Source organism: Gallinula chloropus, assembly GCF_964237585.1.
Source record: "Gallinula chloropus genome assembly, chromosome: 2".
NCBI classification, from domain to species: Eukaryota; Metazoa; Chordata; class Aves; order Gruiformes; family Rallidae; genus Gallinula; species Gallinula chloropus.
Genome location: NC_140086.1, coordinates 40,950,870 through 41,022,654, shown reverse-complemented (window position 1 = coordinate 41,022,654; position 71,785 = coordinate 40,950,870). Strand labels below are relative to the sequence as shown.

General features: G+C 41.8%; 2 protein-coding genes across 2 annotated transcripts; one reads left to right on the top strand and one right to left on the bottom strand.

The window, feature by feature from the left end:
- Positions 1-15,856: 15,856 nt before the first annotated feature.
- On the top strand, positions 15,857-31,853 carry SDCBP (syndecan binding protein). Its single transcript, XM_084260282.1, has 9 exons — positions 15,857-16,006; positions 19,872-19,937; positions 22,923-23,001; positions 25,589-25,698; positions 26,036-26,194; positions 28,031-28,206; positions 29,436-29,607; positions 30,175-30,266; positions 31,130-31,853. The coding sequence occupies exons 2-9, from the start codon at positions 19,887-19,889 to the stop codon at positions 31,182-31,184; spliced, it is 894 nt and encodes a 297-aa protein (XP_084116408.1). The 5' UTR covers positions 15,857-16,006; positions 19,872-19,886; the 3' UTR covers positions 31,185-31,853.
- Positions 31,854-35,681: 3,828 nt separating this feature from the next.
- NSMAF (neutral sphingomyelinase activation associated factor) lies at positions 35,682-59,287 on the bottom strand. Its single transcript, XM_084280033.1, has 25 exons — positions 59,256-59,287; positions 58,829-58,876; positions 58,677-58,729; positions 58,055-58,184; positions 56,985-57,056; positions 56,053-56,161; positions 53,695-53,871; positions 52,725-52,804; positions 51,254-51,344; positions 51,097-51,160; positions 50,913-50,964; positions 49,840-49,960; positions 49,401-49,532; positions 47,564-47,606; positions 46,950-47,113; positions 44,979-45,087; positions 43,545-43,603; positions 42,786-42,853; positions 41,159-41,226; positions 40,814-40,937; positions 40,113-40,196; positions 39,014-39,164; positions 38,540-38,642; positions 36,995-37,104; positions 35,682-36,041 (listed from the first exon to the last, which is right to left on the bottom strand). The coding sequence occupies exons 2-25, from the start codon at positions 58,847-58,849 to the stop codon at positions 35,947-35,949; spliced, it is 2,280 nt and encodes a 759-aa protein (XP_084136159.1). The 5' UTR covers positions 58,850-58,876; positions 59,256-59,287; the 3' UTR covers positions 35,682-35,946.
- Positions 59,288-71,785: the final 12,498 nt, after the last annotated feature.

Below are 71,785 nucleotides of genomic sequence, written 5' to 3'. Positions count from 1 at the left end.
TCCCCAGCTCTTTCAGCTGCTTCTCATAGGATTTTCCCTCCAGCCCCTTCACCAGCCTGGTTGCCCTTCTCTGGACACACTCAAGGACCTCAATGTCTTTCTTGAAAAATCTCAGCTCTGGGTGCCATCTTTGACTGCCTCCTATCTTCATCTGCAGCAAGTGTAATCGTTTCATTAAGTTTGTGCCTAATTCTTATTGCATGTGCAGGGCTCAGTATTTTAATGTCCAAACAACACAGAACAAGAAAGCTGGAGGCTTCTGCCAGTTTTGTGTATAATACACAGGAGTAACATTTAACCAGCAGCAGACACCCACAGCTCCTCACACTATCAAGTGCTGCACTGTGTAGAGCTGCCAGTCACACCTGCCTTTTCCTTACATGCTTTGGGTAGCTGTGCTGCAGCGCGATGATAATGTCATTCATAAATGGCATCCTGCTGTCCCAACAGAAATAACTCCTGTAAAGCTGCCCACCTTCTTTCTCTTTCTGATTTGTAACTAAGTTTAACCAGATGTAGGCAGAGAACAGGAGCTGCTTGGCAGCTTACCTTAAATAATCACACTTTCTGTTAGGAAAATAAAGCATGCTCCCACTTTTGCATTTAGGAGATCTTTATGTGGCAGTGCCCTTGGTAAATAACTATTATGTAGAACAGAGTCAGTCTCACATAGTTTGAGGAGTTTCCCAGTGCTAGATCATCTCCCACCTGGTTTCCTACTTAGCCAATCCCTAGCCCCGAAGCCAGCCAGTACTTTAGTAGGCTGCAGCCTGTGACACGTGTCCTGGTGATAAGCGTAAGCTGAAGCACCATTTGCCACAGATACATCCCCAAATTCACCAGATTTAAAGTAGGAGTCTCCTTTCATTTATATTAGTGGGCATGAGGCTTCCCTGCTTTTTCAGCAGCACCTGTTGGGTGCCGTGACTTTCTGGGTATGGTAGTTTGGCATTCTGCAGCTTCAGAGAGAGAGACACGACAACAGGCTGGGTCCTATTTCCCACTGACAAAGTTCAGGCAGTTGCTACCAATCAGTAGAGAGGGGTTTGAAGGCACTGTGTTTTCCTACTGACACACTGTATGCTGTGTATGTGGTTGGCTCTCTTGTCCCAACCCGAGAGGGTAACCCACAGGAGTTTTGGATGCAGTACTGACTCATTTTACCTTGGATTTGTGAAGCAGACTCCTAGCACAAATGGTAAGAAGAATATTAGTGCAAAGAACTGACGTGACTTGGGCTTAAGGCTCACCTCAGGCCAATGACACTAGCAGAATAAAGCACCGTGTATCTTGGAATGTATAAGCCCTTGTCATTGCAGTTTTGTTTATTCCTTAAGAACACTGGAGAAACTCAGCGATGCATTTTATGGTAGTTAGAAAATGCAAAAGCTTTTAACAACTGTCATTTCACCTTTTGGTTAAACCTTAGTGCATGCTGAGCTCCACAACGAGCAACTCAGGAGAACACGGATGCAGATGAAGCAGCGTGCAGATATTTTACCCAGCATGATGTGTTTCACAACCACTTCCACCTCAGCTTGGTTGCCCACACCGGCTACAAGATCAGCAGAGATACATCTTCGTTTGTGCCTTCAGGGATGGGACTTGTGTCGAGACTGATGTGGAGCTACACTGCACCGCTTTCCCAAACAGGGCACCAAGGTGCTTTTCACCCAGATATGGCTGTGCTCACAGTCTGCCAGCAGCTCTCTTATCTATCACCCCTGCTCCAGCTGGAGAAGTCTGTTTGGTCATGGCCTTCATGGAGTAAATACTGTTCCCATAAAGCAAACAGGCCTAGCTCATTTCTGGAGAGGACTTGTGCTGATTCCTGAAGTCTAAGAGAAGCCTTCTGGCTTGCTTCTTGCAGCTGCTCAGAAACAACTTACTAACCATCCAAATCCCAGCTTCATCTCATATAGAATCATAGAATCTCCTGAGTTGGAAGGGACCCATAAGGATCATCAAGTCCAACTCCTGGCTCCACACAGGGCCAGACAAGTCAGAGCAAGGGACTGGGTGCATCGTCCAGACACTTCTTAAACTCAGCCAAGCTCAGTGCTGTGACCACTTCCCTGGGGAGCCTGTGCCAGTGCCCAAACACCCTCTCAGTAAAGAACCTCTTCCTGATATCAAACCTAAACCTTCTCTGTTGCCGCTTCATACCATTCCCTCGGGTTCTATCACTGTTCAAAATGAGGGCATCAACACCTGTCCCTTCACCCCACCCCACCCCCCCTATCAGGAAACTATGAGCCTCAACAAGGTCCCCCCTCAGCCTCCTTTTCTCCAGGCTGAACAAACCAAGGGATTTCAGCCTCTCCTTGTAAGACTTCCCCTCCAGACCCTTCAACATCCTCGTTGCCCTCCTCTGGACACTCTCCAAGAGTTTTGTGTCCCTCTTGTACTGTGTGCACCCAAATCTGCACACAGTGCTCATGGTGAGGCTGCACCAGCACAATGCTGAGCAAGACAATCCCCTCCCTGGACTGGCTGGCAATGCCGTGATTGATGCACCCCAGGATACGTTTGGACCTCCTGGCTGCCTGGCCACATTGCTGGCTCATGTTTAACTTGCTGTCAATCAAGACCCCCAAACCCCTCTCAGCATGGCTGGCCTCCAGCGTCTGATCCCCCAGTCTGTATGTTGTAGCTGTATGGCTTTCACTAGTCACAACCCACACATGCTATTTAAATAGACAATAATACATAGGGAAGCTGAGGAGAATAATTTTTTCCAGGGTTCCCGATGGTTTCATAACTCAGGATAGCTGGTGCGCAGAAGGGTGGGATGGAGTTACAACAGGCTGATGAATACATTTGGCAATAAAGAGCAAATTTTCACAGAGTCAACTACAAAACCTGTTTGTTCACTGGAAGTAAGAAAGAGGTACACCCTATAAAGAAATGATTCACATTTTTTCTCTTGCACGTGCTGGGAGAACAGTGTTAGTATCTTTCACCACCAGCTGAAAACCACTGAAACCGCACAAAAACCCACCCAGCGGTGTGAAAGCAGCCCTGCTATGAAACACTCCTGCAGCTGTGAAACATGTAAAAGATACCTCAGAAATGTGGAGCCCTGCAAAAGGAAAGCCTAAACAGAAAGTGTGGAAGTCACACAGCATGCAGCCTGTGGCTAAGAACCTTTTGCAGACAGAAAATTGCTAATAAATAATTATATGCCACCACCTACTGGCAAACCTCTTTGAATGGCACTTGTGTGTTGTGTTCTACAGCAGCCTTTGAACTTCACTACTCAGTATTTGTCTCTTGTTTCTGTAAAACAAAGATGGTATTAATTCTATCTGCTTTTCTTTGTATTTACATATGAGTACAGCTTTTATGAAAGCTATCCTACTACTGGTTTCTGAGGAAGAACGACTTAGATTTGTTCAGTGTGGGTGTTTTGGTGGCCATGGATTGCTGCCTGTGCTGATAGTCTGGGCAACACCACTGAGAGTGAGAGTAGAGCTGAAAACCTGGTTTAGCTCCGTGTCGTGGTTTAACCCCAGCTGGCAGCTGAGCACCAGGTAGCCCCTCACTCGCTCCCCCATGGTGGGATGGGGGAGAGAATCGGAAGAGTGAAAGTGAGTAAACTTGTGGGATGGGACACAGACAGTTTCATAGGTAACACAGAGCTGTGCACTCAAGCAAAGCAAAACAAGGAATTCTTAAAGGGGGCCTACAGGGAAGTGGGGAGCGACTGTTCATCAGGGAGTGCAGTGATAGCACAAGGGGCAATGGCTTCAAGCTGAAAGAGGACAGGGTTAGTTTAGACCTTAGGAAGAAATTCTTTATTATGAGGGTAATGAGTTCCTGGCACAGGTTGCTCAGAGAGGCTGTGAAAGCCCCATCCCTCTAGGTGTTCAAGGCCAGGTTAGATGGGACTTTGGGCAACCTGGTCTACTGGAGGGTGTCCCTACCAATGGCAGGGGGATTGAAACTAGATGGCCTTTGAGGTCCATTCCAACCCAAAGCATTATATGATTCTATGATTAATTCCCCACTCCCATGGGCAGGCAGGGGTTCAGTCATCCCCAGGAAAGCAGGGATCCATCATATGTAATGCTCACTTGAGAAGACAAATGCTATCACTCACTGGGTGGGGAGTCCTACCCCTCCTTCTTCTTCCCTGTCCTGGTTTTGGTCAGGATGGAGTTAACTTCTTTTGTAGCAGTGGATGGGCAGCCTTGTGTAGATCCAGGCCTGGAGGTTGGTGGCCCTGCCTGTGGCAGGGGGGTTGGAGCTCTATGATCCTTGGGGTCCCTTCCAACCCAGACCATTCTATGATTCTATGGTTCTATGATTCTATGGAATGCTGTGTTTGGAACATCCGCTGCTACAAAAGAAGTTAACTCCATCCTGACCGAAACCAGGACATTCCCCCAGCTTGATATGCTGGGAATGATGTCATATGGTATGGAATAACCCTTTGGATATCCAGTTGGGTCAGCTGTCTTGGCTGTGTCACCTCCCAACTCCTTGTTCATCCCCAGCCTTCTGGCTGGTGGGGTGGGGTGAGGAACAGAAAAGACCTTGGCTCTGTGTAAGCACTGCTCAGCAGTAATGAAAACATCCCTGTGTCATCAACACTTCCTTCAGCACCACTCCAAAACATGGTCCTGTACTACCTGCTATGGAGGAAATTAACTCTATCCCAGCTGAAAATTGGCACACTGGAGTCACTGTGAATGTTGCCATTGACTTCAACAGAACGAGGGTTTTACTCTTTACCAGACATAAGAAGCAGATATTTTTAGAGATGAATGACAGTTTTCTTCACACAGGATCCTGTACTGAGGGGACATTCCAGCAATTGAAGGTCCTTGTCCAGCATCAGTATTGACTTGACACAACCACTGTATGTCTAGAAACTAGAAAGCATCAGCAATGCTCCAGGCACCTGTCCTCCCACCATGACACCCCATTGCCCAGGCTGCATTCACCATGGTTTCCAGATATCAGCACTGTTTCCCTGCTGCTCTTTGGCAAAGACCTGCCCTTGCAGGGAGCCCTTAGCAGCAGATGAACCATTAAGCCCTGCACTTCATCCCCCCCGCACTATGGGTTTTGTGTGCTTTGCCCCGAGGAAAAATTACTACTAGGAAATGGAATTATGGCACCTCTTGACCGCTGCCTCTCCTGAGCCTGCCTTATTTTCTCCAACAGCACTCTCTCAAAAGAGTGTTAACTAGCTGCTGTTACCAAGTGATCATGCCAGAAATGTATTAGCTTCCCCAGAGAGACTGTAATCCCAGAAGCAAATCCACCCAATCCATAGCTGGGTTCACCTATTCCCTGGTTTTATTAGGTCAAGGGAAACGGTGGGAGTCTTCTATGCCTAAGTAAGAACAGAGTATCTGAAAGGATATGAATAAAATTATATTAAAGATGCTGTAGAGAATAATGCAGCCAGTTTAATTATTTAATGATCTATGCAATCTATAATAAATTCATGCTACGACAGCATTGCTCTACAGCTCTATTTTAGGAACTGTCATGGCTGTTCAAAGGGCAGATTTTGTCTACATCACAATTTGCCTTCTGCAAAATTTGAGTCATCTGGCTCCAGGAAACAGTGTGCTCAGATTTCTCTTTTGTTATTACTTATTTTTCTGTAGATTTTTTGGATGTTTCAATGTAATGAGGTAGAGATACAAGTCTTTTATAATGTGATGCATTTGTGATATCTTTTACCCTGTTATTTTTTTTCCATTATGCAGCACTCTGCATATAGAACACATAGTATTTGCATTACAATAATCAACATTGGTGGTTATAAAGTTGAACAGGCTTGGGAAACAGGTTTATTTCCATCTTGTTTAAGGCCAGTTGCCCCTTAGCATTTAAATAGAATGAAGCAGATGTTTACTTAAATCACCAAGTTAATATTTACATTGAATGTACTCATATACCAAATAATGAACTCTGCTTGCTTACACATTTTCTCTGTGGGCTTTTCTTTCTTCTTTTGGAATGTCAATTCAAAACTTAGTGGCCTTTCCATCAAAACCTGGATCTTACAATGTCACTATCTTCCCTTTCAGCATTATTTCCCCCTCTTCTCTGCCCTGGTCAGGCCCCACCTGGAGTATTGTGTCCAGTTCTGGGCTCCCTGGTATAAAAAAGACGGGGATCTCCTTGACAGAGTCCAGAGAAGGGCTACAAAGATGATTAAGGGCCTGGAGCATCTCTCCTACGAGGAAAGGCTGAGTGCACTGGGGTTGTTCAGCCTGGAGAAAAGAAGACTGAGGGGGGACCTAATCAATGTTTATAAATACCTTAAGTGTGGGATGTAGGGGAAATGGCCAGCCCCTTTTCAGTGGTCTGTGGAGACAGCACAAGGGGCAATGGCTGCAAGTTGGAGCACAGGAAGTTCCGCACCAACATGCGGAAGAACTTTTTCACAGTGAGGGTGACAGAGCCCTGGGACAGGCTGCCCAGGGAGGTGGTGGAGTCTCCTTCTCTGGAGATATTCAAGACCCATCTGGACGCCTATCTGAGTGATATGTCCTAGGGAGCTGCTTTGGCAGGGGGGTTGGACCCGATGATCTCTCGAGGTCCCTTCCAACCCCTACAATTCTGTGATTCTGTGATTATAAACTAAATGCCACCAGCAAATCAACAAATACCATCCTTTCTTTCATCTGAATGAGAGTATGTTAATAATACGTTGCACCCTGGCATTTCCTTAAAACTGTAGAAACAGGAACTAATAAACCTATGATTGCTGGTAATAATTAAGAATATTGTGATTGAAGAAAGTTACTTCTTTTTTTCTGTTAATCACAGAGAGGAAACTGTAAAGAAAAAGAGTAATTACAAAAGCAGGGACAAAAGAAAACTGACCTGGGAGCCCAAGCAGGGCAAGAAAACGGATACTGGAGAAAAATAAACCATGAGGAGTTACTATGACTCAGTGCAGAAAACTGCATCTTTTTAAAACATTCTTTTTTTAAACTCTTGAGTTGAATCCTATCATTTGATAAAAATACAGCTGTTCCTTTACTAGCTTATTACACCTAAAAGCCTAATTGCATATACTCAAAATACTGAACAGGGAGACATCAAAGCTCAGATGTGATGACAAAAATGATGCAGCTCACTACCGCTGAATAATTATTTGGAGAAAGGTAGTTAGGTGACAAGCCAGTAGAAGATCATCACTACAGTGCGATTGTCCACACGAGCAAGAGGACAAGCTATTCTGGGCTACCCCAGCAGATGGAGCAGGGAACGTAACAGCACCTTGTGTCGTGCTTTGCTAACCCTTTGTTTTTCCTATGCTGCTGTATTTTCTTTTTTTTTAATTTCTTTTTTCTTTTTTAAAGACGTGCCCTCTCCTATCTGCCACATATGACTGTAGCTTACTGTAGCTTACTAATTGCTCTTTAATCTGCCTGAGTTGGCCACCAATTAAGTGTGGCTCTTAATTCATGGCCCCTATTCCACCATACTCACACCTCACTTTACATCTCCATTCAGAAGCCATGGAGATTGAGATGTTGGAAGGTCCATTATACATCCAAGTTTCTGTCAGCAGTAGCAAGTGGTGTGAGACTCCACGGGGGTGGAAATGTAGAGTGAAATGGTACTGAAGACCTGATGTCAGCTCTGTCCATATTTTGTTTTTTGATTCTGTCTTCACACTAGCTCTTCAGCCCAGTAGACTGACTACTCACCAGCAGAGCAGACTACATGTCCTCCTGTATTGCAAAGGTTCACATTCACCTAAACCCCCCCCCCACAAAACCAGCATTCTGTGAGGTCCAAGCCTACCTCACCAAATGCAAATGAAAGCATTTTATGATAGGACATCTGGAAAGTTTGCTTTGCATTCCTGCTCAAAACTAAAATGCTAAAATATGTATGCTCAGCTTATGTAAGACCTCCCCCTTTTTTACTTACATATCTGCTTTGTCTTAACCCATCTGGCAGATAAAACAACCACACAGCAATTCACTCACTCCCCTCCCCCCCCGAACCTAGTGGACTGGGGGAGAGAACTGTAAGTGGAAAAGAAAAAAAAACTCACAGGTTGAGATTAAGACAATTTAATAGGAGAAAAAAAGAGAATAGTAATAGCAATAATAATAGTAATAGAATATACAAATAAGAGATAAACAGCACAATTTCTCATGACCCAAGTCGATGGTCCACAAGACCCCGAGCTTCCCCACCTCCCAGCCCAGTCCCAGTTATACAGAGAGCTTGACATCACATGACATGGAGTATCCCTTTGGACAGTTTGGATCAGCTGTCCTGATCTCTCCCTAGGCCCATCTCCTCCCAGCTTCTTGGGTGCCCCTCACTTTCTCCTTAGCAGGGCAATGTGAGAAGCTGAAAAGACCCTGACTGCTTGGCAACAACAAAAAACATCAGTGTGTTATCAACATGATTCTGATCCTAAATCCAAAATGCAGCTCTACAACAGCTGCTAGGAAGAAAATTAACTCTATCCCTGCCCAAACTAGGACGATATCCAGGTAAGATACTATTGCATGTCTTGCTGGACTTCTAAATACCAGGATTGCCAGGGAAAAGATAAAAAGCTTTTTATTCTATTCAGTCTTAAGCCATGATTATCCTGGCCAAGCAAGTCAAAACAAAGGCTCCAATTCAAGAATGAGGTTCAACCCCCAACAAAAAAAGCAGCAAGCCTTCCAGTCTGTTAAAGGTAAAATCAAACTACTCTAATCTAGATGGCTGCCTTGGAAGGGAGAAGAGCAAAACAACCATTCTCACTTACTGTCCTTCTGTCTCCATTTCAAGCGTCTGCTAAACCAACAGCCCAGGTGTCTGTGAAAGGGTTTGGTTTGCAAAACCTGTAGTCAAAGTGGAGACTCCTCCTTTAGGTTGTTGCCACAGCAGATCTGAGGGGAGACAGAGGCCAGTAGAGAACCAGCAGTTGGAAACCACCCATGACTTCTCTTTGACAGTGATTTCATTGGCTGTGGTGGCCACTTTGGGATCTGGGAAGTCTTCCCAAAATTTGGGGGAAATGAAGAAACTGGATTAGCAATGCCAGCCAGATAGGATCCTTAGCCTGGAAATGCTGAGAGCTGCCTGGTGGACAGAGAGAAGTTACCATCACAGTTTTCCTTGGACAGTTGCTCTCCTTTTTTGGGATCCTCTATCAGTTTCCCTTTGGATTTATATAGGAACACTGGGATCATTCTCTCAGAGCATCCTTGGTGGATTGCTGCCAGCCTGTTCCCTAGGTATAGGAAACTTTGCCTCCAACAGCTGTGTCTCAGTGTAGATCCAAGTTGCATTGGACTGTGCAAAAGGCAAAGAACTAGACAAAGAGGGAGGCACGCAGCTATGTGAGCGAGCCATGCTATTATTCTCCAAGGGGAAACACGTGTGTCCTTCTAGTGCTGGAATTACTTGAACATTATATTTTTCCCCATCTCTATGTGCTACTTTTTGTATTACGGTATTTATTGGAGGATACAAGGGGAAAATTGAAGAGTGACTTTCTGTACTGCAGCAGAAATCAGCAATCAGTCATTGTTTCAGTCCTTTCCAGTGAGATGGTCCTCTTCATTATCATATTTCTATGCAGCCAAAGCTGGTTTGTTTCTTTTTTTTCTTCCTTCTTCTGGTGAAACGGGACTGTGGCAGTGAACAATGCCTTCATTGTGCAGAGGAAAGGAAGAACAAGCCATGGTCTTGTAATAGACATAATATGAAAGCAACTTGAAAGTGTGAGGCAGCTCGACTGTCCAGATTAGATTAAAAAGAGCTGAATATGGGACTACATAAACAAGCTGTCCAAGGCACAGCCCACTGGCTTTACACGTGAATCAGACTCCTGGCCTGAGAAGATTAAAATGTAACTGAATGCAGAAGGCTAATTTGAAAAACTGTCTAGCTGTGCTGATGCTTAACAAGTAGTTCTGGATTTCCTCTACCAGAATTGCTGCAATACTGCATTTTACCCATTTTTTTTTCACTATATATTTATATTATTTTTAATTTTAAACAGGTAAAGACCAGAGATCTACATCTGAGGGCTTTGCTTTGTAGATGAAAAGACTTAAAGCACATGTAGGAAGAGAAAAATGAAAAAAGTAATACACAAAGAGAACATAGTAATGTAGGAAGAAAAAACTGATGGATGAGGGATGGCAGGTAGGTGTTGCAGAGAACTGAGGAAGACAAAGACAAAACACAAGGTAACAGACAGAAGCACTGAAATAGCTGGAAAGTTTACAAATGGGAACAAATGATTGCTTGTCTTAACAAATTGACAAGTACCGGTGCTCCTGTAGCCATTTGACCCAAGACGCTGATCTCATAAGTCAAACAGATTTGGTGTAGTCAGAAATGCAGTGGCAGGCTTCCAAAAAAAACCACTCCTGAGCTACAGAAAGCATTTGACTTGCTGAGTCAGTGAGGAGACAGCTCCCCAGAAAAGCGGGGGCTCTGTGCCAATACCAACCACTGCATGCCTTGGGATGAGCCTCCCTCTCATCGCTCACGGCAATTCAAGTTCCCCCAAAAATTTCAGGTTGGTCTAAAGACTTCCAGGGGCAACAAATGCGAAAGGGAAATCCTAATTATAACTGCTCGGCAGCGGTAATTGGTGACTGAGGAATGATCTGGTATGAAGGGCACGAAGGCTCAACTGCAAGAGAGGATTAAACTCTCTGGAAGCAAGAATGGCAAAGGCAGGACAGACTCTTTGCAAGGGAGCGAGGTTTCCCTTGGTGATGAGATTAAAAAACAGCCTCAGAGATGTCTTGTTGCCATCCGGGACTGGGAGTGCTCAGGAGCCCCAAGCTCAGGGGCCACTTTTGGTCAGTGGAGCTGGGCTGCAGGGTGGACCCATGGGGGGACTGAGGTGCCCCAGGCAACTGCTCTCAGGATTGGTGCTGGTGCAAGTGCATATAAGGGACCTGCTTGTGTTGCATCTCTGCAAAGTCCACATAGGACTGTGTACTGCAGTGGGACTCTGCCCAATGCAGTGCTCATTATTTTTCCTTTAAGTGTAAATGTGTGTTCAACTCACCTCAAGGGGAACCATAAAACTTCTCCAACAGGTGCTACTGGTGAGCATTGCTGAAGTGGTTGAGGTCGTGTTAGACCCATCTCTCCTTCACCTCTTTTGCAAGGGGTTGCAGTAGCCCAGCAGCCAGAGCAGCACAAGAGGAGCAGACACCTACGTCCCACCAGCCTAGCCCAGAGGCTGGTGTCTGCTCAGATTTAATCTCAGCAGCCTTTTAACAGAAAGTGCAAGGCTCCCGTTGAGGGACTTGCATCCTGTGTTTCCAAAGTGTAAAGGAGAGGTGGCCAGGGTGTCCTCCCCATGTGCACCAGCAGCCACTGCAATGGTTACAACGATCTCCATGGAGCTTCCTAGGCTGGGGCACTCGAGCCCATCTAAATTCCTGCTGCATTTTCACATTCAGCTGATTCCAGCGAATCGCTGAGACCCAGTTAAGGCAGAACACAGAAATATGCTCCACTAGACTATTTTATTTACATATTTTGAGGACAGAGGGATCTGTCTGTAGTCCTCTAGTCTGGCTTCATGCTTCGTCTAGACCACAAAATGTCACCTAAATCAGAGACCATAACCTCAGCCTGAACCAGACCATATCTAATCTGAATGTATAAAATATTGATTTAGAGACACTGGAAGAAAGGAAATAAACTTTGAATCACTGGGGAAGCAGTTAAAAAGTAAAAAATACTGTTACTGTGAAATATATGCCTTATTTGTACTATGCCTAGGTTCCATTTCTAGTCTTTACAACATGAAAACAAAGAATACAGATTTTAAAACCTTGAAATGTGTAGGTCAGAGATAGGAAAGAGCTGCTCAGGCTATTTAAGTCCTTTCCAGCAAAGTCCCACTTGAGGATTAGGAACAGGAAGAGTACAGTCACCCCTCCCGCCTGTCTATGTAGAGCTCCAATCCACCCCTTCCTCAGCTCTCTTTCCTGTCTCCTCTCTCCTAGGACTGACTCAGGGTCATGCATGAAGAAGCCTGTTGTCTGCAGGACCTGTCTGCTTCATCTGTTGTAAAGGTTGGAAGGTGTGGGATGAATGAAGAGAAGAAGACCTTACAGCTCATGCCCTGGACTGGCAGGCTGCAGCTGGGTGCTGTTCCTACCTGTGCCGCAGATCTCTCCCGCGGTGACAAACAAGTCCTCTCGCCAGGCTCTCCACAAGTCGTTCCTGTATTTTCCTCATTTTCCAGTTGTCCCAAAGAGGCCCTAAAGTCTCATCTGGAGAAGTGCTGGGCTCATGCAACTGTTGAGTGAAGCCAGGAAGGTGGGGATTTAACAAAAACCATTCTGTGTCCTCAGAAACATGAGACACGAGTTTGTACAAGTGAGGGAGTAACGCATTATAAGCGTATTCCACTTCCCTATCTGTGTCCTGGGAATTATGATACAAAATTAGTAATTGTTTGCACAGCACTTGGACACTAGAGTGTTACTTATAAAAGACAGTGACAACATCAGTATTTCCATCTTTAGAGCGGAGTTTGAATAGCAGACAGGAAATCAGGCATGGAACTGCCAACTGAACAGTGGAAAATTATACATTCACTGAGCACCATCCACTCTGTGGGCTCAGGAGGGGACGACGAAAGTAATACCTTGTATTGACCTGAAAAGATGGGATAAAACGTATGAAAACGGAGTCAGGACCAAAGTGACCCAGGCAATTTTAATTCCAGCAGTTTCTAATGTGAAGTACTTTACTAGAGCAAAGCTCCTGTGATGTAGTATCTTCTGTGTAACAGTGTTTTATGCTGTAATTCTCGCTTCTCTAATCAAACCCCCAAAATACTTGTTTACAAAATCTAGAGGCGTATGGGCACACCTCAGTGCCATGCAGCACAGTTAGTTAAGCTGTTTTGGGATGGGTTTGTTCCAGAAATACAAACAACAGGTCAGGACACTCCTTGCACCTGGCTTAGAGCAGGATCTGTTAACTCCCTCCTAACTACCCCGGGTACAGAGCTGCCTTAACCTTAAAACAGTTATTCAGTTCTGACAGGGTGCTGTCTGGCACAGTTTGTTGGTGCTGTGAGTGGCCATTGATGACGTTCCACTGCTGGATGGGTGGAGGGTTTCCTTGCAAACAAAAGCACGACTTGTTTCCAGCTTCCAAGGAGAAATGTGAATTTTTGGGTAACAGCCGTGCGTTATTTTATTAAGATTTTTGCAACAGCTGTGAATGATAGCCATCAGGAGGTATTATTCTTGGAAAATTGGTACATGGCTAGTAAAAAAACCCCACAAACAGTATATTGACAATGGAAAATTACCACACTACGCCCATGGGAGTCCTAATTTCAACAGGCAAAATCTGATAACTAGGGCATTTTTGTTCCCCTTCTCTCAAACAATAGGCAATGTTTTTGCAAATACCTCAGGAACTTATCAAGATCCATTTGGTTGGGCGATTCACCCCTGACTCCTTAGAGCTCCCCAGTCGTGGTGGAGTTCTTAGAAAGATATGGCCAGGCCCTGCTGCTGCCCCTCTCCAAACTCTGGGGCACAGCTCCTCAGTTCATGTCACAGAGCGACTGAGACACGTGCCATCCCCTTCCAAACTTTGGTTTGCCCAGGAAGGAAACAAGACTAGAACAGTAGCTGGAATTGCCTTTGGTCTTTGTGTTTGAAGGATGAGGACATGCCAAAGACGTGCCAAACCGCGCTGGTTGCACAGATTACACGTAGCTGTTTCCCCGCCATTATCTTTCTGTTTTATTATGTTTTGTTCCTCCTATATTTAAATGAATTATATTTTTGAGGAAGCTTTTCAGTACAAGATTAATCTGTCACTGTCCAAAACCTGTTCTTCAGAATCTTTTTGAAATTATGTTACATTATACATTTGTAGATGAAGATGACAGGATGCATCAAAAACAGCGTGGCCAGCATGTAAAGCAAAGTGATTCTCCCACTCTGTTCTTGTGAGACCTCATCTGGAGTACTATGCCCAGCTCTGGGGTGCCGAGGAAAAGAAATATACTGAGTTTTAGGAGTGAGTCCAGAGGAGGGACATGGAGACGATCAGAGGGATGGACCACCTCTCCTGTAAGGACAGGCTGAGAGAGTTGGGTTTGTTCAGCCTGGAGAAGGTTCCAGGAAGACCTTATTGCAGTCTTCCAGTACCTGAAGGGGCTACAGGAAAGCTGGAGAGGGGCTGTTTACAAGGGCATGGAGAGACAGGACAAGGGGTAATGGCTTTAAGCTGAATGAAGGTAGATCTATATTAGACATTAGGAAGAAAAATCAGTATTGTGAGGGTGGTGAGGCCCTGGCACAGGCTGCCCAGAGAAGCTGTCGCTGCCCCCTTCCCTGTCAGTGTTCAAAGCCAAGTTGGATGGGGCTTTGGGCAACCTGGTCTAGTGGAGGGTGTTCCTGGCCATGGCAGTGGGGCTGGAACTAGATGTTCTTTGAGGTGACTCCTAACCCAAACCATGCTATGGTTATGTGATTTTATGATGAGATTCACTTTTGTTACCAAGGTGGATGTCCCCAGGTGGGTGTGGTGCCAGAGCTACTGCCTGTAACCCAGATTCTTCTTGTTCTTAGACTACATACTCTACTACACAGAGTATGTCCGACAAGGCACATAGACAGGAAGGTGCCAGGCCCCGCTGATTGTTGGCTGTAGAAAGAGAAGTCTTCTGAGCAGCTGGAGAAAGGCTGTACCACTGCTGCAGCTGGTACCCCAATCCTACACAGCAAAGATGCTGGCAAGTGGAGAGGATCAAGAAACTTACAAGGATCAGAAAATACACATTGCAACAAAATGTCTCTTTAGCTTAATTAGGGTTATAATTGTGCAGGCAGCTCAAATGATGAAACAGACACTGAGTGCCAGAAGGAAGGAAGTCACCCTTCCCTCTCATTCCTCCTCCCCCATCCTCCTGTTTCCAGCCGCACCCTCCCTTCCCTTGCTCTGCCTGGTGCTTGCGAGATCCTTTCATCGCTGGTTCAGCTCACTAACCCAGCAGACAAGCGTTTGTGTTCATGGTGGGTTTGATTTCTGATGGGACAGTGAGTTAAGCTGTCCCACAGAGGAGCCTGTCAACTGCGGGGACAGGAGACAAGAACTGGGAGGTGGGAGCAGACCTTCTTTCTCAGTGCTGGCGAACTGATAAACTCCTTTACTGAACACTCTGGTTTCTTACCTGAAGAGAGAAGCATTAGGGCACTCAGCACATGTAATTACCTGTACGATGGACCAGATTTGACAACAGGCAAAGTCAGTGGCAAACTATCCCAGCCGAGATGGGTTTTAAAGACTGGAAATTGATGCCCGATAAGCTTGTGCTATGAGGCACAACAATTCTGAAGTAACTCTGGTGGTAATTGGGCAGGAAAAGCCTCTTTCCCAGCTTGTTTTGGCATTTCCCCATGGGTTTCTCCAGGGGATGTGCTCGGCCACAGAGGCCCGCCGGTGGGAGAAGGCACTTCGCTGCGGGCCAGGGGCTCTGGCGTGCCGCCGCTCACCGGGGAACACTCAAACCCCAGGTGAAACGGGGCAGGTAGCAGGGTGCGATTTGCTTCGGGTGGGGGGAGCTGGAAAACGGGCAGGAAATTGTACTTCTCGCTTCACGACGCTGAGCGCTGTGAACCAGCAATGGCCAAGGAACGGGGCAAAGGCAGGTCACAGCCGAACGCCAGCGGTGAGCCACGCCATGAGTAAAAGCGAGCGAACGCTGCCGACGCGGGGCAGTCTCCAACAGAGCTGCGATACGGCCGCCCGGCTTCCCGCCCCGCCGTCGGCGAAGACTCCGGTCCCCGTCCCCTCAGCACCCCCCTCTCTCCCCGCCTGCCGGGCCGGGCCCGGCCCACTCCCGCCGCCGCCGCTGCCGGAGCATGCGCGGGGCCGGGCCAGTTCCGCCGCCGCCTCCGCTCCGTTCGTAGCACAGCTGCTGGGACTTGCGGGAGTTGCCGCTGCTGCTGCCGCCTCTCTCCGTTCTGAGGGCCCCAACGAACGGCAACTGCCACCTGGACCGGAGGTAAAGGAGGGGCTGGGGCCAGGGCTGGGTGGCAGGGCTCCCTCCTCCGCGGTCCTTTGTGCGCGGCCCTGGGGCGGCGGCCCGTCCCCGGCGGCTTGAGGGGGGGTGGGAGTGGAGAAGGCGGGGGGCTGCGAGGGGGGTGGGCGGCCGGGCATGGCGGAGTGGGGAGGGGGCGTGGCGGGGGAGGCCGATGCCGAGCCGGCTGGGGGAAGCGGCGGCTTGGCTGTGCCGTTGGCAAGGGCAGCGTTTGTCCCCGTCGTCCCCGGAGATCCGTGTCGCGCTCCTGCGGGGCAGCGCTGCCGGGCGGCGTGTCGCGGGAGCCGGCCGCGGGGGTTGGGCGGGGGAGGCCCGCCGCCCCCACCGGAGACAGCCATCCGTCCGCAGCCGAAGAAGCCAGCGAGTAAATAAAAGCCCGTGCGTTTGCCGGTGCCCACATCCTCCCGCGGTCTTGGGTGTCGGGCTGTCTTCTGGCCTCTCATTCAGGGTCCGGGGTGGTTGCGCAAGGACCGCGCCTCTCGTCCGGTCGCTGTAGGGGACGGACACTCGGGCGTTTGTTGCAACTTCTTTTTCGGCTGGCGAACTAACAACTGGTGCTGCAGGGGTGGAGTAGGTGGCGATCTGCCTCTTCGGGCAGGCAAGCCCTGCTTCAGGTCTGAAATGGAGGCAGCAGGCTTCGGAGCTAACTGTGTAATGAGAGCAGTCGCTCGGAGGCTAATTAAACACCTATCAGAAGGGAAACGCTGAGTTATTAGTGGAGAACGTGTCTTGTAAAACAGTGCCTGGGTCCCTGAGGTCTCGCCCTGACCTTCCCGGTGGTTTTTGTCCTGGATCCGCTTTAAAGACGAATTTCTTTTTGTTCTGGAGGCTGTAATTTCTGGAAGTGAAAGCCAGTGTTTCCTTCTAGGTGCGGGCTCTGTGGACTCCGCAGGGGGCCACAGCCGAGAACACATGTGGGTGGCGGTTTTGTTTTGGTTTGTGTTTTTTCCCCCTCCCCCGGTGTGGGTTGATGGCGCTTTCGGAGACAGCAGTCGCTAAAGGCTGGCCAGAGTTGGGGGTTCAGCCGGATCCTGCCCTGCCTTTAGCTCCACGCTTTCTCACCTGGAGAGTATGTTGGGAAGCCTGTCTTCTCCCAGCCCTGCCACCGAGGGTGGTTGGGGACCTCTGCCACCCGCGAGACTTCCTGCTGGCGACCCAGGTTGTCACGAGTGCTGCCTTGCCACGGGTCTCTGGTCAGTGAACTGCCACTTCCCTTTGGCAGACAGGATGTGTTTAGTGGGATGTGCTAGACAAGGGTACTGAGGAACGGGGAGAGGTCTTCACCACTGGGTTTTGCAGGTCACCAGCAGAGTTAGGGCTGCCCCTTCTGCTCCACGCTCTTCCTTTGGTTTTCACTTTTGCTAGGAAATGATCAAAGAAAACTATTCTGGTGTAGGTTTTTGAGAGAAAAGGAGGTTATAGTGACTCATGTTTTGTGGTATCCACTCCTCAGCTCTTAGAGCCGTTACAGTGTCTGCTGAAACTCTTGTTTATACTACGAATAATGATGCACAGAAATCACAAACAGGTTCTTTCTGTGATTGCTGGTGGTCCCTGATGGTGGCAGTTGTTATTGAAGAGTTATATTTTTAAACTAAACACAGCATTTTTGTGGATCTCTCGTTGCCTAACAAAGAGTATTTGTGTTGCAGCTGCCTGTGTAGAAATTGAAAATACTGTATGTAAAGTTACAAGCTCACTAAATGCAATTCCAGTGGTGACAGTTGTTCTGGCTATTTAGTTGGAAAAGCAGAACTAGCAGCTGATGAGGTTACGTTGAGGGAAGTTAGACTGGCAGTTCCTTGGTACCAGGACAAACACTTGGGCTTCTGAGCCCTGGACTGGGAAAAGAAGGTCGCTGAGGGGGTTGTAAAGTGGCAGGGTTAGCTGCTGGAGGGTCCTGCTGTGTGGTTTGACAACTAATACGTGTTTAGCTCGGTTACTTCTCAACAGAGAGCCCTGTGCTCCTTTTTGTAAACTAGAGGAAGACTGAGGTTGCCCATCTCTGACAAACATGACCAGCATTCGTGTGAAGAGTGCGACTGGTCTGTAGAGGAGAACTAGAGCTGGCCAAGGTGTAAACATGCTGGGGTTTGCGGTGTGGAAGCTGGTCGCTGGGATGATGGACCCAGCAGATCCTGTGCTGTACTCCACTGCTGTGTGGATGTCAGAGGTCAGCTGTCTGCAAAATGCTGCTCCTGTGCCCCACATTCCCCTGCGAGGGGGTGACTTCTTTGGGAAGGCACCATCCTCAGCTTGCTCTCTTTTTTCCTGCTTGCATGCTGATGCTGATGTGCTGACATTGAACGTGTGCCCATGCTTGGGCTGGCACCTAACTGTACCAGGGCAGCTGTAGCTTAGAATTAGATGGTGAGTCTGATGCTGGGTGTTAGTGGCTGGGCACCGCTTACCTGAGCAAGGGGACTGCTGGGCTCGGGCTTGCGTTTGCTATTACCTCTTTTGGATGAGCAAAAGCACTTGATGGTTTCAGGTCAGTGCTGGATTAGAACAGAAACTTAAATTGGTTTTAAATGTGACTGTTTAATTTGTAAAGCTTCCAGGCTTTAACTGTGTTTGGTTTAGTTGCAACAATTAGTCAAGTATGTCAGTGGCAATTAATTATTGCAGTGTCGCTGGCCACATGTTTAGATCTCTGTCACGTTTAAAGCATGGCTTTTTTCAAGTTCTGGTTGTAGCTTGACATGATGCTGAGGCTGTTGGGCACTCTGCTGAATGAGTAGAACAGCTACTGATGAGCGTGGTGCAGTATCAAGACAACTATTGTGTCGCTGTTCTTTGGATGAGAAAATGAACCCCCAAACTGAAAGCTTTTAACAGAGCTACCTCATTAAACGTTCTCAGTGCCTCTTAGAGCATACAAAACTATATCACCTTTTGTTGTCCCTCTTTACCCCCCTCATTTAAACGTTCCCATATGTTGGCATGAAATGTTTTCTACAGTTTTGGGAAGTTCAGCTGACCTCAGAACGTGAGTGTAGGAGCCGTGGAAAACCAGGATTTCCTGGAGGCCTCAGGTGCCAGGCTGTAGCAGCGCTGCCTGACCCCGTGGTGCCTCAGAGGGTCACGTGAAGCCAGGTTTTTGGTTTCACTTGCTATTCCCCTCACCGCCACCCTTGGTTTTCTTTTGTTCTGTTGCTTCCTGGTAAGTTGTCACAGGACTCTGGCAACATCACATGAGCCAGCCTGAAGCCTCCTTGGGTTTCGCAACTCCTCACTGACTGAGTCTTGCTGATTTGTGCTGTGTTGTTGCAATTAATGTGTTGCGACTGGAAATGGGAAGCCATATCCGCTTCTTAGGGGCTACTTACTTACATCAGAACTGGTTCGAGCGTTTAGATGCTTTGGATGACAGAGAGAAAGCTTCTGCAGTTGTATATAAAATCCTGTTCCAGTTGGCAGGAGGAGGAGGGTGATAAAATTTTGTCCCCTTAACTCTCATCATTGCATTCTGGTCTCCTGAAATCTGTCTCTGCGTAGTTACTGTGAGAGGGTTTTGTCTGTATAAGCTTTCTCATTGCTGAGACCTAAACTTTTACAATGTTAAGTGTATTAAATAAAGCCTATTATGCAAAGGCAGTTATTGATAATGGATTAAATGGGTCGTCTTAATGGATTTATCTGCAGTGCCAGGTGTCAGTAGTGCCAAGACTTGCATGTAAAAGATGACTTATTGAATATTTTGCTTTCTCTTTTGCTTTTCTGAAGTTGTAATGCTAAGGATGTGTGGAAGTGTATCTGATGACTATGACTAACCCTGGAGTTTGCTTGCTTTTTTTTTTTTTTTTCCCCTCCCTTCTCATCTACCCAGTGAGACTGCATCAGAATGTCTCTCTATCCCTCACTTGAAGATCTGAAGGTGGACAAAGTTATTCAGGTATGGTGGGCTTTTAAGATGAGTGTTTATGATTTTTTTTTTTTCTTTTTTTAATCCATGGGGAGGGACAGCTTCTATTGTCTGTGTGACTTTGCATTATATCATCATACTCTAAAAAGGGGGAAGCCAAACTGTTTACTTTGTAGCTTGATATAACATGATTAATGCTTATTTTACTGCTGTTGGGTATGTTTATTTTGGTTTATATATTTAATGTGTTGATATGTTTTTGGGTTTTTTCTTTGAAGTATAGATACTTGGTCTTAAGTAGGCAAACATAGTTAGTCTCTTACTTCAGCTCTGACGTGATGAACTAATAAACCTGCTGTTTGTCATTTCTCATGTCCAAAGGTGTGGCAGAAAACGGTCATGGTCAGTTGGGCACTAAAAAAAAAAGAGCACTGACTCTCTTAATGTCATCTGGAGTCTCAGACTCGTCCTCTGTCTATTTCATGGCAGTCACCAGATCTGTCAGTACTTACAAGGTTATCACATTTGTGTAAAACCCTTTATGTGTGAGATTATTGCTAGCTTTATTATTAGGATGAAAAATATCTGTGAAAAACACTTCAATGGATAAAAATCCATTTAAAATTTGACTTGAATGTATTTTATGAGAAGTTTCCTTGCTTTCTACAGCAAATTATCTAGCTTCAGTTTTTCTTTCCTAAACTTTAACTGGATTCCCTCCCAGCTTAAACAGCAGTGAGTTATACAGCATTTTAGGATGGCTGCAGTTTCTGTCCTGGCTCTTTTTATTGGGAAGCAATCAAGCAAACTGCACAGATCAGGACAGCACAGGAGAGTTAATAACCTGAAGTGGAGTTCCTCAGTCTCACCTGTCTGTGTATGTGTGCGGTGGAGCTCTTGAATTGGTGGGCGCTGTGTTGGGATTTCTCTTTGTCGTGTCTGCCCACCTCATTCTTCTTATCTTACCAAAGCCCTTTATCTACAGTCAGGTAGTGCTGAACTGAAAAAAACCAAAACCAAACCTTACCCTGTAGCCAAGAATGTGTGCCCTTCAGCGTTTTAACAGCCAAGTGCTAGAGCTTTTATATTAAAAATCTTAAATGTGGCCTCCCTGTTCAACTCTTGTGACCACTCAGTGGAGTGGTGAGGAAATGGCATTTAAGTCCTGTAAGCCTGTCCTGTAAACCTTGAACCATAGATATGTGTTCTGTCATTTTGTAGAGTGGGAAGTCTTGCCCATATGCTCAGCAGGGCTTATCAGCTTGGGCAGAAGTGCCACCTCTGCATGTCTGTGCCTGTTGTCTGTTGTGGTGTTTCACAGATAAGAGTAAACACTATAGAAGTTTCTATAGGGAACATGGCAAATGGTTCTCTCAAGCTAGTAGAAACCTCGATGATGCTGTAACCTCAAAGGTCAGGTTTTCTCCAAAAATCGGTTCATGTGGGACAGATGCTTACTGACAAACTCTATGTTTAACTCTCCAAAGTTTAAACTAGGATTTCACAAAGTGCTGCCAGCTACTTGATGATGACTGGGGTATCAATCAAATTCATTCTAATTCATGTGGGGGTGGTGGAGAAGGGAGGCAGAGCCAAGAGCGCTCAGTTAGAGGCTCCCAGTGGAGAGGCTTGGGTGTTCTTGTTGCCGTTGTCAATGGAGAAGATTCCCCTCTGGCATCTTGCTCCTGCTGACTGTAGTAGAACTAGGGCTGTCATGGGCTGTCTACTGAGTATACTTGAGTGAGTACTGTTAGTGCTAAATACCATTTCTTTCAAGAGTAAGCAATTCTGTCTTTGCTACTAAGTTATTTGCCTCTTCCAAAAACCCCATGGTAAAAATGGTGCCTTTTTAAACAAGTCTGAGAGCACCCTGGGGAGGAAGGTGGGGGGGCATAGTACTGACAGACAGCATCTGTACCCCCAAGTGAGTAAGATCAAAATGACTGACGGTTAAATCAAAAGGACTTGTTACATTAAATACTCTAACCTGTTCTTTTTGTCCAGCATTGGAGTTGGAGGCTGTTCTACATAATCTGATAAGGAAAAATGATGAGTCATTCTCCCTCTGAAACTTTTTTCCTAAAAACAGCTTCCTGAAGTGTACAGGACTGCATAGTTCCCTCAAAAATGTTAAGTAATTTAACTGTCGCGTTATGTTAGGTGATTTGTGTTCTGTTTAGCATAACGTTTCGCTGTGCATTTGTAGTTTCCCCTACCTTTTGGTGTTCAATCTCAGGAAAGCTGTTGAGGGAGCTGTTTCCACCACACTCAACAGGCCCCTGTAACACAGTGTTTTTCCACAGGTGGTGATTATGTAAGGCCAAAAGAGTAGTAGCGTGAAGTATTGAGGAGGAAGGAAACTGGCTTACTTGAATATGGTCTCTTTAGACTTGTAAGTCAGTAAACAATGCAGAAACAAAGCTTAGTGTGCTCGCTGTAGTGGCAGCTTCTGTAGAAAAATCGTCTTAGAAGGTCCATTTCTTTCAGGAGGTATTAAGCTGGTAACACTGGGTTGTGGGGAACTCAATTTGCAGCCTGCAAGGGGCTGTGGCAGAGGTCAGGAGTAACGTGCAAATAGTGAAGAGATAAAAAATGTCTCCTGTCCTGTTGGAAAAAAAAATCAATTGCAAAACACACAGCCAAAGGTCATACCTTAGGACATGAAGTTACAGAGCTTTGTCAGCCAAGTTTAATGTGTCTTCTTAAAGAGATCTTAAGCTCTTTAACCAGCTTAGCCACAAAGACAGAAGAGCATGACAGTAAAGGCTTTCTGCATTATTACTGTAGCCTCCTATCTGAGGAGGATATAAGTTATCTAATGAAGTAGATACTTCAACACAACATGCTGTATTAGTAATTTATTTCAAAGAAAAAGAATGACTTCAGAGCATCAAGATGAGTAGTAAATAGCAAATATAAGAAAAAAAGAAACTTCTTATTCTCCTGGCTGCGTAATAAAGTTTTCATAATTTTGTCTTCTGCAGTATGATGTATGTGAACTTTTTTGCTTTTCAGGCTCAGACTGCGTTTTCTTCAAATCCAGCTAATCCAGCAATCTTGTCTGAAGCTTCTGCTCCTATTCCTCATGATGGAGGTAAGCTCATGCACTATGTAGTACTCTAATGTTGGGGAAAGCAGTTATGAAAGCCTAAAGTGACAGAGCAGTCAGAAATACCTGTAAGAATGTAATCTTTTTACCAGAGGGTGAGATCATGCCCCTTTAGAAAGGATAACATCCGCCCCAAACCACCTTGGTAGAGGAGCTATAGGAATTGAAAGATAGTATTTACTTATAAAAAGAAGTTGTGACACACTCTAACCCATCTCCTGACTTTTCAAAACCTCTGCCAGTGAACCAGACATAAGAAGATCTGTTGGTGGTGCTATTTGGCTTCTTTATAACTCTTACCTCAAAAACTATGTTGTCTTTGCTTTTTGGCTGTATTTTTGTAAGCTTTAGAGGATGGCATGAGTCAGTGCCTTTTCTCTCCTCATGAGCTTTCTTTGGAACAAACACACACAAATCTTTGTCAATACAGAAATGCCCAGTAAGGTAGGACTTAATCTTGTCAGTCTGTCAACATAAAGCCCTCAGCAGGTTTTGGGATCAAGAGTCTGGAGGGGAAATCCACCAGAGTTAAAGCTGAATGACTTGTTACCATTTCTCTTCCTCTTTCTCCTGCATGCTTGTATGTGCATGAATGTGCACTGGTATGTTTGAGTTCAGTAGTGAGTTACACTTGATCTAAAATGCTTAAAACCTCTGAGCAGCATGACCAGCAGATGTGCTAGAACACCTCTCAAGGATGCTGGTAGATCAGATGTTGAAGTTTGGTCTATTTAACTTTGTCTCCAGTTCTCTGGGCACTGGTGCATCCAAGACGACATTAAGGCAGGAGTCTCTGTAGCTCACCAGAGAGCCAAGTCTTGTAGATCCTTTCTGCAATAGATACTTACCTGGCCTAACTTCACAGGCCATATTTAAGGTTGCTTCAGCAGACCTTCAGGTTGCTTCCTGATACCATTCTTTCTGCTCTTTAGAGTTTGAGTTCTCCTTTAGTTTTTGGTCTGCTGGCCAAACAACATGATTTGGACATCATCTTGGGTGTGAAATTGGCAGGACCTATGTGTGGCTGCAAGAGTGATAAATCACTGAATATATCCCAAAGGAAAGGAGGCCTAGACCATCTGTTTACTCTGCCAAACCTGCTGGGAATACCTCTGTCCTGGCAGTGGCAGGAGAATGTACAACATCAAGAACTTCTGGGTGTTTTCTGCTATTTGGAGGTGTCTGTTTTGAATGAGAATGCAGTCAGCAAAGATGCATCCTGTGTGGTGTGGTTGTTGCAGAAGAACAGAAGAAGAATGGAGTAGCTGCAGAGTTTTGTGCAACTTTGTGTCTAACCCTAGAGTCTTGATGACACAAGTAAAAGATGTCCATAGAACAAATATTCTGTAAAAGCTTATAAATCAATGCTGATGAAACTACAAGCTGATAGATAGATACAGAAATTAGTTCAGACAGGACAGATCTTGTGTGAAGCAGAGTACAAACATGACCACTGAAAGTATTAAGGAGCAAAAAATTCTCACAGTTGTGCTGGAGTTCACCTTGCACTGACCTTTGCATTCCTTCCCAGAAGAGTTGTTTTCCATTTCTGGTTAAATGTGGATTCTTATAATAGTTGGATTTATATATGTGCCCATAAGGGAACACTAGAAATGGAAGCTCTGTAACTGGGGAGCCTGCTTGCTTCCCAGGCTGTCCCTTGCATCACCTCTCTTTCTAAGCAGCCTTTTCTGTCCTCACTGATTCAGTGGGAACAGAGGGTGGACTCTTGAGAGTTTTCATAACTGCCACTTGTTAAATCCTGCCAGTTAATTATCTGTGGAATGTCAAGAGCGATACCAAGCTTATTTCCAGAGTGGCTCAACTTGAGGTCTGGCAAGTCAGGCAGCTTAACTTCTTTTCCTCCCATTCCCTGCACCCCACTACTCTCAGGCACAAAGAAAACTCCCCATGGATATTTTAAGGACCTCGTTTGTTTTGTCTTGTGGAGAAGCACATCTAAACAGACTTTGTTTTGAAGCTATGAAAAAATGACAGCTGTTTTCTTACAAAGGCTATTAAAGCAGACCACATGGTGGACCTTACAGCCAGGAGATTGTCTTCTGCAGAAACTTTACTATGCCTGAGATCCAAAATGTCCTTGGCATGCATTCCTCTTGTGAGTGCTGTCTTGCACTTAGTGGAAGGGCACTCTGTGTGTGTGTGTGTGTGTGTTCTCCAGCGTACCTGGTTTGGAGGTGAGAGGGAGAGTAGTTCCCCACTAATTGCCCTAACTACCTACACAAGGGCACGTCTTTGTGGACTGCAGGACAAGGTTGGTTTTGGAACTTACCACCCTGTGTCTAATGTTGTTTGTGCCACAAAGGATGAACGGAGTAACTGAAGCTAAGAGCTCTCTGTAAGCTCTTCATCTCAAAATGCTGCTTGTCTGGTTACTTTTCTGGGCTAGAATAATCCAAGTGGATCTTCTGTTGTAATTTTCAGTACAAATACATTACAGTAGCACAAGATTCGTTGAAGTAATTGTACATATGAAAGCAGTAATTGTTTGTTCTGTTAAACCAACGATTGTACTGATGGGGGGGATGGTTGTTTTGTTTTTCTCCTATAGGCTTATACCCCAGACTGTACCCAGAACTTTCTCAGTACATGGGCCTGAGCCTCAACGAGGAGGAAGTGCAGAGAAACCTGCCAGTGGCAGCAGCTGCTCAGCCACAAGGTGTAAGTATCACTCAAGCATGTTTTAGAAAGCAAAAGTATAGATACTAAATGTATAGCTAGCATTCTGAAGACAAGGTTGCTCTTTGTCTTAAGTACCAGACTGATAAATCATTTGCTTTAAGTAACAGTGCTTATTTTTCTCTGGTCTTAACTGAATGGTGTGTTTCCAGTGGTTTGTTGGGGGGGTGGGAGGTGGGGAAGAGCTGGTGCTCTGACTTGTTTGTTTGCTTGTTGCTTTGTTTTAAATATAATTTCATATAAACTGACCTTATAGCTTTTTTTTTTAAAAAAAAAAAAAAGTTGAAACTAAGTTGTCTGGCTGTTTTGTTTTAATCAGCAACTGGTAACACGACCTTCTACTAATTACATGGTAGCTCCAGTGACTGGCAATGATATTGGAATTCGCAGAGCAGAAATTAAGCAAGGCATCCGCGAAGCAATCCTGTGCAAGGATCAAGATGGCAAAATTGGGCTTCGCCTGAAGTCTGTTGACAATGTATGTATAGATGTTTGCTCTTTCCTGCCTACAGAGATATTCCTGCTGGATTGAATTAGTAGTGAAGTTAGTGTATGGTCACAAAATTGGCTTCCTTATAACACTTGGCTTATCTGTTATCTGAACTTTAAAATCCTTCATCGGATCAGTAACTTGATTTCTAGCTGTCTGGACTAGGATCTAAATTTCCAGCAGCAATTGACTTGTAACATCTGAAAAATACTTGTAACTTTTTTTTTTTCCTGCTGTAGAGTATGGAATTATTGTTGCAGAGCTGCTGTGATACTTGTTAATAGTTCAGGACTTCCTGTCCCTGTCCTGGAAACACTGGGCAGTCCTTAAAATTCAGCAGTGTGTAGAGCAGTGCCCATGGCTTAGAAGTAGCTTCTCTTTTACATACTTTTGCAGTGGTGCTGGTGAGAAAAGTAAAGGTAGTGAGGGTGCCATCTTGCCTATATCTAAAGTGGAATTTCAGAGCAGGCTTTTTTTTTTTTTTTTTTTTTCTTCTGAGTTTCCCTTAACATGAACATAGCTGCAAGGAGATCCTGAAACCTGCTCTGGAGCTTCCCTGTAAGATCCTGCCCTGGTTTGGGCAGGTATAGACTTAATTTTCCTTCTAGCAGCTGGTGTAGTGCTGTGTTCTGAATTTAGGATGAGAGCAATGTGGATAACACACTGATGTGTTTAGTTTTCACCAAGCAGTCAAGGACTTTTGAGTTTCTCTCACTGCCCTGCCAAGGGTGTGGGCAGCAGGGGAGGCACCCAAGGAGCTCTGAGGAGACACAGCTAGGACAGGTGACCCAAACTGGCCAAAGGGATACTCCATACCATATGACAACACGTTCTGTTTAGAGCTGGGGGTGGGCTGGTGCACTGGTACAGCAGGTGGGGGTCTTGTGCAGCACTGACTCAAGGTGATGACTGAATGCCTCCCTGCCCATGGGAAGTGGTGAATGAATTCCTTGGTTTGCTTTGCCTGCACTTGTGGGCTGAGAGGCTGGGCAGTTTTGGGGGGGGGGGTCTTGTGTGGAGCTGGGGGGTCATGCGTAACATTGACTTAAGGAGGAAAGAAATTATGCTGTTCATCACTTATAACAACTTATATTAATAATATATACCTTATTTTCTTTTTTGTGTGCTTGTGTCCCCCATTAAACTGTTTTCATCTCAGTCCATGAGTTCTCTCACTTTCACTCTTCTGATTCTCTCCCCCATCTCAGGTGGTGGGGTGGGGGGAAAGGTGAGCCATCGGCTGTGTGGTGCTTAATTGCTGGCCAGGCTTAACCAGGACAGACCATTAATCTGCTTTGGAGTTTCTCTGTTCCACTGTCTTTTGATTCTTGACTGGAAAATGCTGCTATGTTCTCTTTTTTATTCCCTGTTTTTCTGTGTTTTGGTTGTTTTTGTTGTTGGTAACACCATTTAATCTGAATATTTAAAAAAAATGTACCTAAGGTTTCATATAGGATTAAAATTCTTTTTGTAGTTCTCCTAACCCAGGAAATGCTGGGATTTTCATTGAGTAGCATGTTAATTTTTAAATATCCCCAGCCTCCAAAGGTATTATCTACAGTACATGTGCCTGTTCAAAAAGCACTTGCCTACTTTCTAACTTTATTCTAGCAGTAATTATCTGTCAGCCCCTCAAAGACATCTAGAAACAGACTGACATTTCAAAGACACCTCTTAAGGAGAGATAATTAGCAAGTCCTGTTGTGCAGTTGAATGGTATTACATAGAGAACAGGAAACTAAAACGTTTTATGTTCTGTCCTTGGTTTTCATCTTTAAGTAGAACTTCCTCCATGGTTTTCTTCTTTCCCCTTCTCTTTTGTAGGGCATATTTGTCCAGTTAGTTCAGGCAAACTCTCCAGCGTCCCTCGCTGGGCTGCGGTTTGGGGACCAAGTTCTGCAGATCAATGGTGAAAACTGTGCAGGATGGAGTTCTGATAAAGCACATAAAGTTCTGAAGCAAGCTTCTGGAGAAAGGATTTCCATGATCATCCGGGACAGGTAACGCCAGCTGCAGATACAGATTGTCATTGTCCGTCTTGGAGTAATGCTGTGGTGTTCGGGTCTCCCCTCACTTGAGTAGCTCTGCAGGCATTATTAAAAAAAAAAGCTATGTCCATGTGCTATTAAAGATCCTCAGAAACATTCCCTTCTGTGGGGAACATTCAAAGTAACAGTCAAAAGTTGTTAACTTTTAAACTTCCAGTGCACACCTCTCTGACTGCAGCGGTTTTGTGCTTTATTTTCTGATGCAACCTGACCTTTGCTTATACTAACTGAGAAAAAAAAAAAAAGCAATGGAAGACAGTACCAGTGGCTGTATTAATGATCTTAAAATATACAGTTCTGTTTTTATCTAGCAGGATAGTTCCCTTCTGAACTGTATTGCCTATGTATGAAGTAGTGCCAGTCTCACTAAAATTATATCTGATGAACCGGTGTTTACTTTTAGTCTCTGTTGGATAATGAGTGTTGTAACTAGATGTGGGTAGTAGAAATGGGTTAGATTCAGCACAAGATCTGTAGGCTAGGACATCAATGACCCATGGTATGACCAGGTAAATGTCTCGAAGCTGTGGTCAACGTTCTTTTTTAAGAACCAGGTTTGACTCAGTGAAGGGTATGCTACGTCTATCAGGACAGCTATTTTTATAACTTACTCAATAAAACACTGTGGGAGCAGATATCCACTGCTTTGTCTACTACTTCTGTGCCCCACTCCCCAACCCCTTCTCAGATTTAAGAGACAATTTAAAGGTTTTATTGTCTGTAGAGCTGTAGAAATGTTGTTGGGGAAGCCTTGGGCTCCAGAATCCTGTGATCTTCCCATAGTTTTTAAAACTGCTTGTGCTATTTTAGCTACTTTGTAACAATTGCAGACACAACTTAAATTTTTAAGGCCATTTGTGTATGGTTGGGTGTTGTGATGGATGTTATGTGGGGGTTTTGCAGTATTAATATTAATCTAGGAGGTGAACTATGTGTAGAACAGAGGAAGTATGTAAGATTTATATCTGCAGCATGACTTCAGCCTGGAAAGAAGAGATTAAAATAGCAAATTATTAACAAAATGAAGTTAAACCCAACTATTCTTCCTTGTAGCTGATGTGTGAGTCTTCTAGTGCTTTTTGTAAGTCGAAGTTACCAAGCCAGTGTGTGGCTCTTCATGGGGTTTAGTAAGACTGAAAACAGTGTTTTTTGCATTTTAAATTGTCTTTTACTTCTTGTAGGCCTTTTGAACGGATTATTACTATGCACAAGGACAGCACAGGGCATGTTGGTTTCATATTCAAGAATGGAAAAATAACCTCAATAGTGAAAGACAGTTCTGCTGCAAGAAATGGACTTCTTACAGAGCACAACATCTGTGAGATTAACGGCCAGAATGTAATTGGATTGAAGGTAAAACAAGTGGTGTGCGGTGGGTGTGGAGAGCCGGGAGCTTTTTGTGTGTCTGCATAGTAATTGTGCTGTGGAGAGGGAAAAGGATTGTAATATTTACTGAACATTCAACAACATAACTTGACCTCTTGTGACCGACTTCCTTAACTTGGAGAGGCATCTATGTCCTGAGGGTTCTCTGTGGTTCTGGATCTGTAGTCAGGGCAACTCATTTTCTTCCTCTCTGCCTCTACGTGGCTGTAGGCTGACCCTCAGTGTTTACCTTCAGTCTAACTTTGCTGGCAAAGCACAGAACAAACCTCCCCATGACAAACTGCATCATATATCCTAGTAGGAATTGTGTGTATAACATCTGAATCCCATCTCTAGTCTGTGTAAGATACTGATAACCAGACATCTTTGAAGTGGCATTGCAGGCTCAGTGATTTGCCCTGAAGGTTAAATACTCTTAAGCAAAGAGTTGCGTGTCTCTTTGCTCCGTGAATTCTGTATAGGAAAAACTCTTGAATTGTTGCTTTATTAGTTAGCCTGAGTAATGTTGCTCATATGACTGTTGTTTAATAACAGGACCCTCAGATTGCAGACATCTTGGCAACAGCTGGCAACGTGGTCACCATTACCATCATGCCTTCCAGTATTTATGAGTATATAATAAAGAGGTAGGTAAAAACAAAGCAGCTGTGGTCTTGATTATTATCAAGTTGACAGGGACTTTGTTTGTTAACTAAGATGTACTCATGCTAAAAGACAACTACAAACTCAATATGAAGGCTGAAGAAAGGGTGGGGGAGCCTGAAAATCTGTTTAATCTGATCTTTTGGTCAGACCAGCATGTTTTGGCTCTGTTTATCAAAACTGTTCATATGTTAGTGATGGTCCTTTACCTTGTCTTTTGAAAAGCCCTTTTCTGACCGTAATATGACTAAAACTGAGTCTCCAAGAACTAACTTTAAGTACATGGGTAACATAAGTATTTGTTACCTTGTAACTAAAATTCTGTTTCTAGTGGGACTAATTCTGGTGTAAACATGGTTCTTGGCAGGATACAGTTGGTTTTAACCTAATCCCTTGGCAGCACTGGCTTTCTACAACTAAATCCCTCCAGCAAAAATCTGTTTGAAGTTGCTAGAAATTAATAATGCTTCAGGTATAATTGAGTATTTTTTTCCCTCGGCTTGCTACGCTCTTTCTGCAGAGCAGTTTTCAGTCAAAGGGCCACTCTTCCCCCTGCCCTCCCTCCTTCATACTTGTGATATTACTCTGCTGGCACACATGGCCCCACCCTGAAAGATCTTTGATAATGCAGCTGATAAAGATATTGAGTATGGTGGGCTCCTCTTCTGCCTGTGCACTATTGATGCAGCTTTTCTATAGCCACATGTTTGTTACAAACAGCAGTGGTGCAATAGCCTGACATTTAAATGGCATCGGAGGGCCAGTGATGGCAAAGGTGTGGCCATAGGAAGCACTAGCGGTCTCCTGTGGTTGTCTTACAAAACTGACTGCCTCTTCCTCTCCTCAGGATGGCAACCAGCATTATGAAAAGCCTGATGGATCACTCTGTTCCTGAAGTCTAAGCTTGCATCGTGTGCGCCTGTGTACAGATACGTAACGGTGATTCCACTCAACTCGGGCAATTATACTCAGTGATTTCTTCCTTCTGCACATGAGCCTTTCTGGAGGCCAAGAGAAGATATGCTGCATCAAGCATCCGCATCTGTCAATGGCTGGGAATGTTACAGTTCAACTTATCTTGTTCATTCACAAACTGTAAAACTTGTAGCCTTATATGCTTGACAAATGTGAAATTCCAATTGTGTTACAACTTCTTTTCCTAGGTCTTTAGTTTACTACTACTACTATAAGCCATTGCAACTAAAGGAGCCAGGTATCACTTGCAAAAGTTACGTGTTGTTACCTAGAACGATGCTGTGCTCTGTATGTTAAAGACAACTGAGTATTTTTACTGCTTTCTCTTTGCAAGAGTAGACTTCACATAGCTGCTTAGAAGTAGGGCTAGCACTAGTTAACTTTTTGTTCTAGTAAATACTGTTTACACAGGAATGCCAGCTAGGCTGAGCGTAGCTAAGGGCAGCATTCGTTAAGTAAGCATATTAAAAGTAGTGTACAGATACTCAAATCTTTTTATTACTTGTTATATACAAATTGTAACTAATATGCTTATCTCTTGCCTTAACCGTGTTCTTAAGGATTCAGAAATAACCAAATAAATGAATGAAACTTTGGGTGGGGGTGTGTGTGTGTGAGTACTGCTTCAGCCCAGCTAAGCCGGGCTTGTTTAGTCGAGGTCAGTTTCAGTCAACACCGCAGACAAGATAAGAGATGCAGTTTAAAATAGCTTTCTCATTAGGCTCTCTGCCTGCAACATGGAAATGTTTTAAAAGGGTGGAGCCAGGATGCTTCAGTCCTGATCTGTTTAACTCTCTTAATACCTCCAGCTTACTGCGCACACCAGCCTTGCTGCCCTGAGAGCTGTGCTGCGTGCAGAGCTGGCAGGTGCTTTATCATCTGGGTGGCAGGTTGGGATGGAGTTAACTTTCTTCACAGGGGCTGGTGTGGTGCTCTGAAGAAGTTTGGTGCTATGCAAGTTTGAGACTTGGCACTAGACCAGGCTGGGGGGAGCAAGAGGCTGAGGGGGGATGCCACTGGGACTGCTGCCCCAGACTGCCCAAAGAGAAATTCTACTCAGCAATAATTTAGGGGGGGTTTCCAAAGTGGCTGGGCAGCACTAGGAAAACTCCCTTTATCCCAACCTCTGGCCTCTCCTCCTGTCTCTCTTGCCTATCCTGGTGTGGGGGGGCAAGTGAGAAAGTGGGGGCTCAGCTGCTGGCTGGGGATAACCTACCACAGTTTAGATCAGCTCAGACTTTGTAAGGGGAATGAAATAAGTGGAAGTGAAATACCACTTTCTGTGAGGTTTGGTGGGTTTTTTTTTCTCTGGTCCAGGTTTGTGGATTTCCTGGCCAAAAGTACTGACCTTCATCCTGCCTTCCTCATAGTGGGCAGGAACCCAAAATCAAAGCAAGACACTTCACTTTACTATAGATGTTAGTTGTTGGGAGATGGGTGAGTTTTGAAACAACAAACTTGGATCCAGAATTGGTCTGGGGATGATGGTGGCTGAATACCTACTTCCTTGGCCATTTCACTGACATAATACTTTGGAAGGTGACTGTAAGTGCTCACACCAAAAAAGAGAAGCAATCAGGGCAGAGCTGCCTCTGAACTAAGGTGCCAGCCCTTTACTGCTCTGTGGGACTAATGGCAGCTTTTCCAGGTTGTGGGAAGGGTAGGGGTGGGAGTTGTAGTTAAGGATTAGATGGTTGAACTTGATGATCTTGAAGGTCTTTTCCAGCTGTAAGTGTTCTGTGATCTGGGCTGCAGCCCTGCTCTTCCTTGGTGTACTGTTAGGGCAGCAGTGTGAGCTCAGCTCAGAAGTGCCCTGTGGTTTCCTATTTCTCAAATGAATTTCTCAGTTATGGTAATTGAGGGACAACACTTCCACCACTTTAGGCTGTAGGGGTGATCCAGCTAATCCTGGGAGCCACTTTAATGGGGTTGCTTGGTTGCTAAATGGCATGTCTCTGGAACCACTCTGGCAAGTGTGTACTGGCAGTAACTGGTGACTGCATGTAGCATTGGTATGACTCAGCCGTGGGGGTGCAGACCTGTGCCCTGTAGCAGTCATGGGTTTGGCTCCTTGGCAAGCTCGTTTGCTTAGCGCAACTTCCTGGAGCCCAATGTCAAGGCATTAGGGAAAGACTGATCTCTGCCCCTAGCCTGTGCTTACGTAGAAGCAGATGACGCAGCAGGGGCTGGTTCTGTACCTCTTCAAGCTTTAAGGCTTGATTTAAGCAAACCTATTGTTTAAGCAAATTTAAGCAAGCCTTGACCAAGGGTGGCTGGCCACCCAAACCTTGTGATTTCACACTAAATATAAATCAGGCTAAAAATTCTATAAACAGAGACAACAATATGTATGAAGGAAAAATAATACAAACTCATTTTTTCATTATGAGCTAGCTGTAACTGCTGAGGAGAGCTAGTAGAAGGGAGTTCAGTGTAACTCCTACATGCTATGCAGTTGGAAGCAACCAGAAGTGAAAGAGCTAATTAAAACCTCCCCTTTTCATGCAGAAACCAGCTTGTATTGAAGAGGAAGCTATGGTTAAATAGATGTACACATAAACTTTTGTGAGAAGCTATAAAAAAAGATGTCATTCCTTCCCTACATTCAGTTAAAAAAAAAACCAAACCCAACCCAACAGGGTGATGTTCTAGCCTAGTAACAGGGTTAAACTTGAGTTCCCCTCTCCCTCCTTAAAAACCTATGGCTGTTTTAAGCAACTAAGCAGCTGGCTGAGGGCTTTACAGTCTCAGTTGCACCACAGAGCTACACATTCATTGTGTCCATATTTAACCTATGGGAAGTTAAGCTACCTCAGAGGTAAGCTACCCTAAAGTCAAAATTCAGGAGTCATACACCTCAGGGTAGTTTCCCTCTCAGTGACAAAGGAGCCCAGCTGGGGTATAGTGAGTTGCAAAACTGTACATCAGGAGGAATGGAACACACAGAGGATGTGCCAAGAGGCAAAACAAGTTACAGCATAAATTCTAAACTCAGGCTGGTACCAGAATACAAGTAACCAAAGCCTTAGGGCCACAGACAAAATAGCAGCAGGGAGGTAAGCAAGCAGTGATGGGCATGCATGGAACAAAACATATAAAGCTGTTTATAAACAACGCAGAAGTCACCTCAGACATCACCAAGCAAGTGCGTAACGTGGGTTTCTAGGTGGTCTTTGCCTACACACAGATAGAGCTGGGGATATCACGCCAGGCTGCTGGTAACAGCAGGCATGCAGGATACAGCTTCATCTTTGCCATGTGTGCCTCCACCTTTGATTACATCAAAATTCAGTTATTTAGTAAGTCAAGTGGCTATTGCAGCTAAAAATACCAGCCAGAATTAACATCACACCCAGACCTTATTGAAAAGAAAGTTCAAAGTCCAGCACAAAAAAAAAAAAAAAAAAAAAAAAATTAGTGGAATTAAAAACCCAATAACCCAACAATGCAGACCCTAGCCACAAAAGAGCTGTTTTACAACACCAAAGAACCAGGTGTGCCCAAAAATTGGTGCCAGATGTCAAATGCAAGGCAGGGTATCTACAGCCAAAGGACTGACTCAACATCATTTAGAAGAACACTTGTTCTGGACGTACTGACACAGCATCTTCATACCATCAGTAGAGAACACAGCCAGAGGAAAATATTCATTGTGGGTCACACAGGGGCAACATTGCAGCTGCTTCTTGTAACAAGCCATTTAAAGACCATTTCAAGTCCTGAACTTCACAACAGCTCTTTGCAGGAAATCACATCCTCAAGACCCACAGAGAACATAAGCCTATACTTTGGCACTGGGTTAAGACAACAAGGAGCTCCTGGGTTTAAATGCTGTATTTAAATTCCATCCTGAAGGAAATTTGAGTTGAAAGGGTTTGATAATATCAAACCAAACATGAGATGCTGAAGATGATCAAGAGAAGGACAGTAAAAGAACTAACAAAGGGTAGTAATACAGCATAAGAAAACAGACTAGCCTCCAGCATGTTACTGGGGGCAAGATTTCTATCAACACATTACATGTATGTGTAGGGGATCAGTGCTATGCTCAGCTTCCTTTCAGGATCATACATTAGTGCTGGCTTTTAAAGAGGAGAAAGCAATACAGAGTATGTTCTTATTCTTCTCTGTGCCTTTGCAAACAGCCACATTTGAAGACTCAACAGGCAACTAGACTGCCCACATCAACACCTGTCTTTGCAGGAAGCGTTCAAAGAGGTATTTACCATCCTACATGTCTCCACTAGGAAGGAAGGTAGGTTTACTATGCAAGAGGTACATACATTAGGTCATGGGACATGGCAGCAGGTTGCAAGCATCCCTGAAGACTTCTTAAGAATGCAAATGCTTCTTAGAAACCAGTTGAAACAGCATGCTATGGTGCGTTCTATATCGATCAAACAATGACTGCAAGTTAAGAGCTTTTTAATTACAGAAAAATAGGTCTTTAATTTCACCTCAGGTATCGTTTCAGACAAGCATTTTTAGTAGGACAGTCCATGAAAAACAAAACGCAGACACTACGTAAGTTAAGAACTCTCAGTGAAGTCACCATAACATAGAAAGTTGCAGCTGAACAGAACTTCCTATCTGGTTGAGCTTCAGCAGCCATCATTGCACACAGTTAAGTTCCTTTAAAAGGTTTGGTTTAAAACAAGAGTTCGTTTAATTCTCTGGAGGGAAAGGCACTTAGTATTGCAATTTCCAGAACATGATTTGTTTGTCTTCCCCTCCTGTAATAACACGGTTGCACTGTTCATTCATCCACATGGATGTTACAGCACCTGGGGGGAAAAAAACAAAACAAGTAAATGTAAATGCAAATCAAAGTGGTAGTTGATATGAAGGAACAGATCTTTAAGAGAGTTTAGGATAATCTGATCATTAGGTAGGATTACATGACAACAGGTGTGCTAAGAAGAGTTTTAGTAGGCTTCTAGGTGGCTGCTCTCATTGGCAGTACTGATCTCATGCCACGGTGCATCAGCTGACTCTGGGTGCTGGAAGGACAATGTCAGTGGCAGTGCAGAGTGCAGATGGCCCACTGGCAAAAGGATTCACGGGGATAAGGGGAGGAGGTTTCTCTAGAAGGTGAGATATTTCACTCTGCCATCTGGCCCTCCCATATTAAAATGCATTCAGGTTGCCTAGCGCACGCCTGGAAGCCCACTTCTCAGGATTGCCCTGGCTACAGAACAAGCTCTGTACAGGCCACCAGCACAGGCTTTAGTAGGAGAGCTTGAAGTAGCTGTTCACGAAGGCAGCCTTAAAAATCAGACTGAATGTAACAGAGGGGAGTTTTTCTTCAGACATCCTGGTTGCCAGTGTACTGAAGGCAGCACAGATACTTTTAAGAAGCCTGTGAATCCCTATCCCAAACTATTTCTCTAGCGAGCTTTACTTGATTTGTTAGCTTCCCAGTCTGGACAGACATTGACAAAGTGTATGGTGCAGTCTATCCAACAGCTTAGTGGAGTTATGAGGTAGAGAAATGCTGACTTTCATGAGGGTGGGTGAATTAGAAAAACCCAAGTCATTCACCTTTGGTCAGTCTTGTAAACAGCACCATTCCTCTGCTGTTATGGAATCTCCTAGGAGGCTCACGTGGAACTACTTTTAGCTCTGGGGCTCCCCATAATCAAGAGCAGCCCACTGGCTGAGCAGATGGCTCTCAAACTTTTCAGTACTAACAGAGCTGGAAAGTAGAAGGAATCTTCCAGGAATAGTTCAGACATACCTGTATGTCCTTTGATTCTTTCAACAACCTTTCCTCCAAGAAGGTCCCAAATCAGTAATTCACCAGACTGACTTCCTGATAAGATGGTATTTCCATCCCATTTGAAACACCTGCAAGCAAGTCTGAAATCAGTTCACTTCAAGCTTTTGCATAACAACAGCTGAATATTTCCAAACTGACGAAGCCAAAAAGAATTGAAAGTGAATGTTCGAAGGAAACTACCCTGGCAGCGTTCAAGGCCAGACTGGATGGGACTTCAGGCAACCTGGACTATTGGAAGGTGTCTCTGTCCACAGCAAGGGGGTTGGAACTAAATGGGCTTTGAAGGTGACTTCCCACCCAAACCATTCAGAGCTGGTGAAGGGGCTGGAGTGCAAATCTTACAAGAAGCAGCTGAGGGAGCTGGGGATGTTTAGCCTGCAAAAGAGGCTGAGGAGAGACCTTATCACCACCTACAACTACCTGAAAGGAGGTTGTAGAGAGATGGGTGTTGGTCTCTTCCCCCAAAAGACAGGTGATAGGATGAGGGGGAATAGACTCAAGCTGTGCCAGGGCAGGTTCAGATTAGACATTAGGGAAAAATTGGCACTGGAACAGGCTGCCCAGGGAGGGGGTTGAGTCACCGACCCTGGATGTGTTTAAAAGATGGGTAGATGAGATGTTTAGGGATATGGTTTAGTAGAGGACAGGTGCGATTGGACTCTGTCTCAAAAGTTTTTTCCAACCTAGTTATTCTGTGGTTCTCAAATTATTTTGAAGGGTCATGACCCTCCTCTCACTGCCCTAGACCCAGCCAGGCCTTCCCCTGGCAGAAGGATGAAACATATTCCCGTAATGGAAGAGGAGGACCCAGCCAGCTGTACACGTGTACAGTACCCAAGTGCCCTCATGCACCACCACTTCTGCCACCTGGTGTTCTGAAACAGTCACCTCAAGTGAAAAGAGGACTTTCAGGGAAACAACTGAAGAAAAATGTACATAATACACACATGCATATACAAACACTTTTATGTATACACATACACAAGAAACCAGCAAGTGTACTCCATGTATGGCTGCTCTATTTTCACTCCAGTAACTGAGTAACCATTCCACCAGCCATATAGTACTGTACACATTTAGATTTATGAATAAAGGGGTCACTCTTCAATTATAAGAGCTAATCTTTTCTTATGTTATTAAAACAAAAGGATGCATTGCCACAAAAAAAAAAAAATCAAGATTATTGACAGAGATGCTTCAAATAAGAGAACTGCCTACTCATTAGGTATTTCTGATCTTTTATGGAAGTTAAAGTTGTGTTGAAAAAGTGTGAGTTATTTACTTTAGGTACTTGTTTGGGTTTGTCCCACTTTGGAAAGCGTGACCATAATGCAAACAAAATGCTAGAACTTCAGCCTTTGTACTTTAAAAAGTAATTCAATAAAACAAAGTTGCCAATATTGCTGCTCTTTCCATTCTGCTGTCTACCATCAGCCATCACTTATTTCCACAATTAACTAAATTGGTCACACAGCTTCATGATCCAGATATTCTCAGAATTACCTCTGGGGCTCCTCAGCAGTTACAGAAGATATCAGCATTCCAGTTTGCACATCTATGACTTTAAAGCAACAGTCCTCTCCTGCACTGAGTAGATGCCTGCTGTCTGCACAAGAGAAAAAGCAAGCCAAAGAAACGACACCAAAGAGCAGGTGCAGACACTCAGTTCTAGTTACTGAAGCAATCTCCAGTACAGCACACATTGCACTATTTACTTATTTTAAGTTAATTTACTGCAAATTAAGTCTCTAAGCAAGTGCTGATAAACAGAATTGGTTTAGAGTCCAGACCACTGGTCTACAGTCTAGTACAGCCTCACAGACAATTAATGAATTATTTATAATGGGGATGCAAAACCATCCCACCCCCCCCCTTAAAGTAGTTATACCACTAACAGGGGCATATTCTGCGATACCAGGAATAAGAGTCCTTTTGAAACTCCTAACAGTGTGAATTAAAAACTGAAATGCAACTTACCAGGACTAAAAGCAACATCAAACACAGTCCCAGAATGACACGGCAACTGGTGCAACACTGTTGCTGTAGAAACATCCCATACAGTAATGGTACCCTCTTTGGTTCCAGAAGCTAGTATAGTGTTTGCAGCATTAAGGTCGATTGTATTTACCTAGGAAGTTAAACATCCCATGATATTCCTGTTCTTTCCTGCAAGCTGTCTTGAGACAGGTTTTAAACACACAAAAGTAAGCCTTTTATCTGTAAAAATCACTTTCTGATTTATAAGAAGCTTTTGTATTTAATTCTGTAACATCCTTAATTAAGTACAATTATTAAAAATCCTGCCTATACAAAGTAAAAAGATACGCCCCTTTGACATTTTAAAATGCTTTTTCTTTGCAGAATCAGACATGCACTCTCCCTCTAAATGCAAGACTTCATCCTTAAAGGTTAAATTCCTCTTTAAAAAATAAAGAGCTCTGTAGCCATCAGTGGTTTCCAATTCTCTTGGGTACAGTTCTGAAATGTTACAGGAACCGTTTCAGTATTCCTCTATGTTTGAAAATTATTATGAAGGTTTAGCACACAGTCATTCTAAATACCCTACTAGAGTGGCATTAGATGCTACAAATAAAAGTGCTCAGTTACACATTTACAATTCACTGCATACACTGTGCTTATATATTTACAGTGAAATTCAGTACTGTATTTTATAGCATAGTAAACAACTCTGCTGAAGGCAAGCAAATGAAAAAGAATTAAAAGATAAATTAAACAGCAACTGTAACAATGAAAGTACTGGAAAAATATTAGTCTGTTTTCAAAAACAAAGTAGGTAGCACAACTCCCCCCAAACTCTGTGAATACAAGCTGAGCAAGACAAATTAAGAAACCTCTGTTTCTGTTATGGCTTCAAGTGCCCACGAACTGACCTTTCAGCCAGGGAAGCAGGGCACATTGGCAAAGGACATGAGGGGTAAAAAACCCAAACACCACTACACACACCCCCACCTCAGCCCTCTAAGCCAATCCGTGGACTTTACCACTAGATCTTGACATAATTTCAGTGAGCATTGATTTGTATTCTGAGATACCATATCTCTGTCCCCACACTTACACTAACATCGTGCTCTAACTCTGCCAGCAGTTCAAAGTGGTGTTTTTTACTGCTCAAGGTCTCTCCAGGAACACAGTGCCACACCTGCAACACAGATATTTAAGTTTGCTCAAGCAAGCATTATTGTAACTCTGGCTGTGTTTCTCCAGTACTGAATTCTCACATTACAAGGAAGGCTGCTGACAGAAACCCACAAAAGTGATGGCACATCACTGCACCCAACCTCTACTTACCGAAAAGCCGTAGACAAAAGGCTTTGGGAAATTCTTTCTTGTCTCTAATTTCCAAATTATCTTTCCACCTAACTAAGTGGGCTCTTTAGATTAGCAAGTTTCTAGTCCACTTAGTTGAAAAGCATAAACTACAAAACTATTAAACATTTTAGAAGGCTATTCCACTCAGTGAACAGAATCACCAGTCGAGGCAACAAAACACTCCAGTTCCTCCCATAAATGCAGTTTGCCTCCAAAAACCCCACAATTAGAAAAAGTGGGAATGAATGAAATTTCTTTCATTCACACTGGAGCTTTCAAAGAGATGTGAGATAAAGCTAAAAAAGAGGAAGATACTCTGGAAATAAAGTTACTGCAATACTAGCTAAGTTATTATTCTATTACAACAGGTACACCCACTCCAAAGCATTTGGCTGGCTGAACATTAAGAAGTGCTAGCTGTAAATAGTTATTGAAACCCATACAAACCTTCACAGTGGAATCCCAAGATGCAGAATACAAACACCCATCGCGCCAACAGATCTTACTGACTGCATCATCATGTCCCATTAAGATCTCTTGCTGTCTTCCAAATGCAATCGAATAAAAATATCTAACAGGGAAAGTTTATAAAAGCATTACATCTTCAGAAAGCTTCAAACTTTTTTCCTAAATAGATGAAAGTAACTTTGCTTCTACAATTTCTAACAGAAAAAAAAAAGTAGAAATACAGACACTACGTTTTAACAATGAATTTCTGTGTCATTATCTAATGATACATAATGGCCGAGGCACTCCGTGTAATCTGATGGTCAACAGGAAGTAAATACGCACATATGATTGTCCCAGGAAGAGCTTATGACAGTGGTATCTCCTGGTAGGATTAGACAAGATGACAAAGCCTGTAAGGAAAAGGAATTCAATTTCTTACCCCAAATCAAATAGGTTTGGAGAACAAGCAGCATTTTATTCTTCTATACACACGACATGCAGGTATTCTATGAACACTAATCAAGAAAAACCTCACAGGTTGGGCATTGAAGAGCAAGAATACTTATTTCCTCCAAAAGGTTGCACTGAAGTTCAGAAACACATGCAAGACTGACGCATCTCCTTTTTCAAAACGTTGGTATTTCAGGGACATGCTATGTAATTCCCCACTCAGGAGAAACTGGGTCAGCTTTTCATCTTGTAGGCTACTGTCAATTGTAAATGCAAACCAGCTAACAGAAACTAGACTCTAAGGTTTCCTTTGATGTTTGTTCTCCATGACAACTAATCTACCGGCTCAACTCCTTTGAACAACAAATGTAACCATCTAATTCCTACTATTCTCAAAAAGAAACATTCCTTACAGAGAGCTTCTCAGTTATGTTACACTTATGGAAGCAGCAAGGAAAAAAAAAAAGTCAGCCCAGTGTTTCCACCAGTATCATTAACCATGATAAGACCTGTTCTCCAAACAGTAAACTGCTGGACTAGTTCTAGCATTGCTGCAAGAGTCCAACACTAACACTACAGAGAACAATAAACAGGAGGAGAGAAGGAATACAAGGCCTCCGCATGAGAAACTCCTTTTGGCATGGAGTTCAGCAAAGAGCTCTCTTTTTATAGTGTCAAGAAGGGACACTCTTAAGATTGCTTTGGCTAAAGCATCAAGAATTGCTGTATTGATCTTCATCTGCTCACCTGTGTCATTGCACATCACAGGGTCTTGATCCTGCATCTGATTTGGGAACCTGTTAGAGACTGCTGTGGCTTCTGTGTGGGCAACCCATTTGCCTTTTTTGTTTCCCCTAGAGATGAGGGTACAGAGAAGGCCAGTATACCCTAGTGTCCTGCCTTAAGAAAAGGCTCTGAGCATGGCAATTGGGAGATAATCTCTATGACTCAGGTCTGGCCACAGCGCTCAAGCACAGAAAGTCAAATACAGAATCTCTTTCCAAGTTCTGGTTTAGAATCAGGGAAAAAATTGTTGTTCCAAGGTTGCTGAGATCACTGCTTGTGGAGGAAGGACGTCTCAAATTCACCCAGCATAGATTCCACTCCTTGTGCTCGGTTTTCCTGACAGCTGACTCACAGCCTTCCAACACTCAGAAGCAGTAAGGCAACGCTGGATGCAAGTACAAGGCTGGAAGTTAACTTTTGTGATTCTGTCCCAATGGCAGTTCAAGATTGTTCAGGCAGACTCCCCTGTTCATGTCAAACTGTTTTTGTCTACCATAAGCCCTTCCCTGGATAGCAGAGTAACTCAGAAAAGAGCTAGAAGAGAAGTGCAGCCATTTAATGCCCCCTCCCTCCCCACCGAGCACGCTCCCAGAGGCCTGACAGTGTCTCAATTCATTCCAATAAATTATTCACACACCATACAATTGAGTGGGCAGGGGAGAGAAGAGGCATTTCTGTGAGTAGCTTTCAGGAGATTCCCAATGATCTCATTTTTATTTTGACAGCAGCTTACCATGTTTGAGAAGGACACACTTCTCTGGATTGTTTTTGACTCTTTGGAAAACATCTTCAAAGTTGAATCTGGGGATAACAGACAAAACAGAAAATAAAAGGGCTGTTTTATCTTATAGAAGGTAGCAAATTTGCTCCTGTTTGAATACTAAAATAGCTTACTATGGAAAGCAGGTTTAGACTTTTCAGTCCTTGAGAAACTCTTTATAAAGCTTGTGACTTGAGCCTAGAACTAGCTTGGTTCACACCAACTAGAGACAGACTTCCCCAGACCCATCAAACTCTAAGAGAACTCTGAAGGGAGAAATTACCACCTTCCCAAGGCTACACATGGATAATATAGAAATCCTTGAGTCAAAGTAATCTAAAACTTAATAAATTCACGTACTTAAGCTTTTTAATTACAGGAAATATATATATAGATATATTTAACTCAATTTCTATAACAGGCGACTTGCAAAGGTGACAATCCAAACCCTAAACAGCAAGAAGCAACTGAGCAAGAGGCAAAACCAAGAATCTAGCATTTGGCAGAAGACAGCACCACTCCTTTTATGACTGTAAAGAGACCAGAACTCAGCAGCTCCAGAAATATCCCATTTAACATGGTGTTCATTTTGCTCTCCGTGAAGACAGTCATGGGATTCAATCTTAACTACATTTCAGTTTCATGCTATTTTGTCCACAAAACATTATCTGGTCTTACAACACCTGCATTTACACTGCAGGTTACAGTAAATACCTCTGCAGAAATACTTACCCTGGGATGTAGTGAAAACAGAAGACCCATTGCAAGTGACTGCTATTCCAGTAATTGCCCTGTTTAATACAAGTAAGCTTATCGGTGATTTCATAAGTTTTGAAACTTAACCACCATACTGTAAATACACTATTTATTTCTTATTGGATCTCTGTAAGAACCAAGACATTCAAGGTGATTAAAAGCACTACAGCTGTGTGTTATACACCCACAGACAAAAATGTAGCTTGATATAGTACTATGAAACATCAGTGCAGGTTACCCATATTGTTCTGCAAGAACTCCACCCTCGTCAGAGAGGATGCACCCATGTGAGAGGATAAATAGTTTCATGAATCAGGAACCTGCCTACCAGCAGATACTGAATACATCTGGTGGCACAAATCAGAACTTGCACATCTCTTCTCCTCAAATTTGTCATTGGGAAAGTCACTACAGAAGTTTAGACATACAGCTTTTATCGAGGAGCTAGTTGTTAGGAAGCAGAGAACGTTCTGCACAGCCAGAATTCTGTTGCACAGACCTGCTTCTATTTTTTTCTAAGCAGTATTAAGGAAAAAAAAATTAAAAATCAGAGGCTGAAATTCAAGTCTGCTTTCAGGAACGGAATTTCCCTAAGCCCAAGAGTCTGGTAAGAGAGACCATTTCACCACAAGTATTACCCTGTTTTCTGGACAAGAGAACGTTTCTTTCCTAGATTGGGTTTCAGTCACCAAGAAATTTGTGGCACTCAGGGTAATCAGAAATCCTGCTGCTAGTCCAGTCACTAAGACAAGGAACAGGCCAAAGGAAAATCTGTTCTTTACAATACAGCTGCTGTTGTTCATTCTTAGGCAATTTCAAAGTCCACTTGAAATGTCCCTGCTGACTCGGGGCTCCATAGGAATCCATCAGAACAGGAGTTTTGTACCTGGATTAACTGAAAACCTAGAGCTGGGAACTTGGCAAACTGGTCATACAGCCACAGCTCAAGGTGTATAGGTGTTAAACCTGACTGGTTTAAACTTTTCTCTATCCCATTTAAATTTGAAAGGTAGATCCCTCTTGGGATTAAATAAATAAACAAAACAAAAACATTTATCTGGCCACTGTTATTGCAGTTTTAGGGAAGGGTAATCAATATCTGCTTCAGGTACCGAAGTGATAACAAATTTAGCTCTAGACCTGTGTAAGGAACAAAAAAAAAAAATAATCCAACAAACACCCAACGAAACAGAAAGTCAAAATCAAGCTGACAAATACCTTTTCTGTATTGAGAAGCCACCGCATCTCAAATTCATCTTGTGCTATGAAAGCAGTGAGCCATCTCACAAAGGAAAGTATTTATTTACTTTAAAACTTAACCCACCACTCAGATTGACGTGCAGATAGCACCCCCCTCCCACCAATTAAATGGAACAATTTTGATGGTGATCAGAAAAGAATAGTACCTACTCTTTGTGAATTTTATATTGCTCATCTAATTTTAGTTTGGCAATATTGTTCCAAGCGAGTGTTATACTTTCTTCTGTCAAATCTTCAAATGATTCTTCATTTGAAGAAACTGCAATAGAATGCCACAGTGAAGTTTTATCACAAACAGAAAAATAAAAAGAAGGATTTCAAATAACTAGGTAGCTAAAATTGCAAACATAAATAAGATAGTACAGAAATCATTCAGAGCTCCAGGAATAAGAATTCTTGGCTAATGCAGAGAGTGACAAGATCACTGACTTTCTTCCAAATCTCTTCCCGAATGCACAGGGTTACATAGTCAAAAGATTATTTTAGTCCCAAACCTGAGCCTGTTAAACTGGACACTTTACAGAACATGTTTCCAAAACGGAAAAAAACAAACCCAAAAGCAACAGCTTTTTTCAGAAATGTTTTGGTGTTCCATTGAGATGTCAAGAGCTTTCCAAATGGAAAAGTACTAGGAAAGCCATCTACTGCTATAACACATTATGTGATTTTATTATTCTGCTGCATTCTGTTAGAAATATCAGTTTAACTTCAGCAACAGTGCAATGAAATGAAGGGATAAAAAAATGCAACAAAATTGAGATGATTTGATGTCAACTACTATAAAAAGGACAAACAAAACAGGAAGTGTTGATCTGCAAATTAATGACTTCAGACAGCATACCACCATACTATTTGACACATGTGAATATTACGACTTTCAAAACCACTCTTGCCATTTGGATGCGACAGGTTGCCATGCTATGTAGTGCTCCACTCCTCTGCTTATAAAATGAAAGCCATCAAAAGATAAGCGAATTGAAGACAACTAAGAAAAACCTGCAGATTTAGTAGACCACTCTACATAAGTTGAGGACTGCAACATATCAGTTTCAGAAAAAGAGTAATTGAACACAAGCCTGCAATGGAATCACGTATCATAGAATCAAAGAATAACCAAGTTGGAAGAGACAAGGATCAACTGGTCCTTTTCATGGCAAAAGCACTGTTTAGACAAGATGGCCCTGAAGCCTGTTCAGCCAAATCTTAAGTGTCTGATGTTGGGAAATTCTCCACTTCCCTGGGGAGATTATGCCAATATTTATTTGTTCTCACCATGAAATATTTTCCTCTAGTATCCAGCTGGAATCTCATCAGGAGTTACTTGCACTCATTACACCTTGTCTTTTCCAAGCAACTCCTTGTAAAGTGGGAGTCTCTATCTTGTCTGTAGCCACCCTTTACATGGTGATGTTTCTCCCCTAAGCTTTCTTTTCTTAAGGCTGAACAAACCCTGTTCTCTCAGCTTTTCCTCAAATGGGAGGCTTCTCAGTCCTTTGATCATTCTGCTGGCCCTCCTTTGGACCCCTTCCAGCCTGTTCACATCTTTTCTGTGTGTGTATATATATCCTTTTCTTGAAGAAAGTTACTCAGTCAACCTTGTCCCTATAGTATGTAGGAAAAACAAAGTAATTTCTTCACAGATTTTCATTGAAGTCATGGGAAAAAGAACAATTACAGAGGCTCTTAAGTTCTCTTACATTCTTAGGGTTTCTTTAGACCAAGTTAAATGACCACTCCAAAACCATCCCTGTTCAAAACCTTTATATCATTTAGAATGACTGCAGATAGGGTCATTGAAGCTACTGTCATATCAGCTTGATTTTAGAGTCACGAAAGGCCAGGGATGATAGCCCTCCCAAAGCTTAAAAAGTAGAGATTGAGCAGTCCCAGAGGATACCACTGGAACAGAAGGCAAAAATGCAGGACCTCACCTGGGTTTTTTAAAATTTGAAACTGACCTTTCCAGTTTTTCTTTAACAGTTAGTTCATGGATTTATTTTGAGTTGGCTTATAGGAAAAGTGGCCAAGAGAGCTGTATCATGAGAACCTGTGGGAGAAAGATTCAGAACTTCTCAAAATTACAAACCCATTACATTGCCAGTTTACCCACTGTACATTTACCTGGAGACTCAGCTATGGAGACGCTGTGACTCGATGTTCGGGACAAGCTTTTCAACTTCGGTATTATCCTCCGGGGATGGGGAGTTGTGAACAGCTGCTTTGGTGTCTGTCCAAACTCCAAGATCTGTGTCAGCAGAGCTACTTTTTCATTGGGGTCCATAATACTTTACAAAAACAAGATATTTAATTAAGCCAGGTAAGTGAGTATTTGCTTTAAGTCCCCTTCCCTGAGAGCATGGGCCAGCATGCACAGTTGCTGCAGGACTACAGCTCACCATAAACTCTTAACAGAGCTGGTTTACCACGGATGCCATGGGCAGTCACATGGTAGCTTTGTAATTTTGTGTGTGTACAATGACAGTATGCTTGTCAATTAAACAAAACAAAGCAATTCCATAAAAAACAGGTTGAAGAAGTGTTCAAGCAACGATATCTGAATGCAAGCTAAAAAAAAAGACATGCTCATGCTAGTTCTCTGCATATGTATGAATATAAAATGGAAGAGCTACACCATGCACATACAGAACACTTTTACAGACAGCACAGAACCTGGAGGGATACTGAGAAATTTAGCTAACTGCTTTAATAAAACCGTTCTCATTCTTGTTAATTACCTGTTTAAATCCACTCCTCCTTCATAAGTTAATGGGTGAAACACTAGAAAGGGAAAATAAATAAATAAACTATTTCTGCAATGTACAAGATTCACTTTCTTCGTCTTGCATAGCCACCATAAAAACAGTTGCATTTTTTTACTCAACTTGGTTACATGTAAGCAACTAAGGTATTTTAGCAGGCTACAGAGTTTGAGATCTTGTGTTTTAATCCTGGATTTCTTACTTGAAAAAAAAGAGAATCTAGGATTTCTAAGACACTAAAGGAAGGATGACTTACTTAAGCTGCATTAAATACCTTACACCACCCCACCCCAATAAAGTAAGTAAAAAGCACAGTTGCATAACTGGATCTCTTGGGGTTTTTTTATGTAAAAAAAATGTAGCAAAGAATGATCATAAAGGTATACCTATTCCCTTTTTCATTCGTTATGAAGACAGCAGTGACAGTGAATTACTTTGAGGTCTCTCCCTAGGAATACTTACTTTATGTTTTGACTAAGTTCATTCATAGACAGATCCCTTCTGACTATCTTATCTACTCAAGTGTCTGCAATTCATTATGCTAATAAAAATCTACATGGCAGCAGAAGCACATTGTGCATAAATGCTCTCATTTGAGAGATAAAAATATAGGTGCCATAATTTAAATGCTGATTTGCTATATTCAAAGCCTCTGGCACATTATACCTGACAGGGTCACAGTGTGATTGGATGTCAAATCCTGCACACCTAAAATACAGCCAATTGTATTGCAAGGATGTGATTTCAGGAAGCGCATTAGTAAAAAAATCATCAACAAAATCCAGAAAGAAAAAAAAGCAAACCCAAATCAACAAAAAACACCACCAAAAAAATAAAATCACATTATCTTACCCTGGAAGTACAAAGTAATGTTTACCAAAATGAAGAGTTGCTTTTTTCCTTCCACCTGACTTGTGGTGGAAAGGCTTTCTTCTTAATCTTATTCTGTCTTAAGTGCAAACTACATTGTTTGTTACTTGCAATCCTTCAAAAGGATCAGGGCTTCTGGAATAAACACATCTAATCTGCTAATCATCCTTTATCAAGAGGACATTTCCTTATAGTGTAGTAACATACGTAGCTACATATCAGACTGCTGAACAACTTAATAATTGATACTACTATTAATATAATTAATACATTAAATGCATCACCACACCACAATCACATAGTAACAAGCCCCTTCTGTAAGCACATACAAAGACTATGTACATGCTCAGAATAAGATTGCTAACAGTGAAGCTTTCTGCATGTACAGCAAAAGGTACATATACTACTGCAGTGGTGTATACCTACACAAGGACAAACCTAGTCAGTTGCAAAGTTTACCCTTCATTCCTGCTGCTGAAGAGCTATAACTCATTAGCCCCTTCTTCCCCTTGCCAATTTTCTCAGGAGGAAAGGGAAAATTGCATTGAAAATCTCACACTGCAATTACAACATAGGAAAGTTAAATAAATGTTTGTGTGGAGACCCTACAGACTCCCAAGTTTTAATCGGGAAACCCTAATTCCATATTACATTGCCACATTGTCCTGGGCAAGCAAATAATAGCAGTGCTGTAGAATCTTCTTCCCTACCACCTTATGTAGATCTCCATGGTGATCTGCATCTCTGAATACAATAGATTTTACTAGGTAAGACACTATTTCCAGCTACAAAGAACAGTAACTCCTGTAAAGATCAAGCATTCAAAGCATAGTTAGGAACACTCAAAACACCTCAGGCATTACAGATATGATTATGTTTGCCATTCCTGCCTAATTAAAGCATCTCCCTTATTTTTTGCTATTTCTATAAAGTGTATGTTTACCATTGTGAGCCGTAACTGCTTCACTTCCTTTCTGCTTGTAGCCAAATATTATGTCAATCCATTCATGCAGATGTTCTGATACATACTGACTTTCTAAAGCCTCTTGGCTCTTCTGGAGAAAGTCATCAGGGCCTGGCAAGAGAAACATTAATTAAAGAAGGTATCTCTTCAGTACTGGTATCCACCTGTTTCTCTTCCTTCTTGAAACAGCAACTAGAAAAAAAAAAAACCCCAAACCCAACCAATCTCAACATCCCAAACCAAACCTCAAACTTGCTATAAAAATTAAACTATTAATTATATCAATGTATTGAAACAAAAATTCCTGCAGAACTTCAGAAGGAAACAGAATGGCCATTTTTAAGAGAACCACCACTCTCCCAGGAATCTAGATAATCTTGTACTGTGAATTAATTCAAGAAGTTTGACTATTTATTACCTGATGCCCAAGGGGGAAGCTCTACATCTTCAACCATCTTTCCACCCTGTCTCTTTCCCAAATCCAACTTCAAATTGTTTACTAGAAAACTAGAATCACTTTCATAAAATTCTGGAATCAACTGGAGGGCGAGGGGGGAGAAAAAGAGAAAAGTTTTTTAGATTAGTTTAGCTTTCATCATTTAAATCATTTAAAACAGAAGTCAGTTTTTACTAACTCTGTAAGTCAAAGTTTGTAGTAATTTCTCCAGGCTGTCTTCTCTGTCAGTAAAGAAGCACTGCAAACTTCTTCACATTATCCCTTCAACTACTATCAGGCTTCCTGATGACATACAAGGCAATTCTCTAAGCTAAATTCAGAATGGAATAAATATTTTTAATATGTAATGTGTGACATATGAATCCATAATACCTAAGAGCATCTTCAGAACTCTCATTGCATAGGTACCTTCACATTTCTAAGACATGAAGTAAAAAATCCAGAATAAAACTAGAATGATGACAAAAATTTCAGCAGTTACATCAATTACTGAAAGACCATCATAGCTAAAAAAATAAGAAGTCTGGAGCTAATAGTTAACATATCACTCTATTAAACTGCTTTTTAAAAGAAAAACAGCACCCACTATCTCACTGTTAACCATTCTCAACAAATTCAACAACTTAGTTTTTTGAACCTTACAGAAACCGTAAGATAAAACTTCCAAGGTTAAACCTCTCCAGATGTACTGTCTGATTCCAGCAGACAATATATAACATTGCATCTTTTCAGCCTTAATCCACTCTGGCAACTCCCACTTATTCCAAAAAACATTCTCAAGGACACTTCTGCAGAACCAAAAGTCAGAAAGCAGACACAGACAAGCAATTATGGAATTACAAAGAAGGAAGTTAAAAACATCAAAGGATCCTTAAAATGCACTCAGCAGCCTTAAAAAAATTCAAAACAACTAGAACCCAGGAACTGAGAAACAACAAAACAGCCAAACACACCCAGCTCCCACCCCAAAGCTGTCAGATCAGCGACTCCTAAGAAAAGAAAGCTCAGCAGAGATAAGAACTTGAACCATTTACCTCTTTGAAATCTGTTGCACCATCCAAACAGTTCTTCCAGGTTTCTGCAAGACTAGATAACACGTACCATTCACACATTTGTCCAAAAAAAAAAAAAGGAAAAAGAAAAATTTGAGGCTTTGCACAGCCATGACGCTTATTTGAAAACAAAACTAAAGTAGATACAGACAAAATATAAACAAACCTGTTGAACATTCTGTCAGCATGATCAAACTTTCCATTCTGCAGACAGAGCATGTATTCTGGAGCTAAGGGGAAAGAAAAAAGTCATCAGCTTTCTCCAACCCTGGTCCACTTTGGAAGCAACTGTCTGCTCAGAGATCACGTAAAAGTCACCTTACCCACTCTAACAAGATAGAACAGAACGTAACCCGGAGATGAGTAATGGCTCCCATACATGAACTTGGGCTCTGGCATTTCCTGGTAACGTGTCTGCAGCATATGGAAAAGAGAGAAAGGTCTGTTTAAAATCAGCACTCCTGCTTTCCCTCAATATTGAACACATACATACACTATATATTTTTTTTTAAGACACAGATTAGGAGAACCATCTTTTTTCTCCCCCCCCCCCCCCCCTAATGATAAAACAAACTATGAGTTCTAACAGCCAAGCAGCTTTCAACAGATCAGTAAATTAGTAAGGTAAACAAGTTGTTACAACTCATCATCCAGAATTATCAGGTTGTCAGCTCTTCTCTCACTTTCACATATAACTGAAATGACTCAACTTCAAAGGAGTGCAAACAAAGGCTTCCTTGTCGTCTTTCACATGAAGTTTAGTGAGGATACAGAAGAATATACTGACTTAATTCAGCCTGCAGGATAATCTACTGTCTTAAAACTCCTATGTGTTAGCCCTAAAATCTATAATAATCTAGATAAAATGGCTTCTACTGCAGTAAGTATGCAGCAGCTAGCAGTGTGAGGAAACAGTCAGAGCTTAGAAAAGAACTTGATTTCCTGCTATTGAAAATCTTGTTCGTATCTTCCACAGCCTTAGGAAGCTATAGGATTTTAAAATATCTACCTGTTTTTTGCCAATGTAACGTAGTTTGCCTGGTAATACATTTTTTCCTTAATGTTTCTTTAAGAACTAATAACTAATATATTATGTTCTGTAAGTTATTTTGGAAATAATTAACTCACCATAGCAGATAATGATTTTATACAAAGAATTGGAAGATAAGAAACTGACAACTTTCTAAGCCTGTACTTATGTGTTTTATTGCTTGTGAAAAGGAAGCTTACTTAGAGAAATGGAAAAAGTTTGTGCACTCTTATCTGCATGTTGAAATTTCAGGTTGGGGTTCCGATCTCCACAGATTCAGATTTTCAGCCTTTGAAGTACTCTCCCCCAAATTCAGCATTTTTCAAAAACAGAAGTACTTAAGATTTCTACAACTCTGTCTTGTTTAATTCATGCATGTATTTTACATTACACATTTAAATCCATTGGTCTTGGAAGTCTTATATTTCCATATATATTTATAGTATCTCAGTGCCTGCCATACAAACGCAGTTACAATAGTTAAATGGATCTGGGGGCTTAATTTTAAAAGTGAGGTAAATATCTAAAAGCATATACCTATGAAATGGTAGTAAGAGAGAAAACATTCAAATCATCTTTAGTACAGATAAAAATCAAGCAGAAAATAAACGCGGTATGTTTACAGGCAAACTTTCTTCTGATAAGGTTTATAGTTCATTATAGATGTCTACATAATTCCCAAAGCTTGCTTGGCAAAGTTCCCTTTATTGCCACTACATACAAAGCCTAAAACATGCAATGCATGAAAGCTACAATATACATACCAATAATCTACCCAGTCTTTCCTTATTCAGGGCACCAATGGGTTTGCTAAGGTCACGAAATGTTTCAGGATTTGTCAGATCTGAAAAAAATATAGTTAAACTCTACACACTGATTCTACTAGACAGGAGTGGACTTTAATCTGTATTTGTAAACAAAACAAAAGTCCAAACAGCAACAAACCAAAAAACACAGAACCCCTCCAGTAATTTTCTGTGCTCCCTAAGTACAAAAGAATAAAATCTTACTGTAAATCGCTACTCATCTGCTACCTTCCAAGTAGATGTAATCTCATACCTCTTCTTTAAGAGCTAGTAGTTACATATACATGATAGCTATTTAATTAGCATCACTTAACTCAATACAAGTCCTGCCACCTGAGGCACAGAAGCAGCTGGTCTCTGTTATTCCTACCCATTAACTAGTCTGTCAGATGGGAGTGTTCACACAGTGCTGCTGAATACCATGAGATTCCCCATCTGTACTGCTTGTAGAGGGACACTATCCTCAAAAGGACAACCTTCCAAGACAAAGTCCACGAAGACTCTTGATCAAGGAGCCTATTTAGGCACAAGTCTTGTTAGCACTGCAAGTTGAGAAGAAGAGACTAAGAACTATAAAAGAGTATTTGGATTCTATACACTACATTGAACTTGTTTCATAGCCATTTTACTGGGCCTTTTGCATCATTAGAATCACAGAAAGTGTTTGAACAAATCTTCAGCACCACAAATTTTCAAAGCAACTAAGCAGATGCTTGGTACATACTCTGAATGTGAAGAGTTAAATATGGAGCAGAAAAAGGTGAGGTATTTTGTCCACTAGACTCCAGAGTAATGGTAAGTGCACAAGAAAACTTCTAAGGTCAGTAATGTCAGGTTCATTTTGAGGTACCACAAACTTTATGCAGTACAAAAGCCCTCGAGACATTTCCAGCTGGACACAAGGCACTGCCTTTTTGTCTACACATACCTAATACCGAACTCGAGTAGTCTGCTATGATCCAGGGAAACACAGGGTACTGGGAGAGGTCGTTGCAGCTTCTATCAGCCAGATTGTTGAGATGAAGAAGATACTGGTAATTTGATATATGTCCTCGCTGCCATTGCAGCATATAGCTTTCAGCAGTATGCTCTGTAATATGATTTTCTAAAATAAAAGAAAGCATTAAGAGTTCTGAGGTTTGGAGTTCCACGTCCAAATTGTGATTAACATTACACAAAGAGCTGTAAAATAATTAAGGGCACAGTTGTTTAAAAGTACAAGTCAGAATTAGCTAGTAACTTCACATTTCAATAGCTACCGTATTTTAGACATTCTAAGATCTGTTCAGACAGGCCTGAATTGCATCAAAAAACTAAAACCAAACCAAACCAAACTAAAACCACAGTATGTGTGCTGAAAACAAGCATAAAAACAATGGATGGGAAAGAACTTGAACAGTTATGGAGGTATAGAAAAAATATTTGCAGACCATGAACCACTCTCTTGGCAATCAGGCACCTTTGAAATTTCAAATGTCTAGAAGTAATTCTGCTAGAATCAAGAAAAAAATTAAATACATTTTTTTACTGGGCAACTAAGGATGGCCACTAACTGTGACTCATGGAAAGAAGTCATATACATATGCAAATAGGATTCAATTTCTGAACCACTGAAACAGAGAAACTAGAAAAAGGCAGAACTTGACTGCCACTCAAGAAAATAGGAATGATGCATCTGCGGTTCTATCTGAAGCATTAGGCAGGGGCAGGCTCAAGAAATTCAAAACTACATTACTCTTTACTCAACAGGTATAATGCAATTCTGTCCCTTTACCTTAAAAAGAAATTAAAGGGGTTTCTTTCTTATCTTAGTCTGTCCTGTGTGTGGTAGGTTTATCAAGAGAATTGGTGGTGGTGGTAGTTTTGCACACTTTTAAAAATCATCCTTCTATCGATTCCGTTTACAGCACCTTGTCAAGTGCCTCAAATAGCAGAACGGAAGGACTGCGACCCCTGCACGATAGCAATACACCATCCAATCAGCCTCCTCAAAAAGCCATATCCTTGCCCTACACAGCATTATATGGCACATCTCTGCGTTCTTGCTTTACTGCATTTGTGTTCAAGGCTGCTCCTTCCTCACACCTGAGTCTTTAAATAACTTTTTGCCACCATTTGCTGCTGGAGGCTACAACACAACGTTAGACAACTACAATTTCCAAGGAACGTTAAATTATTCAACTATTTTCACTGCAGTTATTAACTAGAAGGAAAGCAATTCAGATTAGGATATGGCAGGCCTCTATTTTAGCTCAGCATCAACTGTAAAAACATACTGCAGCCCTCCAAATAAGTACCTCCAATTCTACAAATAAAAAGCATCAGCACCTTCAAAGAGAGGATCTTCTGTTGTCAGAGACAGCTACTGATGTGCTACAAACACCTTTAGAGACATGGCTCACCCTTCTAAGCTACATCATCATCATCTTTACCTGTGCCTTAAAATTTCATCTTTGAAAGTTATCCAGAAAAGGTCTGACGCAGGGTAATAGCATGCAGCTGTTTCAGCAACAGAAAATCATGTCAGGATCTATGTTTTTCAAAAGGACAAATCTGAGAAGACTAAAACAATTCTCAGGGGAAGTGATCGTTCCTTTGTGGCCTTTCCACTTTTGCTATGTTAAGTGGGTAAAATGTCATCTCATATTTATGTCAAATTCATTAAAACAGAACTAGAATTCTAGTACAATAACTAGACTATACAAACTTTGCATAAACACATTCAATATTGGCAATAGATATAAATTTCAATATTTCAGCTTCAATACAGAAAAGCTATTAGCTTAGTGTCTGTCCTGGAAATCCATCTATTACAAGAACTTTGTCAATAAGATTTTTACTTGGACTTCACCCTGGGCCAGGAGGCCCACCCACAAGTCAGTGTATATTCTTTCAATAAAACTGAATTCACAATTTATTTGAGTGGATCTTATTTACTGCCTTGCTTTGAAGATAAAGTGTTTCATGGGCAGTATTTGGTTTTGAGGGTTTTTTGGGTTTGTGTTGCTGGGGTTTTTTTTAAATGTCAGTGCATATCAAGTTTCAAATCAAAAGAATTAATTTCACCTTAATAAGGCTATCTCAGCTTTCATACGCAGCTCTTCAAACACAAACAGAAGATACGCAACTTTGCAAGATTTATCTTGAACTAACTACTACCAATGAACTGTGGGGCTAATACACCTGTTCATTCTTCCCATTCTTCCCACAAGTCACCAAAGCAAAGCCCAGCAAATTTCCCCTCACAAGGTACTGCAGGCTACATTAAGAAGTAAATAGGACAAACCTATGTAGGTTGCAATAAGGAAGTAGAGCTCATCTCGGTCTTGATAGTTGTAGAATTTCAAGTAGATGTCAGAGCATAAATCATTTTCTGTGCAAAATACTTCAAGTCCCTTAGAATTCAAAGGGGCAAAAAAGTAAATGAGAGCCACTACTGACAAGCTGCAACATTAAAGCACTTATTTTTTTTAACAGACAAATGACTAAACTGAGTAGCAGTTTTGCCCAAAGTCTAACATTTTGATCTTTCCCATGCTAATCATAAGAGCATTCAGTTTACACCCAACTGAACAAGTAGAGTTATAGCTGTTCATAGTTTGGCTCTGCCTGGATTGATTAAGCACTGGTAATACACTTATTTTGTCCAAAGTGAACGAAGTGAGGCAAAGAGTTAAATGCCTATTTAGTACAAATGTGTTTTGAGAGAAAAACTTTGTTCAAGACTGAATTTCAGTGCAAACACTAAAAGCATACAACTGAGATTCCAGTGCAGCTCTCTCCTCATCCCTCAGTCGTGTATAGCAGGACTCATCACTCCACATTAGTCTCAATCTGAGCAGTGATCAAGCTCCCCACATGAATCAATCCAGAGAGAAAATCCACCATGAGAGAGCAATTCATTCCATCCCCAGATAGGCGTTTGAGATAAATGGAATGAATTGCTCCCTGGAGGTACTCCTCTCTCCCTTCCCCTACACTGACTGTTTATGAAAGAAATTTTTCACCCTTGACAGAGTTCACTCTTTCTGTTTCCATCTTTTTGACAACACAGGGAACTAAACCACTTAGAAACCAGAAGGGAATTTTGAGTGCTGTTCACTACTTAATCTGGAGTTTTTTAAAACATCTAGCTTTTACCTAGTGGTGCACACAGTGTCAACTGAAGAAATGATACATACAGCAAGACATTAAAAAAAAATAAACTGTTGATCTTACCAGTGGCATTAGGCCATGTCTTCTTTTATAGATGCGACGCACATTTTGCAGTGTTATTTGTACCACTGGTTTCTGTGGGGGGATGTGGGAGGGGGAAGAAAAGATGGAGATACTCCAGATGGTATACATTCTTCTACACTAACCTCTCCAGATAATCTGAAGTTGCTCTTGACTAGAGATACTAGCAACATGAAAACAATATCCCCCCATTTCATTCCAGCAGCAGCACAGTGGTGGTAAGCAGTGACATTACAAAGAGGAGTATTATCTTTGCTGTCGCTTCTTGTCTGAGTAGCAAAGCAGTGTAAGAATAGAGAATAGCGTATTATCCCCCAAATCCATCGCCAGTTATAACAACCATGCAAGAGAGGAGCTGAATGTAAGGAGCGATCGAAAACCAAGGTAGCTGTTGGGGCTGCTGGGCAAACTGTTTGCCAATCATGCCACCTGGTGGTCCCCAGTTGAATGGCACCTCGTCAGCAGCCGGGAAACGCATCGTCATGGCCTGCCCGTATTTTTAGGGCATTAGAGGCGCGCTAAGACTGTCGCTGCTATTTCTGTGACAAAGTCCCGAAGCACAAATCTGCCTGCGACATGCACTGGGCTTTCCTCTAGAGAAAGAAATGGTCGGTTTAATAGAAGACCTGGCTACGATCCTTCAGTAGAAAATAAAAGCATATAGAGCTCCCACTAGGAAGGGGGGACAGCATCACAGAGTAAGATTAAGGAATTTGTCTTACATGGAATGTTATAAAAAGTGACCTTTAAATAGTAATTGAGAATGAGCAAAGGGAGTTTTGTGTTTTGTCAGCTGGAGGGAGGGGAGGGGGAGGGGCGCAACTTTAAGCAAGTTAGCACAAAATAAAGCCTCAGTAGTAGAAATGCACTGGATGCAACAGGTCAGCATAGATCAAAGGAAAACTAGAGAGCTTCTGGTTATAACTGGAAATGAATTTGCCTTTGAGATGTGCTCCCTGTGTGTTTGAGAGGAATACTACAGAAGATGAGAACTGTCCACTAGATGAGCAACACGCTCACATCGTGTGCAAGACCATCTATGAGGCACTTACAGGATATCCATTAAGAGGCTGGAAGTACAAGTTAGCATCAGTAACACACACATGACCTGGATTAGTCACCAGTGGTGTCACCATTTCTGCTTTACATTCCATATGCAGCGTTTCAGAAATGCTTTGAAATCTACAAGTGAAGAAAGGGAGTAAATTTACCTCCAGTACTTACTTAGGTAGAGCTACCTTTAAATTCTTTAGCAAGGTTTTAAGTTAGCTTATAAAGTTGGGACATCAGAATGGGAGCTTCACTATGCCTATTTTAGACACAAAGTTCTGAGACCTCTACTTTAACAGAGTCTCCAGAAAGGAAAGTTGCTGCATTCTGTACCAGTCCCAGAGCAGTAAGCCAGCTGACTTCTCTATAGAGCTTTATTTGGCATTTACAGATGCAATAAATTCACAGATAAATGGAACAGTTTGCAGAGATGAAAAAGTAACATCTTCATAACACAGAATTTCCCATTCTCCATTCTAGATACTTCAGAATAAAAATATGACAACTGTCTGAATTAGAGCGCTGATGCTGGCTCAAACAGGCACCTATTAAGTACTGATGCAGCAGACTCATCACCCAACAAGTTGAAACTCATTTCCCAACAGAAAGTGATTAGGAAGATACCTGTTTTTATCAAACGAAGTTCTAGCCAAGCGCGACTGCAATATAGCAGTTATCTAATGTGGGGGGAAAAAAGAAGTTAATATGGTCTAGGATTCAAGTGTAATTAGAATTTCATTATTAAACAGTGATATCGGAAATAATCAGATGCTTACCATGGCAGCTTGATCTCCCATCTTATCTAGACAAGAAGCCCTGTAAAGCTAAAGAATATCAAACTAAATTAAATAGCAGAGGGATCTCTCCAACAGCTCAGAAGTCACTAAAACCCGGGGGATGTTAGCATTCTTGGTGACAAGAACAATAAAAGAACTATTACTACTTCTTTTAAAGTAGAATGAACATGTTTGTTCATTACTACAGTCATATTAGTACTTTGTAGACCACCACCCTGGACAGTAAAAGCTAGCAAGGGCAGCTTGTGGCAGCTGCAGAACTAGAAGCTGTGGTCAACTGCCACATCTTAAAAATAGTTACTCCAGGAATTTCACCTTCAGAATAAATATTTGAAGAAAGCTCTCCACTAAATATCAAAAAAAGATTCTGTGATTAAGTGTGTAAAGACATCAAATAACCACATACCTGATGTAGAGTTTGCACAACATCTCCCACTTTCCCAGCAACATCCAGTTGGAATAAGTGCTCTGTTCTACCCTAAAGCCAAACGTACATTTACTACAAATGAGTTTAAAACAAAGCTCAATGAAGAACACTAAAAACTAAAATCAAAGTATAAAACTTGATCAAAGTATGATAGCAAAGGTTGCATCATATCTGAAACATTCCAAAAGCAAATGTTAAACCTGATTTTTTTTTTCTTTACAAATATACCTTCCCTGGAGTAAGCTCTCTGTGCAGTATTTAGTCTATTATTTAAAACAGCACAACATAATAGCTTTGGAGTGAACAAATTGATATAACATAAGCATAAGTAAATTTGGAATGAATACATATTCTATTTTAATATCGTGTTAATACAGAATTAGTAAGTGACACGTACATTAAACAGCTACTTCGTGTCTTTTAGACAAATGACACCAGCCTATCAAATCTTTGAATACTAAGCTATAAAAGTTATCATAGAACGGTTTGGGTTGGAAGGGACTTCAGAGATCATCCAGTTCCAAACCCCTGTCATGGGCAGGGACACCCTCCACTAGACCAGGCTGGCCAAAGCCCCATCTAACCTGGCCTTGAACACTGCCAGGGAGGGGGCAGCCACAGAATCACCTCCCTTGGCCTTCCCGTCATGTTGGTTTTGATGCAGCCTGGGATATGTTTGGTTTTCTGGGCTGCAAGCATATATCATCTCTACTCTACACAGTTTCTAGCTGAAAAGTCATTTATAAAAGCCTCACAAACACATGGCATACTAATTTTTTCCTCTATAAACATTTCCCAGCTTTCTTAAGTGTCATTTGACAGTTATATATCTGGTTTTGACTTCAATGTATACTAAGTATGTGCATGCACCAAGTGATATTAACTCTTACACATAGCTCACATTTAGCAAAGTTGGCAGGGTCCCTTAATGATGACCCTTGAATACAGTATAGAACTGTATTAACACATTTCTGGAGGTTTCTGTAATTTCTCAGCCTAGATTTTTTTCTTTATTTTTATTTATTTTAAAGGGATCAGTAAGACTACATGAAGACATTGATCGGTGGATACTATTAATTTAAAACTGAAGGAAAGAAGATACAGAAATCTAGATGATTTTCAGTATAACGTATGTGATCTGAGCTGAACTGACAGCAACTGAAGAGGAAAGCATGCTTCAGGAAGCAAATGGAGCTGGAGTAGATGAAGACAAGAAATTCAGTAGGAATTTAGATAAAAGCCTTGTAACATTTCACCCCGAGCACAGGGAAAGCACAGCTCTCAGAAATCCTAGTGGATAGTCTGCAAGGGCTGCTTACAGACAATAACGCAGAAGTTTGTGAGCTGTTCTCTCTATGGCTCTCCAACCACGTGCAAAGACAATAGCTCAGTATTTTGTAATTGATTGGAAAATCAATGCAAGACAAAAGATAAAATGTAATACCAAATTCCAGCACTCTGATATATGTGGAACTGACAAGAATTCAAGTAGAAGATATTCAGCAGGAACAGAAAAAAAATATGAAATGACTGAAAGTAAACTAGGCTTCTTGTTTTAATATGCAGGAACATAGCTGTGCTGTAATGGTTAACTGTCAGGAATGTTTTAGGGATGAATGAATCTTGACTTAGGAGAAAATAAAGTGAAAATCCTGATTCTTTTTCACTGTGTTGGCAAAGTGATAAGATATTTCTATGTTACCTAATAAATCTTGCACAGGGAAGCAAAATAGAAAATAGATTAACTACGAGAGAAAGCAGGTACAACACATGGAGAATTAAAGGCATAAAGCAAACAAAGAAATTCAAACCAACCTAGTTTAGGGCAGATTTCATCACAAAACCAACCCAAAACAGTTAAGAGAACAGAGATCGTCTCTTGCCTCTTTGCTGTTCATTGCAGTAGCACACATTTATGAATTCCATAAATCTTGAAAATTTATTACTTTGAACACATATGTTGTGAAATACCATTCTGTCTGTTTCAACAATACTGTTTCAACAGTATTTAATGACTCCACATTTCCATTTTATGTTTGTGTCTTAACCCATCTCAAACCCTTCTATGCCTTGACACCTCAACGCTCAGGATCAGAGCAGACCCACCCCATCAGCAGAAAGCAACGAGAGGAAATCTCTGATGCTGCTGTGAGCAACTTTATCTGCCATTTCTTTGAGCTGTAAAGCACTCTGCTGGGAAGCATCAGTTAGCAACCTTTCATGTCAGGTGTGAGCAGAACTGAGGAGGAGCCATTTAGCCAGGATGCAGTGTCCACTTAACACTAACAGCCAGCTGACAGCTCTGACTGTTGAGCCCACAGAGTTGCACATCAAGAGAAATGGCAAGTGTCAAGTGTGCAGTATGCCCCCCAAGAAATCTCTCAAACCCATGATGGAAGAACTCAGACACTTATTCTACCAATATACACAATTAATTTTTTTTAAGCTTTACTGTCATATTCCTCACATGATAATTACCTTGCTCTTTCAGAAATGAGACTCTAAATCCTTGCAAAACATTAGTTTGCTACTAGTGAAAAAATACATACTTACTCTTACTGTTTTATAGGGTGCAATAATGTTTCTTTCTTTAATGAGAAAAACCTGAAAGAGTAAGGGATGTTACAGTTCAGTCTTTAAAATAATAAAATAAATCAGATGTGCTGACAAAAACAAAGCTAAGAATGGTGTTTAAGCAAGTAAAACACTGGGTTACAACACCCTGCTTTAGCTACTCCAGATAAACTGCGGAGAAACAATGACCTTTTGTAACAGCTAACTCCAAGAGGGGCTAATGTCCAATTTAGTTCAGAGGTTTACTTATGTAGTTTATTAGTGGGGTTTTATTCCAGCCACATGACCTTTGAGGATCTGCAAGATTAAGGACAATAAGCACAGCCATCAGTCCAACCCCTCTCAATGTGAGGATTCCCCCCCCCCTCTTTTCTTCTGGTGGTTTGTGCCCTTAGGATTCTGACCTGATGGAAATTCCTTCACAGGAGAAGCTCATGTGTAAACATTTTCAAACCAACCCCTTCTTCCACTGCCAGACATTTCACTTCCAGTTCCAACCACCAGATTTGCTCTCTCATCCAACAGCATGGTTTTGAACAATTTTGTTTCTCTGATGCTGTTCTCATATCTGAGAGGATCTGCCCCCCCCCCCCCCCAAAATGCACATGAAACCATTCCCCTCCTTCAGAACAGTCTCTCAACTCCTATGGGAAGACCTGACTGCTAGCACATCGGCTTGTGGAGATCACCTTACTGTCTGAAAGAAGACAAGTCAGAAGTAGTCGTGGTTTCACTCTGTTTGTAGGGAAGGCTCAAACTTGCTAAATTATCTCAGGCCTGATTATGAGACCCAGAACTGGTTCCAAACTGCACAAAACACACCAGACTTCACTACCAACTGTCTTCTACTCCACTGCCCAAGAGACAAAGGGCCTTTTTGGTGCCTTGCTTTGCTTCCTACAGCCAGCACTACACCCATGGTTCTACACTACAAGGTTTTGTGGGAGCAGCCTCAAAACAAGAGCAAGTATTTAACTTCCAAAAGAACAGGTGCTGTACCAACCCTCAGCCAGAAGCCTTCTGGCTGGCATTTTCAGCCCTCACATGTCCCACAAACTGACAACATAGCCAACCTTCACCACATGACCACTCGCAGCACAGTCCAGCCAGAAGAAATTGAGCAGTATGCTCAGAAGCTTACAAGCTCTGCTTACAAGTGCTACATGAAAAACATAATGGCAATTAGTGCCTTTCACCTGACATCAGCTTACGCAGACCTGAATCAGGCCATAGGAGACTAAGAATCAGAGACACCTGCTGTACACTCAGATCACTCTTCTGCAGGATAATTACACATTTGTTTATACTGAGAGACCCAAAATTACATGAACATGTAGACAATATAAATAAAAATATGGAAGCAGAGCAAGAACTTTATCATTCTGTATTCATTTCCTATTTTGGAGGATTTTCCCCCAATTGTATAAAAAATAGCAAAACAATCTCAATTTATTATATCCATTTTCTGTATTTTATAGCCATTAGTTTCTAAGTTGCTTGTTATGTAATGCAAAGCTTCTTATCCAGTTATGCATTAACAGTGTATTTTTGAGCCTGAAGAAAAGGCAAACATGATTAAGATATTCCAATTATTTGCTACATGCAGTTTCCTACAAGGCAGAAATTCTTCTTAGAAAAAAAGATTTATAATTAGATCATGATTTGTCATAAATACTAGTGTTTACTTCCCACTCACAAGTCCCTATGCTTTCTATACAAAATAGCAGCATGCAATGCCACCAAACAATTTCAGAAAGTTTCCCCAGAGACAGAAGAATGACCTGCAAACAACAAATGGGTGGGGAGACAATGGGGAGTGCTAACCATATTTGTTATTTTAAAAGTTAATTCTTCCTTCCTTGGAGATGTTTTTATAATCACTTGTTCTTCAGATCATGTTAATGTGTATGGAACAACTGTATGGAACAATCAAGAATACTTTCTTAAACATACAAAACACACAAAAAGCCTGCCAGCACAAGAAACCCTGACTATGTAATTCTCTTCACAGAAGCAGTTTCAGGATGAAATTAAAAATAGTGATTACTGTAACATGGTCTACAGACTTCTCCAGCCTAGACATCATTAAATGCTTGAATACATTTCTGACTGCAGCCGTACTGAGCAAGGCTATCAATTTTAGGTATTGTTAAAGACAGATTTTACAAAATGGCAGAATGTGTAAAAGGGTATTTCCCTAAGATTCATTATAAAACACACTGTGCAAAGAGTTCACTTTATCAAACTAATGATCTAATGAAGTCATTAACAGTTTGACATTTCCAACATCAAAAGCTTGACATTAATGCTAAGTTTTTGACACTAATTAGTTTTGTTTCCAGATAATCCCCCATCCTAAAACTACAGGTCCAAGAAAAACACCATGAAAGAATGTAACCTTACTCTTTTATACATTAAGAATCTAGCATATCAGGTCTTACCTGATTACACACAACAGAAATCCCTCCAGATGTATCCCTAAAATGTAAATAAAACATTTGAAGACATGGGCATTTCAGATTTACAAAGAGTTAAATAGTCATACACAGTAACTCAAATTCACATACCGTGTGAAAGGGTTATTGGCTTCATTGTCTTCTGGGGCTTTTATACTAATGCAGTCTCTCAGTGGTATCTGCAGCAAGTCACAAAAACACACACTCCTTAAAATCTTTTTAAAGAGAATCTTAATTTACCAAGAAATTGTAAGGTTGCACTGCTTACCTTGATAATGGGTTGGACATTGTCATCAGGTTCAAAAATTATTGACTTTGAACAGATTTTTAGAGAGCCCCTGAATTTTCTGAAGGAAACCATAAAAAATAAAGTAGTTGTATATGTGTTAGAGTTACATGAGATTAGAACAACTCCAGTAAATTAATGTATGAAAAAGTTTTTTACCTTTCATCTCTGCAACCTTTATTTATTATGTGATTAGCTGTATGCTGTTCAAAGTAATACTCTTCCAGGTTAAGAAGAAGCAGTGAAAACCTATAAATAAATAAATAAATGAAAAAGAAAATTCCATAAGAGTTAGAATTCTTAAGAAAAGATATCAAGTGTTCAGAAAGTCTTCCCTGAATTCTATGCTGTGCACCACACTCTAAGAATTAACTAAATTATCTTTTAACAAGTATGAAACCACATGGAAAATTTGTGTGCGCATGAAGAACAGCAACTGATGCTCTTCCAACATGTATAAGGTTAGATGTCATTCTGTTCATATGTCTCAGGTGGGAACAATCCTAACGTAGCCATGGCCATTAGCTTAGCCCTGATCAGTGTATGCCAGTCAAAATACACAATGACACAAGGAGTGGCAGGAACTAATCGCTTGGAATGGAGAAGATTAGATCTTTCTGAAGCAAAGCCAAATTATGTTGGTCTAAAGTGTCACATGAAACACAGGCATGGTTTTTACAACACAGCTGAGTCACCCAATGGATATACCCTCTGAGGAAGCATTACCTTCCTCTCCAACCACACTGCTGCATTCTGCAGTAGCAGTGCCAGTTCAACCCCACAGGAAGCCTCTTCATGGACTCCTCCAACAGACAAACAACAACAACTACAACAAAATAAATGGAAGTCTTCTGAAGTATTTAATCACAGGATCATAGTAACGTCAGTACTAGTTTAAGGTAAATGCAAATAAGCTAGATAACAGGAAACTGACCTCTAACTTTAAAATAAACCAACCTGCCTCAAGTGAGTAAAACCCACCAATTTTACTAACAAAGTGACCATGCAGCGACTTGTGCTCCAGCTGGGGGGAATGGCAGTGGGTATTGGCACAGCAGGAGGAATGGAACCACCACCTTCTATCACTTCAGCTGGAGGTACAACAGCTTGTTTGTGTGCAGTGCTGGCCTGATCTGCAGAAGTACTTTGTATTTATTCACATCCACGCTTTGAGCTTTTTGTACTGTGTTTGTGCTCACAAGGAATGCCTGTGACAATGCTAATAAATGTCAAGTGTCCCCAGAGCAGTATTCAAACAGCAATAAACATGTGGAGAGTTCACAAAATGAACTGAACGTACTGAATAGCCTGCTCATTAAGAAAGCATTTTTCACAATAGAAAAAGAAACCCCAAAACAGATTTACTAGAAAATACATCTTATTCATGTAAGATTTGTGTTGTGACTGTTATATTAAACAGAACATAACAATAAAGGTTTATTGTAACTACAAGTAAGAGTGGATCCATATACTCAAAACTGCTTATGTCCAAGACACTTTGCTCGACTGCTTCTATAGAACAGTATTGTCTTTACCTCTCCTCTCTTGAAAACAGGTATTTTACGATGCCATTAAGAAACAACTGGTGTTAACTGGTAGAAATCATATGAGAGAGGAAGTTTTGTGCTATGTCTACTGTTCTAAGAAAATTCAACACAAAACCCAAAACTTCTCCTTTCAGCATCTACCCTAGTTGCTGTCATTGTCTGGCTCTTGAACATCTCTAGTTTCCAGTAGGGCTTTTGGGGCTTTGCCTTCACGTATCCTGCCTCAGAATGTATACCTTCTGTTGCCTTTTGCTTCTCATAGAAGCTTGTTCTTCAAACTTACTGCCACCTATGAAAGCATGTCCTATCAACAGGTATAAACTTAATTTCCAAGTTTGACGCCTCAGTGCCTTTAAAGGAGACAAATTATTCTTTATTTTGATCACTCATCTTCAGGAAGCTAAAATGTAAGGTCTAGCTCTACATTTTGAGGGAAAAAAGCTTCAAAAGGCACAGTCTACAAAGGGGAAAAAAAAAAGAAGTATGAAACCATAGCAGCTTCCACAGAGTTAGTTACTATTAAATCCCATTTTTCAACATTTCCATTTGAAATCATCTGGAACAAACTTAAAATTTCTGGGGTTTTGTAAACTCAGATCTAGAAAGCACTATAGAATTTTGACTGAAAGCTTTTTAATAACGCTACCTTAGGATATATAAAGAGCAATTCACTACCAGAATGTTTTCCCTTCTAGTCTATATAAGCATATACATTGAGCTTATTATCCACAAGCCAAAATATTTGAATTAAAAAAACAAACAAACCAAACCAGATTTGAGAAAATATCTTCCACTATCTTTCATCAGGGAACCAACAGCAACCAGATTTGAGAAAACATCTTCCACTATCTTTCATCAGGGAACCAACAGTGTCAGAGTAATATTGTTCATGGTCTCTCAGCTTTTCTTCCAAGAAAACTGGTGATGGCTGGTTGATAGAACCCATTTTTGAAATTCATCCTTAGATTCCTTCCTGTCTCTCCACCTATTCTTTTGAAATATTCCCCATGTTTTTATACTCTCTTCAAATTCACCTGTTGACATCACTGGCAATTACTAGAGCTTCCTCTTAAGTTTCTGGTAAACGCAGGAATCCTTCATATACTGAAGATAAGCCAATTTCTTTTACATCAAAACGTTGGCCTTTATTCACAGCAATTACAACATGCTCACATAAGCCAAAATACATAAAACTAGAGAGTTCTCTCTTTCAAGTTTTCCAGGTTAACAATCTCCTAGAAACCTGTTGTATCTTTATACTCAACACCTTATGCACCAATTGACCTTCCAAAAATCTGAAGCTGTGGGCTGCGGGGAAGGATTTGAGGCACACTTTGTCTGGCATCATCTTCCCTCCTGCTAAATCAGATCTTTTCATGAAAAAAAGTAACACATAAGGTATGCACAAAAACTCAAGATAAATTCTTCTATAGTCTAACTTATGTAGAAAACTGTAGGTTTCTTCCTTGAAAAGACAGTATTTACTAGCAGCATCCAGTTTACCCTTTCGCTGTTTGTCTCTGTGTCTCTTCCACGTGACTACTCACTATCCGGTTTTACAGACAGCGTCTCTGTAGAGCAACTTGCTGGAGACCAGCAACCTCCTGTGCTGTAACCTCAAGCTCACTTTCTGATCTCAGCTTTGCTCTCCTGAAAAAGGGCTGTATTGCCAGCAGCTGTTGAAGATTTCTCTCCAAAGACTGCATGTCATATAGGCCAGCTGCATTTTCTACATTCTTTTTCTTTTCCCCCACACTCTCCACAAAGTCTTTGAGGTAGTTCTGTAGTTTCTTCCATGCTTTTCTGTGGTTGTTGCTACTTTCTTACTTGCAAGTTCCTTTACTCTAACAGCTGCTTCTTCAAGGCTACGATCAGTCACTTCTGCAGGCAGAAGTTGCCAGATAACACAGCTCCAGGAACTCAATCTCTGATCTCTTCTCAAGCACCCACTACAACTGGGACAAACTTACAGCCTGCCCAAAGATCTTGTCACAAAAACTGCACCTTTCAAAATTCCACTTTTCATACCCAGAAAGTATCCCTTGAACCATGTGATTTGACTGACTGCTTCTTTACCAGAAGAAAAGAACATATGATTAAAGACATCATTAACTAAAGAAGAAAGACTACATTTTTTTTTCCTTGAGTTCATCTGCTTGCATACACATATCAAGCTTACTGAAGTCTTTTTCATTATGTCAGTGTGTTCCAGATTTCTGGACCTTTTTCACATCTCGATTTCTCTTGCTGTTCTCTTTCAATCACCCTGACAATAGTCCCTCTTACCTTCATTTCTACAAATTTTCAAGTTCTAGTTTTACCAAAATTTTCAGACTTACATCTCAACTACAGGCAAACAAATCTACACCAGTTCAGGTTACTGCTAATTACTAACTAGACATTATGAAGCATGATCTCTGGAATAAGCTTCTGGAATTTCTCAACTTATCTCAGTCCTTACAGCTCAAGTATTTAAATTTAATTTGTCTGTGTTAATGATCCATAGGGTTGTCAAAAAAAAGGAAAAGTCAAGTTTCATCAGATGTTACTAGAGCACAGACAGCTCTTTATCTTCACAGAACAGACTTCTTCCACTCAAATGTAGAGACATTGATAGTTATTGTATAAACAGGGTCCCTCTTGAGAACCATCACTGCACAGGGTGATACTTCAGGCTTGCCAGGAGGTTTAACAAGCATTTACAAAGGAACAGATCAGTCTCTGGTATGTTGCATGAGTATGCAAACACAACGTTGTGATTTATTTCCTGGTTTTTTTTCAAGGCCTTCACAACAGCTATACAATTAAACCAATGGTCATCTTCAACAGGCAACTAAGCAGTTGGACTTTAGGCTGTCTTCCAAAGAGCTAAAGAAGGTATTCCAAAGACACTTGTAATATCAGGATGACTGACATACAAAATTTATAAACTATCAACTATCATTCCTATGACATGAATTTATATGCACACTTAGTATTGATCCAAAACAGTAATTTAGGCCTTCCTTGCATTACAGGAGGAAAAAAATGAAGCACAAGAAAAAAAAAAAAAAAACAAAACAACCCAACCAATTAAGAGAAGGAAGAGAATGCACGATACCCTGTATGATAAACTGATGACATCCCTAACAGTTGATAATTGTATTTTGGTGTTCAGCCACTGAGTGGCTGCACTGTTCCCCAATGTTCAATTATTAACAACACACAGTGTAAGCCTATGACTTACCACACTGCCCTGGAAGAACAACCTGAGTTCACAAAGCCAGTGTCAAGTCAAGACTAAGCAAGTCTGTTCCTAGGCCATCATCCCTTGCCATCAGATCTGACCCCAAGACATAAAATACCCCCCAACCTCAGTGGTTAGTCAGGGAAACTGGTCTTCCAGTGAGGACTGGAGAACTTAAGTAACACAACTGGATCCATCCCAAAAAAATAAACAAACCTATTAAAAAAAGTAATTTTTCCAAAAAAAGTAAACCGTGTTACCTGTGAAATGCACAAAAATACTATCATATTTAAAACAAAAAAATCTTTTTTTAATTTAGATTATGACCAAGAACAGGTATCTGAAAAAACAGTGCTGGTTCTAACACAAACAGTTATGGTTTTTAAATCAAAACCACAAAGGCATCCCCTGCATGTGCCTGCTGCTCTCAAATGTTGCATTCCTGTAACAGAGCAATAATCAAATACCGGGAATGTATGTTTCAGGCAAACAGAAAAGGATCAAGTTTAAGCTATTTTTCTTAGCATCAGCAAGTGGTTCATTTTAATCCATTTTCAAAACGTCTGACTTGTTACTTGAAACTTCCCAAGAATAAATTAATTAATCAGCATTTATTAAAAATCTACTTAGAGAAGGGTAATGCTCTATCTTCTCTTAGAAAGCAAGTCAAACATCTGTTGACACAAAAATCCTTTGAAATAGAGCAATAAAACTCATACTGGTTTCCTAATAAAGGCACATTTCACCGGTTTACATTCACAGATCTTGTGGTCACCATGCTATTTCATAGCTCACAACAGACTGATGAAGTTAGTAAGCCACAGCCTTATCTTCAGGGATCATTTACCATTTCTTCCTCATGTACTGAGCTTGACATACTAGTTTACCATTACTAAAAATCCCCCCACAATATATTACTTTGAAAGCTGCAAAGAGCTGACTGTTATGGGTGTCTTCCAACTCAGTAGAGTCTTTGCAACACAAAGAAAGTTCAAACTCCCTAAAAGTACCTCTAAGGGATGAGATTTTGAAAGACATTCAAGGTCTTGTACTACAGCTTCTTAACAGCCTGGTCTTTATCCTCAAAATCTTGCCAATAGCAAGCAAGCTTTCAGAAAGCTTCTAAGAAGATGACATTTTCTTAATACATGTAATCAATTGAAAATTGGAACTTTGAAAAGAAAAAAGCTTTGGTTGCTTCACTAGTCCAACCCAGCCTATCAACTTGTAATGCCTCAAAAACTACTTGCAGTTGTAAGGACAATCCACTTCTGACTGAGTAAGATATCACATTGGCAGAGAGAGCAGACCACAAGCTTCCGTTCAGAGCTGCAGAATTTCCTCAGGACAGGTTTAGCAGCCTGAATCAGTCCATGGAAGGCAACACAAGGTACCAGAGACAGCACAGTGTCACGGGGTCAAGGGCAAGAACATGGTGGCCAAAACCAAGGCCTTACTCCTCAGAGGGCAGCAAGCCTGTGTAGCAGCTCTGCTGCCAGAGACGCCAAGAGAGGCAGCTTCACCTTCCAGGATGAAATTAATCAGTAGCACCACATCCACCAAGGCAAAGCTTTGAGCTTCAGGCTAGGTGAAAGGGCACATAAGCAGTTAGAGCTCAGGTTTAATGCACACCATGTACCTGATACCAACAGCAGCAGCAGCAGCTTGGGGCAGGGAGTGGCAGGGGTAGGGGTGGGGGGGGGAGCTGAGGAAGAGAACACACTGGGGCAAGGGAACTCTATTACAACTACCCACATAGCTGGAAAAAAACTAAACTTTAAAGAAGTCTAAGTCTGAAACAGAATGAAGATTATTCACCTACAGGTGCGTCACCTGTCTGGGGGGTATATGTTGGGGGACAGAGGGGAGGCTGTGGATAATCAGTATAATGCTGTTGTCCCACCACCCTCCAATAAATTTAATGAAGGGCCTAAAGCTTCTGTATTGCAACATCTACAACTACCACAGTGTTAGACAGAACCTTGTGGAGTAACGAGTTAATCTTTTAATAGGGTATGATGGAAATGTTTGAGCCTAAAAGCTAAGTACCTAAAATTGAGGGAAGATGTAAATTAAAGCGTGCTAATATAATTTTGCTTGAAGACATTTTATATCATTGTCTTTCTATTGACTATTTTACCAGATAAATTATATTAAGAAAATCTGAAAAATTCATGTGGAAGTGGTGTTGAAGGTTTTCTTCTTGTGAAGGGAACCAGTATTGGTGAGAACCAGCTTCAGAAAAAGGAAAGAAATAAAGGACCTTGCAAAAAAAATAGCAGAACTTCAGCAGCAGAAAAATAGGGGTGCCATAGGTAAGGCTGGTAAATGAACAAATCAGTGAAGAACTCTTCGTGTCTCTTTTCTAAATACCAAGCTGAAGATGCCTTGTTTATTTTTCCCTTTTAAAAAAAAACTCC

Bases quoted from the DNA above. Each gene is read 5' to 3' on its own strand.
- SDCBP (XM_084260282.1), top strand. From the start codon at position 19,887: ATGTCTCTCTATCCCTCACTTGAAGATCTGAAGGTGGACAAAGTTATT. The intron at 23,002-25,588 runs GTAAGCTCATGC...TTTCTCCTATAG, and splicing joins TCCTATTCCTCATGATGGAG to GCTTATACCCCAGACTGTAC. The intron at 26,195-28,030 runs GTATGTATAGAT...TCTCTTTTGTAG, and splicing joins GCCTGAAGTCTGTTGACAAT to GGCATATTTGTCCAGTTAGT.
- NSMAF (XM_084280033.1), bottom strand. From the start codon at position 58,849: ATGGGAGATCAAGCTGCCATG. The intron at 51,161-51,253 runs GTAAGGTGACTT...CTTTCCCCTTAG, and splicing joins GTTCTATCTTGTTAGAGTGG to CTCCAGAATACATGCTCTGT. The intron at 37,105-38,539 runs GTAATTCTGAGA...ACTTGCTTGCAG, and splicing joins ACTGCTGAGGAGCCCCAGAG to GTGTTTCAAATGGGATGGAA.